This window comes from Ascaphus truei, chromosome 4, assembly GCF_040206685.1.
Source record: "Ascaphus truei isolate aAscTru1 chromosome 4, aAscTru1.hap1, whole genome shotgun sequence".
Lineage (NCBI taxonomy): Eukaryota > Metazoa > Chordata > Amphibia > Anura > Ascaphidae > Ascaphus > Ascaphus truei.
In genome coordinates this window covers 236,502,663-236,574,751 of record NC_134486.1, presented here as the reverse complement: position 1 = coordinate 236,574,751, position 72,089 = coordinate 236,502,663, and positions in this window count along the sequence as shown.

Genomic DNA, 72,089 nt, shown 5'->3' with positions numbered 1-72,089 from the left:
TCTATTATCCAAATCTGGATAATAGTTATTTTGCCAATTACTGTACTGTATGGGTTTGGGCAGAGGGGGGGGGGGTGTATTGATGTTTTTTAAATATTTATTAAAATACATTTCTTTAATAGTCTAGAGGTGCAGGGGGTCTCCGGAGCTGAACCATGTTGGTTTTATGTCCGGGGACCCCCTGCTTCCCGAGATACAGGCACCTTTATGGGGTGCCGGTATCCCTCTGCATTGAAATGTCCCGCGTCACGTGACCAGGACATTACCTTGCATAGGAGATACCGCCACCCCATAAAGAGAGGGCCTGTATCTCGGGAACCAGGGGGTCCCCGGACATAAAACCAATGTGGTTCAGCTCCGGAGACCCCCTGCACCTCTACACTATTAAAGAAATGTATATTTAAATAAATAATTTTCGGGCGACATTCCAGCTGGGAGAGGCGGCTCTCTCTGAGCCGCTCTCTCTGCAGCAGAAATGAATCGCCGGTTCAGGCCTTTTCAGAGGGTTGATGCTATCGCTGGCAGCAACTCGCCCGTTTTGGGCATTTTGCTATCACTGTTAATCGAGCCTTTCTGAATACCGTGATAGCAACACCCAAAAAAACGGCATTTTACATTCCCTGGCGATTTTTTTTATCAACCCTCTCTGAATAAGGCCCTTAGTGTTTTGCACTATAATGAGGACCTATTTAAAATGCTCGGTCTTTGGTCCTTGGGCAAGTCACACCTTCCAATAATTTGGACATTGAAACAAATATGGTTCTGATTTTTTTGCACCAGATTTGCATTAAAGATGTTGAGGTTGAATTATGGTTAAACTTAAATGGGGGAGGTACTGTTTCTAAACATAGTAATGCTTGATTCTTTTAGGAATTGACATTGGTTCACAAACTGAGTCAGGGGGTGTGTACTTCCTTCTTTCTCTGCATAGAAGAGGTATAAAATCAGTAAATGATTTATAATTTTTGATATCTTTGAATAAAAATAGGTACTTGTTTATAAGATAAAGGGGCCTATGCAGTAAAGGTACATTAAAAAAATCGCCCGTCCATTTAAATCGTCGTTTTTGTGAGTGTTCCTATCAAGATATTCAGAAAGCATCGATTATCTGTGATAGAAAAATTCACAAACTGGGCGAGTTGCCGGCAGCGTTAAGATCGCCTCTCTGAAAAGGCCTAACCGGCGATTCCTTTCTGCTGCAGAGAGAGCTGCTCAGAGAGTGCCGCCTCTCCCCGCGCAAATCTCGCCAAAAAGTGATATTTAGTAATATACATTTTATTACTAGTTTAGATGAGCAGGGGGTCACCGAAGCAGAACCACGTTGATTTCAGGTACCTTGCTTCCCAAGATACAGTCCCCGTTATGGGGTGCCAGTATCTCCTATGCATTTGATTCCCATGGTCACGTGACGTGGGACGTTTACATGCATAGGAGATACCGCCACCCCATAACAGGGCCTGTATCTCGGGAAGCAGGGTATCCCCGAGGCTGAAATCAAAGTGGTTCAGCTCAGGAGACCCCCTTCTCATCTACACTATTAATAACAATTACATTAAAGCAGCTTCTTTATCTTAGTGGATATCCACTAAGGCAATGAAGGGGTTAAACACATGTGTCATGCTTATTGTGGGTAAAGAGGGTGGGAGAAGGTGATATTTTGTCCTTGAGGGATGTTTAGGCCTTGTGGGGAGTTTGCGGGGGAGTTAACCCCTTCATTACCATAGCGGTTAATACCGCTAAGGTGATGAAGGGGTTAACCCCTCCCACTACCTACTTGGTAGGCCTCCCACCACAGCTACCCACAATAAAATAAAATACTCACAACAGGCCCACTACCCACCTCCTAGGACACCAATAAACATTACAATAGCTAATAAACACCAAGAAACTACCCACCCACCCCCTGTGCCAACACATAAAACCATTCTTTATTATTTTACACACAGGATTCATACCACATGCTGGCGGGGTCTCCGGGTGGTCCCCACGGGTGTCCACAGTGCACCCCGAGGAGTACCCACAGGTTTCTGGGAGCCCTTGGGTGGTCCCCGCTAGGCTCTGTGGGCCACCAGGTGATCCCCGCGGGTCCCTGTGGGCCTCAATGGGGTCCATGGGTGGTCCCCATGGGTGTCTGGGGGTCCCTGGGTCATACCCAGGGGTGTCTGGTGCCCATCAGGTGGTTCCCATGGGGATCTGGGGATACTTGGGGGGTCCCCGTGGGTCTCTGGGGGCCCCATAGGAGTCCCTGGTTCCACCCCACATGTGGAAATGGGTCCTCAGGTGGTCCCCGTGGGCAACTGGGGATCCTCAGGTGGGCCACATGGGCGTCCAGGGGTCCTCGGTTGGTCCCCGTGGGTACCCGCTGGCCTGCAGTACCATTCCGTAAAGTAAAAGAACAAAAACATGGCCTACATTTCAATAAATACACCTCTCCCCCCCCACCACCACCAAATATATACAGTACAGTAATGGGCAAAATAACTATTATCCCGATATAGATAATAGATTATTTGCCCATTATTAAACACATTCGCCATGCAGCATAAATAAAGTAAATAAAAACCATTTTACTAACCCCTGCCAATGTGATGGGCATCCTCGTCAGCTTACTTCAGGTCCATGTCCTCCGTTGCCAGAAAAAATACATAGCAAAATACATTCTAATGGCCCCTAACCCTTTAATCACTTAACGGTTAAAAACTGTTATAGTAATTAAGGGGTTAACCCACCCTGCCCCGTTACCCACCTGGTGTGACGGTTCAGGAGATTCCTTCCCCTCCATGTGTTTCTGGCGCTGCGCTTCCTCCTGCCTCTCATGACCCTTCCTTGCCTCCCCGTTCTGTTCTCCCTTCCTCCTCCTGCATCCGTCCCTCTGCGGCAGCCCCTGACGCACTCCCAGTGTCTGCGCGCGTTCTAAGCAGGGCATGCACGTCTTCCCAGGCTCCCGTTCCCCTTTACAGTGCTCCCCGCTCACGGTCTCCCTCTGCTCCCGCTCCGGTCCCCTTACCTCCTGCAGACCCTCCTCCGGTTATCCCTCCGCCCTTGGAGGGTGCCCCCGCAGCGCTCAGTGCTCCTCTTGACACAGCCTGTGCGCGCACACTCTAACCTTACAGAGGGCGCGCGCACACGCTCCTCTTGTAAGCCTTCTCAGACATCTGGCTCCTCCTCTGATGCTTTACAAGCTATCTCCCTCTCTGCCTCACCTGTCTCCTCCCTCTCTCACCTATCCCTGCTGCCTCTCACTCAACCCTCTGCTCTTTCTCTCTCTCCCATAGGTGTTCCCTCCTTTATTACCCCTGTCTGTCCTCTCACTCATTGCTCTGCATAGTTCTTTGTAGGAAAACAAGAAAAACAAGAAAAACAGGGGGAGCACAGGTTGAGGGACTATACAGAGGTTTAAAACACTGTGATGGTTATTGACTGTGATGTATAATGAAGTGTAAAATATCATGAACACTTACACGGCCTTGTGTAAATGCTTTCACATCAAGGTATCTTTACTCTTTCTTCTCTCTCTTCTATGTTCTCTCCGTGCGATCGTTTCTTCTCGTCTGGTCCAAAGGAAGGCTTCTCTAGTTTTTTCTGCAGGAAATAGCTTGTGGTGTTGTCCTCAGAGTAAAATACAGTAAAAAACAAATATGTGAGGGACAAGAAAGATTAAGTATATAATTACTGAGGTAGACGGTTATGTTAAATCAAAACGCAGAGAAATGCTGCATCCACTCACACGGGCAAGCGTGAGTGTCCTCTGGAGGGAAGTGTCTTTGATGGCACTTCACTGCAGGGCTGTCATGCACTCCTCCTGTCTTTCACACTGAATAGTGGGAAAAAAATGAAGGGGCAGAGGTAGGTTGGAATATAACCATAAATAATTATAAGAAAACTCACACGGCCATGTGTGAGTATAGACTGAAGTTGGTATCTCTTCTCCCCTATATGGAACTCCAAAGGTAAACCTTCAGCTGAGTGTGGAAGTCACTCAGAGTGCCTTGTTAACACAGTGGAACACGGGTAAAGTGATCGTGATCTTTAATAATACAATCAATAAACAGAACCCCAACAAAAACGTTTAAAAAAGCACTTAGTCAAAATGACAAAAGAGCTGGGTGATCGTGAAAACAGCCAGTCTTTCAGGAAAAGTTTGTGCAGGGTACTTAAGTGCGCAGCTAACTCTCCGCGTCCGGGTGCTGTGCTGCGTTCCTATTTCCTGCTCCTGACGGTGGCTGAGGTGGTAAAAAAGTACTCAGGGATTGTAGCAACGCGTTTCGCCCTTCTTGGGCTTCCTCAGGCTCCGTAGAAAGGTATGGCTGGGGTCATAGCTATATGTAGGGATACCTCAGCCAATCCGATCCTGTCCCTGAGTTCCTCCCTTCTTGCTGTGTCATAGGTCCATTCGGTCTTCTCAATTGTTGTGTATTAAAAACGGAGAGCGCTCAAAGATCGCGCTTGTACTTATACCAAATTAAATCGCTTAATATTTTCTTGGTCTGCTAGCATAATTATGATAACAATAAAACATGAGTTATTAACAAAATAAATTCGGTGGTCATGTAAACGAGTATTTAACTCTAAAAGTATTTAACCCTAAAATACTTTGCTATATAAACCCCAAAGGGATGCAAGGGTTTAAAAAGTTACTTGATTAAACTATTGAAGACAAATGGATATTTCAAGGTGGCAGTTACAGTACAAAGAAATATAAAAATATTAAATAGATATCACAACTTTCAACATATATAAATCAAAAAATTCTAATGGCATAAAAGTCATGATACATAATGGAATTTCTTAATTAAAATTCTAAACATTGCTAAAACATTTTTATAGACTTGGTGCTATTTATAAACACTCAAAACAATAACTCTTTAATAAATTTTCGAAAAATCTTTTTAAAAATCTGAACATAGATGTGATAAAAAAACTCATACTGTTGGTTCTGATGATAGGTGTCGTCTGAAAAAGATAATGACAAAACAGATTAAAATCAGTAACAGTATGTGTCAGAATGGTACACAGTCATACTTAACTTCGTTCTGATAGAAATATCTGATGGTTTTTTAAAATCATACGATAGCACAAAAGTGACCCAAAAAAACCTCTTAAAGAAATGAATGTATCACAAATATTCTGTGCCTAGCGAGACATACTAGCAGCTAGATAAAGGCCCCGAGGTCTATGTCAATGTTCAGACCTTTCGGGGTTAAGGTCTTTAATTTGTAAATCCAGTATGTCTCGCGTTGGCAGAGTTGCAGGAGTCTATCCCCACCTCTCCAAAGTGGGTCCACTCTCTCGATCCCCTTGTAGCTTAAGCCTTCAGGGTTTCCTCCATGGCACAGGCTGAAATGCCTAGATACGTTGTGTGTCATCACCTGCCTGCGTATGTTGCCCAAGTGCTCCAGTATTCGGACCCTAAGAGGTCTTGACGTGAGGCCCACGTACTGGAGTCCACAAGGTGCAAGCAAGCAGGTAGACAACATATTCAGTTTGGCAGTTTATCATTTGTTTAATTTTAAAAGCCTTTTTTGTGGTGTTTGAGCTAAAGGCTGCTCTCTCCCCCTTTGCTGCTTGTTTACAGGCTTTGCAATCTTTGCATCCAAAGAAGCCTACCGGGGGGGGTAACCACTGATTCTCGTTTATTGTTTTGGTTCTCCTAAATGTACTTGGCGCTAATTTAGCTTTAATAGACTGTGCTTTCCTGAATATTACTCTAGGTATATCTGGAATATGTCCTATTAGGATTGGGTCCTTCTGGACCATATGCCAGTGCTTTCGTGCAATGTCTCGTACTTTATTGGCCTCCATGCTGTATGTTGTAATAAAAGCTGAATTAAAACTAGTGTTGCTTTCCTTTGTTTTTGTTTTTAATAAGTCGTCTCTTGGGATTGATTCCAGTTTCTTTACTGCTGCACTTATAATTCTAGGCTGGTATCCTCTCTCCAAAAATTTCCCCTCTAGTGTCTGCGTTTGTTTTTTGAAAATTTCAAGGTCCGAGCAATTCCTTTTGATTCTCTTGAACTGTCCATAAGGGATGTTGTTAAGCCACTTTGGATGGTGACAACTTGAGGACAGCAGGAAATTGTTTGCATCAGTAGGCTTAAAGAAAGTCTTTGTTTTAATTTTGTTTTGTTCTATATAAATCGTAAGATCTAAAAAGTTAATTGTGTCCTTGCTATACTCAGAGGTGAATTCTAGACTGATATCGTTTTTGTTTATGTGGTCAATAAAATCTCCTAGTAGTTTCTCGCTTCCTTTCTATAAAAACAACACATCATCGATATAACGATGCCATGAAACCAGGTTAGCACTGAAAGGGTTATTAGACCAAATTGTGTTCTCCTCCCAATTTGACATAAAAATGTTGGCAAAACTGGGTGCGAACCGTGTGCCCATCGCGGTGCCACAAAGTTGTAAAAACAGATCTTCATTAAACCAAAATACATTATGTCCTAGAATAAAATTGATGCTATCTAGAATAAAAGTGCACTGTTCCTTTTGGATGAGAGTATCTTTAGACATTACTCTTGATACTGCTTCAATACCGTCTAGATGTCTTATACATGTATATAGGGATTTAACGTCACACGTACCCAGTATGTAATCATCCTGCCAGCTAATCTCCTGTAATATATTTAGGACTTGAGTCGTGTCCTTTAAGTATGATCTGCCCGCAATTGCATATTTTTGGAGGAAAAAATCTAAGTATTCAGATAAATTTTGCGTGAGTGACCCGATGCCAGATATTATTGGTCTCCCAGCAGGGGTTTCCAAGCACTTGTGTATTTTCGGTAAAAAATAGAACACTGGTAATATGGGTTTCTCCTGATGTATATAACCCCATTCCTTCATACTGAGTATTCCTAAACTTTTCCCTCTATCTAGGATCACGTCTAGTTCTTTTTTGAAATTCTTTGTTGGATCACTCTTCAGTTTTTGCTAAGTCTTTTCATCCCCTAAGATTCTCCCCGCCTCTTGTAGATAGTATTCAGTGTCCATCACCACCACCCCCCCCGCCTTTGTCCGCTGGTTTGATGGTGATGGACTTATCATCCATTAAAACCTTCAGAGCTTCCTTCTCCTCTCTGCTGAGGTTATCTTTGAATTTTTTTGAGTTCTCTGTCAAATTCTCGAGGTCATCTGAGATTAGTTGGTGATACACCTCTAGATAATGCCCCTTACTACCACTTGGGTTAAATTTGGATTTTTCCCGTAATTTTGAGTGGACAAATTCATCTGCTACATTATTCACTAGTGGTGTATCCTGACTCGCTCCCATTATTTCCCTACTTTGTAACCTCTGTGTGTGCAGTCCTATGCCTGGCTCTCCTGTGTTTTCCAGCTTCTGTTCCTGCTCCTGCTTACCCCTGGATTTCCCTGGCTTGACCTTTGCTTGTACTGGATTACCCTGCTCTCTACTGCCCTTGAACCTTACTTATGGACACGACCTTGCTGACCTGTTATCCCTGGACTCTGTCTTACGAACATTACGATCCTGCTCTCTGTACCCCTGGACTCTGGCACACGGACATCACTATCCTTACTCTGAATCCCAAGGCGTTGCAAGTATAACTAACCATCTTTCCACAGGCCCAGCAACGCCATACAACACTCCGCGCACGCCCTCACTGCTGTGGGTGCGTGGTAAAACCCTTCCCACCTCAGTACTGGGGACTGGCCAGGTCTGCGGGCATACAGGCGTTACACCTGGGAGGCCTAACCACCCACCCCGGACCCACTATACCCACCCTGTACCCATTGATTGTTCTAGTAGTACATCATACCCATATAATATGGACATGATAAGCCACTATACCACTCAATGGGCATCTAATAAAATAAATGAAGGCCAAGATTAAACAATTATCAAACATATACCCAAACAGCTAATCAACTCCATTCAATAACTCAAAACACTAGCCAACAAATGAAATATATAAAAGCACTAGCCAACCAATTACATAAAAACACTAACCAACAAAACAATTCATTATAACCAGTAGCCAACAAAGCAATTAATTAATAAAAACCATTATCCAACAAATCAAGTCAAACAAGAGCCAAGCAAACAAAGAAATATTTTAAAACGTTAATCAATTTAAACCATAAAAATAAACAAGCCAACCATATAACACAGAATATAAGCCAAACAATCATGCCAAATCGGAAAAATAAAACTGTATAGAAAATAACCAATTTGCCAAAAAAGCAATGGCTATTACTGTATTAAACTGTACCCGAAACGGGAACAGATTAATACATTGGCAGTCAATAGGCAATCAAAAACATAAAACTAAAGAAATACAATTAAAAAAATGTAAAAAACACATTTACATACATTCAATATTTTACTTACCTTTAGAAGCATTGGCCCTTCGACTCCCAGGGAATCAGGAAGCTCACGTACCGAAAAGGCCTGAAACTCCATCCGATGCCATCCTCCATGAAGCTCCGGTTCAGGTAATTATTTCTTTATTTTCTTAATCTTCTTTCTTCATCTGTCAATCCAAAACCCCAATCGTAGATCCACAACACGATGTTGTCTCATCGGCTTCTTGGGTTCAAATGAGGTGTCACGGCCTTAAATATGGCATGTGACGTCACATTTGGGAGGGAAATGGTTCAACAGCCATCTGATTGGCTGGTAAAACCATGTGCCCGTTTTTTTTCTATGACGTCATTTAAAGGGAATGAAGGCAGCCAATCAGAATGGATGTGATTCATTTCCCTTTAAGATGACGTCCCAAAATCCAAGATGGGCAGTGTCACATGGTATTTCAGCCAATCAGATTGTGGGAACTATATCCCCAATCTGATAGGTTGTAGTACCACGTGAGGGCAGCCATTTTAGATGTAATGGCGACATGTTAAAGGGAAATGAAGCGCAGCCATTCATAACTTCACTTCCTTTACATGACGTCACTTCCAAAAAAAAAAAAGGCACATGATTCTCACAGCCAATCTATTGAGACGTCACAGGCCATATTTAAGGCCGTGACAGCTCATTTGAGTTCAAGAAGCTGGCGAGTCAACATCGTGGATTTAACATGGGGTTGGATTGACAGATGAAGATAAAGAAAGAAATGGTCACAGATAAAGAAAGAAGAAGGTGAAACCATATGAAAGAAAGAAGAATTTTGTTAGGTGGTCCGGATCTTCACCGTGGACGGCATTGGATTGTGTTTCGTGACGTCACCAGAGGAGAGCTTGCTGATTCCCCGGGATTCGGAGGGCCAACGCTAAGATCAATATTGAATGTACTGTATGTACTTTCATTTTTACAAGTTTTTCGATTGGATTTTTCTATTTTTATGTTTTTCAATGCCTATTGACTGCTAATGTATTAATCTGTACCTGTTTAGGGTACAGATGAATACAGTAATAACCAATGCATTTTTTGGTAAATGCATTTCTTCTATTAACTGTTATATTTTCTATATATGTATGTTAATTGTTTTGATTAAATTGTGTTTAATTGTGATGGCTTGTTTTGATTTGTATTTGTTTACAGATTGTTTAGAGTTTTTATTTAATGATGTAATCTGTTGGCTAATGGTTTAATTTATGTGTTGCCTAGTGGATCTATTAATTAATTGATGTGTTGGTTACTGCTTCCATATATGGAATGTATTGTTTGGTTAGTGGTGTGAATTCTTTAATTAATTGTCTAGTAGTGTGATTAATGTAATTAACTGACTAGTGGTTTTATTTCTTTAATTGCTTGGTTGGCTAGTTGTTTTATTTATTTAATTGATTGCCTATTGCTTTTAATTTTACAGTTTGGGGGTTTAGGTACTTGTTGTATACTGTACGTTTTATTATTGTGTATTTTGGATAGTCAGGCTTTTGTATTAGAGTGACCATTGACTACTATAGAACAGTAGCTTATCATGCCCATATTACTATATATGGGTATGATGTACTACTATAACAATCAATGGGTACGGGGTGGGTATAGTGGGTCCGGGGTGGGTGGTTAGGCCTTCCGCGTGGGTAGCTGGGCAGGGGTCATTATATTGCATTTTGCTATGTATGCTTTCTGGCAACGGAGGACATGGACCTGCAGTAAGCTGACTAGGACACCCTTCACATTGGCAGGGGTAACTAGAATAGTTTGTACTTACTTTATTTATTATGCTGCATGGCTAATGTTGTGTTTAATAATGGGCAAATAATCTATTATCCATATCAGGATAATAGTTATTTTGCCATTACTGTACTGTATGTGTTTGGAGGGGGAGGGGGAAGTGTATTTCTTGAAATGTAAGCCACGTTTATTTTTTTAAATACAGAAATGGTACCGAAGGCCAGTGGTGACCCACGGGGACCACCCGAGGACCCCCGGACATCCACAGGGACCACCTGAGGACCCACAGACACCTGCGGGGAAGAACCAGGGGCCCCACAGCTGTGGGGGCCCCTAGGAACTGCGGGGACCACCCAACAGCCCCCAGAAACCCGTGGGAACCCCAGACACTGCGCTGACCACCTGTGTACCCCGTTGGGGCCCGCAGGGACCATCTGGAGGCCACGGAGCCTAGCAGGGACCACCCAGAGGCCCCTAGAACCTGTGGGTACCCCCCCGGGGTGCACTGTGCGGTCTGCAGACACCCATGGGGACCACCCGGGGACCACTTCCTGCTTCCCGAGATACTGGCCCGGGTATGGGGTGCCGGTATCCCCCTACTTTGTTTAGATCGCACGTAGATTTTACATGGTGGGGTTAGCGGCACCCCATAACGGGACCTTTATCTTGGGAAGCAGGGGGTCCCCGAGGCTGAAATCAACTTTGTTCAGCTCAGGAGACCCCCTTCTCACGCACACTATGAATAAACATAAAATGTAACATAATATGAGAGAGCGCGAGAGAGAGAGAAATACAGCTTCTTAAACATCTTCTGCAATAACACCCTTCATAGAGAGGCTATTAACTTTCTCACTGCCCCAGCTCTGTAGTAACAACACTGAAACTTTCTTTCCTGGTATCCCTTCTCTCATGATACTTGTGTTTTCTTTCTTCTGTTTTTGCACACTATAAATAAAACAAAAATGTAAGCAGCTTCATTACCTTAGCGGCTAGGGTCCTCGGGTGGTTCCCTCGTGTGACAGGTGGTCCCCGCTGGCCTACGGTATTAATCCTGTGCAATAAAAAATATACAGTATATTAAAATAAATACCACCACCCCCCCTCCAGATATGGATAATAGTGCATTTGCCAATTTAAAAAATATATAAATCAGCAGCATAAAGTAAATTAAACTGGCACTTACCCCTGCCAGGATGAAGGCTGTCCTCATCCTCATCACTGTCCTTGTCCTTCGTGGGCATCAACAGCAACCGCACAATAAAAAAATAGAATCTAATGGCCCCAAACCCCTTAAATATCATAGCGGTTAGTTACCACTATAGTAATTAGGAAAGTAGAGAGCGTAGATAGAGCACAGCCAGGGATATCCTGTATATTCCATCCAGGAAGAAAGGAAACAGCCAGGCCACTCCAGAAGTAACAAAAAATAATTAATTTATTGCATGCTGAACATACAGCAAAAATGGACTAGGTAAACGCACCTACGCGTTTCGTAGTTAATGTACTTTATCAAGGTGACAAAGATGTAATAAAGCTGCTTCTTTATACTTACCCGAACTACCTCAAAGCCAATAGGATGCCACGTCACTAACTCGCGTCGCGCAGAGTCACGGCGACATGAAACGCAGTCACCTGCATCTGCGCAGAATCGCGAAGGCAGGGCGCGCACAGCCATAGGCTGGGCAGTTCAGGCAAAGTACAAGACCTTTCTTGCCCTAGACGCCACAGCCTATGGAATGACATCATCAGCGCGCATCACGGAACGTGGTCGCGCTGACGTCACATCATATTCAATAGCCTGGCTTTATTGAAACTGGACAATACTGTTAAAAATGGAAAAAACCAAAATTATTTAAAAAAACACGAATAACTTGTTGCAATAATAGTAGCAACCCTACGTGGCAGTGTACTGTGTCATTGGAAAGGAAATGGTAATAAAGATAAATAATGAATAAGCAATAAATAAACAAATAATGGTCATATTACTAAATAAGTAGTTATAGTGCTAAGCACATCTTAGTGTAACATTAGATAGTCATAACATTCATCCTACCATATAATTAAGAAGTATATACTTCTAAAGATTTTTAGTTATACATATGAACACAGTATCCATACATAAGGAAAATTAAAACACCTTGTTTATCAAGGAGAACAAAAATAGTGTGTATCAAACAATTAAGAAAGTTAACCGATATATAACTAAATAAGAAAATATTGAAAAAATGTACATAATATCTGTATAACATTAAACTTGAGTGATAACACTACATAGAAAAGAGGAATGCATTGATACAGAATTTGTTGTTATACATAAAGATCGCCTGCTAACAGAATAAATCATGAACATTGATTGGGATACACTGTAAATGTGTATATAATAACTAAAGTAAAATACAAATATAATCGCAATAAGATTAATAATCTAAGCGTTCATTAATTATGAACAATTGTGTGATTTATAATATATTATAAAACAATTTATGAAAAGAATATAGAAAACAGAAAACATTATTATAAAAAATCATAAAAAGTGACTTAAATCCCAATCAATGTTCATGCCCAGGGGTGTTCTTGTTCTCAGGGTAAAAATCCAAAAAGACCCTCGTCTATCTAGCTGTTTAATCCTGTCCCCTCCCCTTATGGGCACGGGAACATGTTCTATGCCCTGAAAGGTGAATGAGTTGCTGTTACCATATGGACAACTAGAAAAGTGTTTTGAGACGGGGTGATTTTGATCCCCGTTATTCATGACCCGTAAGTGCTCAAGGATTCTAACTTTTAAGCACCTAGTTGTCCTTCCGACATACTGTAAACCACAGCCACATTTCAATAAGTAAATGACATAGGTGGAGTTACAATTTATAAATGACTTAATAGTGTAAGTTTTCCTTGTGTTGAAAGAACAAAAGGTTTTATTTTGATTCATTTTAGAGCAAGCTTTACAATGGGAACATGGATACGTTCCATGAGGTAAAGATGATCTATCTACTTTTTTAACCCCCTCCCATGCTGCCCACCTACCCTTCCCAGGGACACCACCCCCGCTACCCAATGATTGGCACAGTGTTAAAGCATGACCATATTTATATAGCAATAAAAGGGAACGCTAAAAAACAGTCCCAAAATAAAAAAAACAGTATTACATAGAAAATAAAAATCCATTATAAATGCCAAAAAAACAATTGATTGGCACGGTGGCACACCCATGCCCTGTGGGCATGAGCTGCCACCATGCCAGACAATATACAACCTGCCAATCACCTAAAGAAGTCTCAAATTAAAAACACATTCTATTTTAATCTTAAAAATGCCAAAAACACAATTGATTGGCTCGGTTGCACGCCCATGCCCTGTGGGCATGAGCTGCTACTATGCAAGGCAATATGCAACCTGCAAAAAAAAATACAGTACAGTACATGCAGTAAAAATTGCATTACGAGCCTTAAAACAAATAAAGCCAATAAACCAATTGATTGGCACAGTACCACACAAATGCCTTGTGGGCATGGTCTGTCACTCTGTCAATCAATTGGCAACCTGCAAAAAAAAAAATACATGCTTCAAATAAAAAAGACATTACTGTACTGTACATTGCCATGAAAAAAAAAACAATAAACCAATCGATTGGCACAGTACCACAATGGCAACTTGTAAAAAAATAAATGCATCAAATAAAATACATTTACATTGGAATACAAAAGTTACAGTAAAAAGTATGTGTCTGTTAGGTAGCACTCCACATTAATGGTAAATATACAAATAAAGTTAATTGGTGCAAGGAAGCAGGGGGAACCTCTATCACCCCAAGCGGAACAGAGATATATATATATATGGCCCCAGCATGCAAAAATAGAAGCAATAGACAATAGACTATTGTCTATTTCTTCTATTTTTGCGTGCTGGGAACATATGTATATACAAAAGTTACAGTATGCCAATGCAAATGCCAACCCCCCCCCCAAAAAAAAATACAACATTATATAAAATACAAGACACCTTTTTCTTACTTTTTAATGTCTTCACCCACTGAATCTGACTCCAATGCCAACACCAGCAACAGCAGCAGCTGCCACAGCAACTCCTGGTCCATGACGCAATGATAATCAACAGCCACGGCCCACAGGTAAAATCTTTTATTCTTGCCTTCTTTCTTTTCCTCATTTGTAATTTGTAATCCATTCTGGGGTCTTTAGCTTCATCTGTACTTTTAATCCATTTTCAGGTCGCCTTTATATTCATCTGTTCTTCCAATGTCAATCCACTGGAGAGGAGATGTTGCTTGTGAGCTCTGTGCCTTCAAATGAGGCTGCAATGTAGCCTGTGACGTCACATTTGAGGGAGAAATGGTTCCCACACAATCTGATTGGCTGGGATAACCATGTGACTTTTTTTGTGTGGATGTGACGTCATTAAAAGGGAGTGAAGCCAGCCAATCAGAAAGGTTCAGCTTCCTTTCCCTTTAAGATGACATCACAAAACCCAGAATGCCTGGCATCACATAGTTTACTAGAACCAATGGGATTTTGGGACATCCTATTGGTTCTGTTTTTGCGGAAAAAGTGGTGTCAGAATGTGCATACCAGGCTGTGGACCAGAGTTACCGGTTCCCCGATAAATGTATCCGCCAATCAGGCATGATTGGCGGACACATGCCTACACATTGTCTCCCCCTGAAAACATAATCGCGACTCACAACTAGGGTACCCTGCTTCAGCACAGCCGAGAAGGAAGGTTAGTCATGGTGAAATGTGTTGTAATATATTTAGAAAAGTGGGTACCTCAGGTAACGTTATGGCTTCCCACAAACAGTGTAGGCTTTGTGGGTACCTGTCTGTACATAAGAACGGGATGGGCTATGGAAGTCCCCTGTAAAGTTTAGCAAAAACCTGACCAGTTTAGGGACATTTAAGGTTCCCGGTGCCCTAGAAACTCCATATTTTATGATTGTAAGTTTGGTGGGATATTTTGGCGAAAATGTATTCCTTATGCTTGCAGGAGTTTGGGGGGCCCGAGCTACTGGTGTCCCCTGATTATCCCCAGCATGCAGGCACTATTTGTGGGTACAGTATGCAGGGTGAATTATATTGGGGTTGCCCAATGTCCCCCAAATTCCTGGTTTTCGAGCCCAGATATCCCCAACTAATTTCCCACACATATATAAGGTTCCCCAAGGTTTATACTTTATTAAAGTATGGTTTATAGGTTGTTATACTGTATGAATAGTAGAACCATGCATTCAGCCTAAGCATTTGCATAGGAGCCAGGATGTCTGCAATGCCATCTGAGCTCAAAGCAGAACCAGGATGTCCAGAGATGTCGGGCCATTTTGTAGCAAGCAGGGGCAGAGGAATAGGCCCAAAAGTCATCTTTACTCTCTGAGACATGGTGGAGCCTGCACCTCAGGTGACCATGAGTAAGATATGGGTTGGCACGCCTCTGTCTCTGACATCATCAGCCAGATGAGCCCCGCTCTGATTGGCTTGTTGGAAAAGTTCCCATGCTCTGAGTTGTAGTCAGTGTTCATGTTAAGCATAGCACAGAAGTCTATGTGAGGACTACCCAATCAGACATCTCTCTCTAAGGGGTTCATGCAGTAAGCAGCGGAAAGGCAATTCTCGCCACTTTCCCGCCTAAAAAGCCTATCCGTATTCAGTAACGGGCGAGAAAGTGGCAAAATTCAACCAAACCGCCAGTTTGGCTGGCGGTTTTATTTTTTCCGCCGGTGGCGGGGCGAGAAGGCACTTTCCGCCTAAAAATCCAACTTTTTCCGCCACGCTGTATTCTAGTAGAGGCGAGTAGCTAAGCGGAGCTATTCGCCTCTCTAGAATACCATTTTGCTGGAGGATCAGCCACGCAAGAAAAAGATGGCAAGTTGCTGCTCAGAGGCAGCGGATGAGCGGCGGATGGGCACTTAGAAAAAAAATGCTTCTTGATATATATTATGTTAGCATGATGTCAATGGGGCTAACACATATTACTTTGTATTTCTTATTGTGGTGTGTTTTAAAAACATGATTATTTACATTAAGTACTTCATGTAATTGTCAGAATAGTGTAACCTTTTACGTGTATAATGTTTTAAATATGTGGTTTTTTTCTGCTATGAATAATTAAAGAATAGATCAATGTCTTATTCATGTTAAGTATTTGGCTAGTGTCTTAAAGGAACACTTCATATAAGATGCTTCATGTGTTTCAAAATAAAATTTATATAGTTAAGAAACATGAAATACATTATAGTAATAGCAAGGACATATTACTGAATGTTTGCATGTATTTCATTATGATTGTAATGTGAAAAGCATGTGTGAAGTCACACATTATGCATGTATTTAATATTGACATGTTTTATGTTGAATAAAACTCTCTTTAGTACTTAAACAATCGTGTTACCAATTATGTTCACACAAGAACATTCCATGATTTTTTTGTACACAATGTACTGCTACACTTGCATGTTCCTACAGTTCTTCACACACCAAAAATATCACATATGAGATATGGATATGGATATGTTAATGTTTTTGTTGTTATTTCACTTGATCTTATGTGAAGCACAATCAAGTGTGTTCATGTTTGAAATGATTGCTAATAAACACCTTCATCGTGCTATGTGCTCTCATACTGCTGCGGCACAGTTTATTCGAGCATTTGCCCGTTCTGTGCCGCAGCAGTAGCCTGGCGCGCGCCCGAGTGTGACGGGCGCACGCCGAAGCAGCGGAAGAGCGCCCTCCGATCGGGGCGCTCTCCCTACCGCTGCCGGGTCCGCCGGGTCCCCCGGAACCCCCTGCCGCTGTCCCGCGATCGCGGGACACCAGGGCTCCCTCGGGGAGCCCCTGGACAAGCGTGCAGCGGGCGCACGCTCCCGATGACGCGTGACCGCGCGTCTATGACGCGCGGTACGCCGAGGGGCGGCCACTAGCAAGCCGGGAGATTTCCCGGCTTGCGGTACCGACCACACTTCAATAAAGTGTGTCGGTAGTGTATATGTGTCCAAATTATTGTTAACACATTTCATTGCACACACTTGTGTACATAGCAATTGAATGGATTTTGATTGTGTTGTAAGGTTGTACTTAAAAATTTGGTGTAGTCATTAGCAAACATGGATCATTATATCAGTCTGGACACCTAACAAGCTCCTATTAAACCCCCAAAATAACCACAACATATATATAAGCATATGAGTGTCACAGAGGAGTGCTACTGAGCATGGCAATATATATTTAAAACCAGAGACAGCACATAAAACACAGACAAAGCTCAGTTTTAGCACATCAAGTGAAAATCATACACGGTACGATGTATAAATATCTATTAAGTAAAATGGTCTTTTAGTTTGACATTTTTGGCCAAAATTGTTGTAAGCCCCTGAGCCAACGTCACGGCAGACCACAATTCAGGGGTCCCTAAATCATTATATTAGTCGCATGTTTTTATGTGCATATGAACAGTTACTCATTGTTTAACAACAGTAATTAGTTTTGATACTGCAATTATATGTAGTCAACAGGTTAATTGACATCTGACACGTGACATAATCACATATGTATTTAAAGGAGGAACAATCAACCCTCCTTGTGACGTCGACATGGATATGCTAACCAGACATTTGCTGATGAGACGGCGGATGCTTGTTTGCAGGAGGCTCAAAATAGACAGGATGTGATAGTGATAGGAGAGGGACAGGAGAGGGATAGGAGGAGAAGACACAGGAGACACGTGTTGTTAGTCCGTCCACATGTGTACCGTGAAAAAACACTTTTAGATGGGCTGAGTGAGGAGGAGATAAGAAGTCGTTATAGATTGAGTTCAGCAGCAATCTTAGCTTAGAAGAACTAAGACCAGATTTGGATAGTGTAACAAGCAGAGGTCGTGCAGTCCCTGGTCTTGTTAAAATGCTGTGCTCATTACATTTTTTGGCTTCTGCGTCTTTTCAAACAACTGTGGGCATAGTGGGCGGGGTCTCGCAGTCATCATTCTCGCGGGCCTTTAGCCAGTTTCTATGTGCACTGACTAGACGCGCTAGGAATTATATTCAGTTTCCTACTGACCAGACAGAGTGGCTGGAAGTCAGAAATGGCTTCTATAACATAGCAGGGATGCCATGTGTGATGGGTGCCATCGATTGCACACATGTTGCCTTGATCACGCCTAGTCAGAGTGAGCATGCATACCGTAATAGGAAACACTACCATTCCCTGAATGTGCAGGTGGTATGCGATGCAACGATGAAGATAATGAATGTTGTAGCCAGATTCTGTGGTTCCAGACATGATTCATCTATCCTTAGGAACTCAGTTTTCCATGCCTTTGAAAATGGGCATTTTGGGCATCGTTGGCTGGTGGGTGAGTACATATTGTGAAGTGCTAACATACATATGTCATCAATTGTAATTGCTTCTGTTTATAATTGTTCAATGTGACAACATTTGGTTAGGATAATGGTAACTTAGATTGCACATAATGATTGTCCTGTTTTAATTGTGTAATTCGCATAATAATGCATGGTATATATATTTGATAATAGGGCCACCTACAACCACACACACAATAACAGTACAACAAAAGTGGCCATCAATACATGTGTTGTTGTAAAGATATGATGTCACATATTGCAATAATACTTTTATTTCTATAGTCAATGCAAATTTAACATATTCTACATATGATTGTGTAAGTACTTATTATAGATGTAAAAATGGTTTGTGTGAAGATGATATATGTCCATGATTACATATCATCTCACACATGTGACATGAAATGTACAATTGTACAATTGAAATGTACAATTTTTAGCCTACAATAATATTTGAAATTGACCTTCAAATATATGTGACAACATTAAGAAAATGTTTAATCTCTATATTAATTTGTACGTTGTCTTTTAGGTGACTCAGGGTACGGTATCCGACCGTGGCTTTTGACCCCATTGGCTAATCCGCAATCACCTGCAGAGGACAGATATAATGTTGCACACATATCCACTCGGTCAGTTATCGAGCGTACATTTGGACTGTTGAAAAGTCGGTTCAGGTGTTTAGATAAAACTGGCGGCGCATTAAAGTATAAGCCTGAGAAGGTTTCTGACATTGTCATTTGTTGCTGCATTCTGCATAATATTGCATTGAGTCATAACGTAGAAGGCGACATAGGGGAGGGGCTTGACGAACAACATCCCCTAATTGCTGCAGGTGACAATGAGCAGACAGCCAGTGGTGTCGAAACACGTCAGAATGTGATCGACACCTATTTCTCAGGTAACCAACAACATATGTATGGATTTTATGACATTCTGCCATCAAAGTGTGTTTTCATAACGTGTGACCTTCTTTTCATCATAGGATAGTGTTTCTTACCCTCCTCCTCACATTAAACATCTGTATATTTTGGTCAACCACATCTTGATATGGAATGTATATTCTTAATATGTCATTTTTAATTTATGTCACAGTAATTGCTTATACAGTATCATGTATGCATTAATTATCAACATTGACTAAGTTTTTATGTGTAAATGTTATCAGTCATATGTTTGTCTACAGATGTTTATACTTGACATTACAAAATTCATCCTCATGTGTGCTGTAAAATACGATAACTGCAAACAAAATGAGTCCATGCTTAAGGTATGCATATATTAACCAATACGTGCATACAGCAACACATGATGTAACATGAGTAGTGTGTTGTTGGCAAACTGTACATCATTTCACCTTGTTCTGTGTATTTTTGCTGATAATGATCACATATCATGTGTGTAGCCTTTGTATATCTCATTTGCTGCAGTATGTGAATAAAAGTAAGTAAATGCAATGTTAAATGTTCATAATGTTGCCAATCCATATTTATGTACTATTCAGCATCATTCTCCTAACGTGTGCTGTACACATGTAAGTGCTTATTCTGAGTTGTCCACACGTGAACTAATTATAATGTTCATTAATATCAAATGATAGGATGCCATTGATCTATTATGTATCCATATGTGTAGTAACATTACATATAATGTATGTGTTTGTAATCAAACATAAAAAGGTGTATGAACTTACTTCAAATAGTGAAACATTATACCTAATGTGTGTTGTATAATGTCAGCTGCCAAATGTTACATTCTGTCATGTGTTATGTTCAACATTAGCAAATAGTACCGCATAATTATAACAACATTTATGTAGTAATCCAATATGCATGATAAAAGGTAATGGTCTCCTTATGTTATAGATTTAAGTATAAACATGATGTTACAAATAAAATATAGTCATGATTTGTTAGAGGTAATGCTATATGTGCAAGTTATAAAAATTCTATAGGTAATGTAAGCTTTACTAATACATGTCGTCAACATAAGTTAACAGAAACATAGAAAAAGATCTTTAGACATTTATATGTGTTTAGATTGTAAATATCATTAATGTTAGGAAGAACTACATGTAACAAAAATAATACTAATTTCATGATGTTACAATTACTACAAGCACAAATAAGCTTCACAATAGCATTAGCATCATTGCTTGGAAACATAGGACCATTGTTCAAAAATGTGACACGTCAAAAATCACCAAACTCTGTTTGTCTTGACTGGAACATGCATTGATTGTGAGTCCATGTAATATTCATTTTTCTGAAATACAAAGGACAAACTTTTGTACATTTGCATCCGAATGTTTATTATATTGTGAATATGTAGTATTATCATGTTCATCACTGTCCATGTTCACGCATAAGGTACACATATTGTTCCATTACAAGTACTGGTATGGTGCGGTCACAGGGACTTGCATACCGCTCGCATGGGTGTGCATAGGGCTCTGTAACACATGGCACCAGTGACTTATGGACATGTACATGCGTACGTGCACATATAACATGTCAGCTGTGTTAGAATTTTGTACCACATTCTTCTAATTACAGTACTGTTAACACTGATGTTTGCGTGCATGGTGCTGCCTGCGCTGTGCGTCTGAACAGCGCAACTCAATGTTGGTACGCACATCATGGGCCGTCACACTGAATGTGCATGCGCAGCAGTTTATTAAAAGTGTTCATAAATTTTTTTATAAGGCTGAGTCCCCAGTCTTCACTGTCACACGCGCGGCCGGCGGGGGGGCGGCGCGTGCACAGCAGTACACCGCAATGTGCGGTCTGGGGGGAGAGGGAAGGTTTACGACGGGAGGGGGTGTGGCTGTTGGTTTGCAGGGGCGTGGCCATGACGTTCCGCTGGTGCTTCGCCCTTATTGGCTGAACCGCCGCCGGGGACGTGGACACGCCTCCATTGCAGATGAAAACGTAAAATTCCCCTGACTCCCTGAAAACCTGTCACGCACCGCTGTTGAAAGGTGCGCGACAAGGTAGGGACTTGGACCGGCCAGACTGGGGGGGCGGGGCTTCATAGCACAGGGCACGCAGAGCCGTGCGCTGTGATGGTGACTGGGTGTGTTATACTGATGCGTGGCCACGCCCCCAGCATCATCTCTCACACTAAATGCGACTCTGTCGCGTCATGTAATGGGCACGGCAACGGACATGCACGATCACGCCCCCTCATGTCGCTATATCACTATCTCACTCACATACTGCATGTCTCGGTTATCACGCGCTAAACAACCAACCAACCCCCCCCCCCCACGCGCATGTGACACACACATTAGTGTCCCCGCTGCCTTGTTATGTGTTACAGTATACACTTATCATTGGACACGCCCCCGTTAACATCTGAACATGCCCCCTCACGTCACAAGCTCGCCCTATGTCCGGGAAAGTAACATAAAGATTATCAATGTGCACGCGCACAACTCAACGCGTACCACACTGATGCATGTTAGTAATTAAGCTTTTATAAGTCCCAACGTTTCACTATACTGTTGTTGTATTTTTTAACATATTTACATAATGTGTGTGAACACGCAAGTGAGAGCGTTTTGCCATCATATTGTATAATACATGATTAACGTCATAGTTGACAACATAAACAGACAGACAAGTTCCTCCTTGAATGCACTCAGAAAGGTAAGTCAGAGCGATATGGTTGATAACATTAAAAACCTTTTAATCACCAAATAGTAGGAACATATTGTATAGAGGGAAATGGTAGAGGTAGTCCACGGCCAGTCCCTTAAAACAAACCAAGAAAAGATCTTCCCAAATAGGTGTATGGAAGATAGTGGGGACAATACACCACCTAGGTGTGGGCTACAGAAAACTGCAAAGTCTCGCCACAAAATAACGTCAGACTTGAGAACCTGTCCTGTTGGCAGGAATTCTATTATCAAAAACCAGCACACCTATAGAAAAAAGTATGCTGATACTAGATCTGAAGAAGGTGTTGGCTACAGAACACTGCAAAGTCTCGCCACAAAGTAACTTCAGACTTGAAAACCTGTCCTGTTGGCAGGAATTCTATTATCAAAAAACCGGCACCCCTATAGAAAAAGTATGCTGATACTAGATCTGAAGAGGCGGTTCATATACAGTTCGTGAGTCATAAAGCCCTTATATCCGTATACATAGACCACAAGGAATGGGGGTGTATGTCAACTCCAGAACACAAATGAAGTCAACGAATGATGTGGAGAGTAATACATATAGCATAAATTAAACCACATACATAGCTATTAACTACGTGGCTAGTGAGTAGTAACCTCTGCGTAGGGCAAGCACAAAGCGTGCTCTGCTAGTGCCCAGAGGCACGGTTCAGTGACCGTATCCAGTTATGGCCTCAGAATAATATAACACAGTTAATGCAGAGGTCACTGCCCAAATATGTGTATGGACGATAGTGGGGACAATACACCACCTAGGTGTGGGCTACAGAGAACTGCAAAGTCTCGCCACAAAGTAACTTCAGACTTGAGAACCTGTCCTGTTGGCAGGAATTCTATTATCAAAAACCAGCACACCTATAGAAAAAAGTATGCTGATACTAGATCTGAAGAAGGTGTGGGCTACAGAAAACTGCAAAGTCTCGCCACAAAGTTACTTCAGACTTGAAAACCTGTCCTGTTGGCAGGAATTCTAATATCAAAAAACCGGCACACCTATAGAAAAAAGTATGCTGATACTAGATCTGAAGAGGCGGTTCATATACAGTTCGTGAGTCATAAAGCCCTTACATCCGTATACATAGACAACAAAGAATGGGGGTGTATGTCAACTCCAAAACACAAATGAAGTCAACAGATGATGTGGAGAGTAATACATATAACATAAATTAAACCACATACAAAGCTATTAACTACGTGGCTAGTGAGTAGTAACCTCTGCGTAGGGCAAGCACAAAGCGTGCTCTGCTAGTGCCCAGAGGCACGGTTCAGTGACCGTATCCAGTTATGGCCTCAGAATAATATAACACAGTTAATGCAGAGGTCACTGAATAGGGTCTCTGCTAGATGGAAATACAGAGGTTCACTGAGTGGAGTCTCCCAGATAGCAGGCAACAGAGGCACTGTACTTAATCAGAGTGCTCCTGGCAGTATAAATCAGTGCATAAGATGTTGTCCATAATGAGTTTTGCACAGAGTAATGTTGCCCTAAGTGTGTGTGGGTTACCCCTAATAATGCTAACAATATGGACCCCCCAGATAACACTCGGTTTAGGGAGAATGTCTGTCAGAGGAGCGGCTATAGTATATGCTGCTATCAGGTACAGTGACCTCAAAAAATACCTTCTGACTGACCACCCATAGTATAACTTAGCTTTATGGGGACTGGGGTTGTCCGTTGCAGCAGCTCACGATCCTACAGTGTAGGCAGAGGGGGCGGGGTGCCGAGTTGAAGGGTTGTAGCCTGCTAAGTCAGCAGCTGCAGCCGCAGCAGTTTCATCCCACTGCTAGGAGGCGTCCGCTCGGTGTGATGACGTCATCACGTTCTGGTCACCTGACGTACGTTTCGCGCATGATCGCGCTTTCTCAAAGGTATATGCACTCAGTAAACGTGCACTTTAAATAGCTCTCGGTTGTTGTGCCACAGCTGTTGTTGTGCAGCTGCTGACTTAGCAGGCTACAACCCTTCAACTCGGCACCCCGCCCCCTCTGCCTACACTGTAGGATCGTGAGCTGCTGCAACGGACAACCCCAGTCCCCATAAAGCTAAGTTATACTATGGGTGGTCAGTCAGAAGGTATTTTTTGAGGTCACTGTACCTGATAGCAGCATATACTATAGCCGCTCCTCTGACAGACATTCTAAACCGAGTGTTATCTGGGGGGTCCATATTGTTAGCATTATTAGGGGTAACCCACACACACTTAGGGCAACATTACTCTGTGCAACACTCATTATGGACAAATCGTATGCACTGATTTATACTGCCAGGAGCACTCTGATTAAGTACAGTGCCTCTGTTGCCTGCTATCTGGGAGACTCCACTCAGTGAACCTCTGTATTTCCATCTAGCAGAGACCCTATTCAGTGACCTCTGTATTAACTGTGTTATATTATTCTGAAGCCATAACTGGATACGGTCACTGAACCGTGCCTCTGGGCACTAGCAGAGCACGCTTTGTGCTTGCCCTACGCAGAGGTTACTACTTACTAGCCACGTAGTTAATAGCTTTGTATGTGGTTTAATTTATGTTATATGTATTACTCTCCACATCATCTGTTGACTTCATTTGTGTTTTGGAGTTGACATACACCCCCATTCTTTGTGGTCTATGTATATGGATGTAAGGGCTTTATGACTCACGAACTGTATATGAACCGCCTCTTCAGATCTAGTATCAGCATACTTTTTTCTATAGGTGTGCCGGTTTTTTGATATTAGAATTCCTGCCAACAGGACAGGTTTTCAAGTCTGAAGTAACTTTGTGGCGAGACTTTGCAGTTTTCTGTAGCCCACACCTTCTTCAGATCTAGTATCAGCATACTTTTTTCTATAGGTGTGCTGGTTTTTGATAATAGAATTCCTGCCAACAGGACAGGTTCTCAAGTCTGAAGTTACTTTGTGGCGAGACTTTGCAGTTCTCTGTAGCCCACACCTAGGTGGTGTATTGTCCCCACTATCGTCCATACACCTATTTGGGCAGTGACCTCTGCATTAACTGTGTTATATTATTCTGAGGCCATAACTGGATACGGTCACTGAACCGTGCCTCTGGGCACTAGCAGAGCACGCTTTGTGCTTGCCCTACGCAGAGGTTACTACTCACTAGCCACATAGTTAATAGCTATGTATGTGGTTTAATTTATGCTATATGTATTACTCTCCACATCATTCGTTGACTTCATTTGTGTTCTGGAGTTGACATACACCCCCATTCCTTGTGGTCTATGTATACGGATATAAGGGCTTTATGACTCACGAACTGTATATGAACCGCCTCTTCAGATCTAGTATCAGCATACTTTTTTCTATAGGTGTGCCGGTTTTTTGATAATAGAATTCCTGCCAACAGGACAGGTTTTCAAGTCTGAAGTTACTTTGTGGCGAGACTTTGCAGTTTTCTGTAGCCCACACCTTCTTCAGATCTAGTATCAGCATACTTTTTTCTATAGGTGTGCTGGTTTTTGATAATAGAATTCCTGCCAACAGGACAGGTTCTCAAGTCTGACGTTATTTTGTGGCGAGACTTTGCAGTTTTCTGTAGCCCACACCTAGGTGGTGTATTGTCCCCACTATCTTCCATACACCTATTTGGGAAGATCTTTTCTTGGTTTGTTTTAAGGGACTGGCCGTGGACTACCTCTACCATTTCCCTCTATACAATATGTTCCTACTATTTGGTGATTAAAAGGTTTTTAATGTTATCAACCATATCGCTCTGACTTACCTTTCTGAGTGCATTCAAGGAGGAACTTGTCTGTCTGTTTATGTTGTTATTATAGTTTATCCTCTATTGCACCAGTTTGTGTGTTATTTGATTTCATATACTATCCTCATTTTGCTGACACGGGAGCTTCCCCTTCCCCTGTCCCCTTCCCTTCCCCCACCCCCAGATTAACGTCATAGTTGAGTCAGCATTGTCACATGATCACGGAGCCACGTCACAGGTGGACGCGACTAACACCATCCAGGGGTGCTCAACTCCAGTCCTCAAGACCCCCAACAGGTCAGGTTTTCAGGATATCCCAGCTTCAGCACAGGTGGCTCAATCACCACGGATTGTGCCACCTGTGCTGAAGCTGGGATATCCTGAAAACTTGACCTGTTGGGGGTCTTGAGGACTGGAGTTGAGCACTACTGCCATAGACAATGTGTAATTGTAAGCAATTTTATTAACATATTCGTGTGTGTACATATATATGTGTAATTTGGGCAAATACCGGATCACTAACATGTAACTGAACGTTGCATGTGTGTCATTCGAATGCAGCTGTATTTTTCACATAAATTCAAAAGTATATGGACACATTATACAAAAAGTGTGTTTTAACACTACATGGTTGTCTTTAGCGTGGGTTCATGAAATGGTGTACACGATGGTGTTATAGAAAATTAGTAATAGTTTAGTAATGGGCTAATGTTAACAATGTTTACCTTTCTCTTTATATTTAGGAACGACATTGCTGGAATCTGCAGCTGCTGCCGGCGCTGTGTTCCTCACCGTTGCTGCTGCTAGACAGAAACTGATTGGGATTCGCACTATAAATCCTGGTATGCACAGCCACATACATGTCTGTTACGCCGTCATATGGTATTTCACCATTCATTTGCCACGACACGAACTGAGGCAGGTACACAGGTTCAGTTGTTTCCAATCCACACATGTTTGTATCATGTACAGTAGGCAGCATAGCATTGTAGTTCCATTCACATACCGTTTGAGATTGTGTTATGCCCTGCTGTTGGTTTGGGTACATGACACCAGTCTGTGGCCGTTGATTGTAATTGGGATTAGGTAAAAAAAAACTGTTTATCAGGAGATATGTCCAATGTTCTAAAGTAATCTTCTTTGAATCAGCAACTTTCCAACAAGTGACAATTTCACCAGCCCGGGGGTAGTCTCTTTGAAAGCATTCATTAGTAGTTAAGTTGTAGCGTACTGATAATTTCCATGTTTTCGGGTTTCTTGTTTGTTGATCTTCATTAAATTTGTCTTGTATGAAATCATAAATTTGACGCAGATTAGCTTTTTTATCTGGCTGAAATTCTATGGCCTGAAATATTAAAAATTTCATTTGATGTCTAACACTTGACGCCATGTCTTCTCCGTAGTAAATTGCTGAGAGTAATGAGAAATTAGAATGTTCTCAAGCAAATACACAAGTTGATACTTTTTATCAATGTTACGTAATTTTGAAGGTTATAAAACAAAAGGCAGTTTTCTGCATTCAAAACTCCCAAAAGCAGGTGTTAAAAAAAAACCCACCATGCTAAAATATTTCATGTTTATGTAAATAATTAAGATTACTTATTCTATGTTGTCCCAAGTAATGTGTTATGAAATATTGTTATTATTTATATTACCTTTTAATGAGCGTGTGAACTAAGAACCATGTTTTGGACTAGCCATTATAACAAATACAGAATAATTGAGCCATACTTCTTGCACTTACAGATACTGAAGGTCAATATACAGTACACTAAGGAATTCTACAACCCACACGTGTTTGATTGCATGTGTTCAGGAATAATGGTATCTATATAAACATATATTTAAAATAAGTTAATATGTAATATACGTATCTGTACACACATTGTATATATATATAAATATATATCTCTCTATATATATAATGTACATTACATATATATCTCAAAATATCAATGTATATGTAAACATATATATATATTTTTATATATATATATATATATATATATATATATATATATATAAAGATTAATATTAAAATTAATATTAATATTAATATTTATATATCATATACTCACACACATTCATTATAACTGTCAGTCAATGAATTTTAAGGTAAGTAGTTGTAAGTATGTAAATAATATTGTACACAATTACATGCATATGGCATATAAAGTGTACTACTAATGAATCTACATATGAGTTTTTAATGGCAGCCTAAAATATGAGAATCATGTAATGTCAAGTAACATATATGTAGTTATAAACAATGTTGTACCATGTGTAATTAGGACATATTTTTTTCACATACAATGTATGTCACTAATGTATAAAGACTGTATAAGATGTACATCAGTATACTAGTATATGTGCTCATGAGTGTTGGTGTACATTGTGATTAACATTGATATATTGACACCTGTACAAAAGTACAATTTGTGTCATAATGCTATTACATGTGTAAGACCAAAAAGTAAAAATTTAACAATAACACATATTAACACACTTTTAAGTCGCATTAAATGATCTTTACATTTCTATAATAAATAACACACAATAAACGTTTGAAATTAACTTAATTTTATTTCTACAGCTAAACCCCGTTATAACGCGGTCCTTGGGGTCCACAACCCAAAGACCGCGTTACAACCGGGGTCGCGTTAAAATTTCACCGGCATCAGCTCTGGAGCTTCCTCATTACAGATTTAAATCTCCTCCATTTTGCCGCCTTACCAGTGCGCTCCTCTTCCTGCTGTCCACGCGCTCATATCTCTCTGCTCTCTTGCCGTCGTATGCCATTGTTTTTTTCAAACATTCAATTCAATGCTTTATTGACTACCAGACACAGACACAAATAAACATTAATACATTTTGTACAAAACACATGCAGGGATTGAACTCGGGACCTTCTGATACCAATGCATTGCCTCTTACCTCTACACCATAGGCTTGATGTGACAAGACAGAACCTATAAATATATTTATCCTCTACAACACAAGGTACATGTCAATGTGAAATGTCAATGTGAAATCTTAAGTCTATTTCTAGTTCTATGACATCACACAGTTCTGTGGTCTAGTGGAAGAACTTCTTACCACCATATGCAAGGGTCCTGGGTTCAATTCCTGTATGAAATGGTATAATTAACTTTTTTAATAAATTATTATTTTAATTATGTTGTATAATTTATAAATATATAATTCTTTATTATTCTTTATTAAATAATAATTATTCATTAATCAATAATGATGTATTAATAATAATTCATTATTAATCATTCTTTATGATTAATTATGTATTATTAATAAGTATGATTATTAATTATTATTAACAGTTAATTAACTAATTAATAATTATTACTAAATACTTAATAATAATTATTAATACTTACTTATTAATGAAATGTATTAATACTTACTAATTATTAATAATTAGTAAGTATTAATAATTGTTATTAATAATTAAGTATTAATAATTACTTAATAATTATTAGCACCCAATTAGTAATAATAATTATTAATACTTAATTATTAACAACAATTATTAATACTTACTAATTATTAATAGTTATTAAGTATTAATAAGTTTTATTAATAATTAAGTATTAATAATTATTATTACTAATTGGGTATTAATAATTATTAGGTATTAGTAATACTTATTAATTAGTCAAAATTATTAATTGTTAATGATAATTAATAATCATACTTATTAATCATAATATAATTAATAATAATAGTATTATTAATTAATAATTATTAAAAAAATAATTATTAATAATACTTAATACATAATTATTAATTATTAATTAGTTAATTAACTGCTAATAATAATTAATCATCATACTTATTAATAATACATAATTAATCATAAAGAATGATTAATAATGAATTATTATTAATACATCATTATTGATTAATGAATAATTATTATTTAATAAAGAATAATAAAGAATTATATATTTATAAATTATACAACATAATTAAAATAATAATTTATTAAAAAAGTTAATTATACCATTTCATACAGGAATTGAACCCAGGACCCTTGCATATGGTGGTAAGAAGTTCTTCCACTAGACCACAGAACTGTGTGATGTCATAGACAGCTAGAAATAGACTTAAGATTTCACATTGACATTTCACATTGACATGTACCTTGTGTTGTAGAGGATAAATATATTTATAGGTTCTGTCTTGTCACACCAAGCCTATGGTGTAGAGGTAAGAGGCAATGCATTGGTATCAGAAGGTCCCGAGTTCAATCCCTGCATGTGTTTTGTACAAAATGTATTAATGTTTATTTGTGTCTGTGTCTGGTAGTCAATAAAGCATTGAATTGAATGTTTGAAAAAAAAAAAACAAACCCTATGACGGGACGGGCAGAGAGATGAAGCACGTGGACAGCAGGAAGAGGAGAGAGATGAGCTGTAAGAGGAGAGTGTAAGGCGGGAAATTGGAAAATTTGAGATGCAGGTAAGCCGGCAAAATGGAGGCTTTCAATTCGGGAGCCATGCTCAGACCGTGTTATAACCGATTCGCGGTATAGCGAGGCGCGTTATAACGGGTTTAGCTGTATTTAGTTTGGGAACGGGTAAGTGGCCTTTTTGATGGTGCACATAAATGTTTTTCTTCATTAACACCTTTTTTTCCCCTTTTTTCTTAGGAATAATCACTGCTGCAGTTTGTGTCTGAACAATTGCTGCACCACTCTGGGCCTGGTTGGACACTGTAAGAAGTTGAGGATGGGTAGACACACCTGCTGTTTGTCCCTGGTTGGACACTGTAAGAAGTTGAGGATGGGTAGACACACCTGCTGTTTGTCCCTGGTTGGACACGGTAAGAAGTTGAGGATGGGTAGACACACCTGCTGTTTGTCCCTGGTTGGACACGGTAAGAAGTTGAGGATGGGTAGACACACCTGCTGTTTGTCCCTGGTTGGACACGGTAAGAAGTTGAGGATGGGTAGACACACCTGCTGTTTGTCCCTGGTTGGACACGGTAAGAAGTTGAGGATGGGTAGACACACCTGCTGTTTGTCCCTGGTTGGACACTGTAAGAAGTTGAGGATGGGTAGACACACCTGCTGTTTGTCCCTGGTTGGACACGGTAAGAAGTTGAGGATGGGTAGACACACCTGCTGTTTGTCCCTTGTTGGACACGGTAAGAAGTTGAGGATGGGTAGACACACCTGCTGTTTGTCCCTGGTTGGACACGGTAAGAAGTTGAGGATGGGTAGACACACCTGCTGTTTGTCCCTGGTTGGACACGGTAAGAAGTTGAGGATGGGTAGACACACCTGCTGTTTGTCCCTGGTTGGACACGGTAAGAAGTTGAGGATGGGTAGACACACCTGCTGTTTGTCCCTGGTTGGACACGGTAAGAAGTTGAGGATGGGTAGACACACCTGCTGTTTGTCCCTGGTTGGACACGGTAAGAAGTTGAGGATGGGTAGACACACCTGCTGTTTGTCCCTGGTTGGACACGGTAAGAAGTTGAGGATGGGTAAATAAAAATGGCCTTTGTCCCTGGGTAGACACTGGAAGATGTTCAGGATGGTTGTAGTAAAATCCACTTTGTCCCTGGGTAGACACTGGAAGATGTTCAGGATGGTTGTAGTAAAATTCACTTTGTCCCTGGGTAGACACTGGAAGATGTTCAGGATGGTTGTAGTAAAATCCACTTTGTCCCTGGGTAGACACTGGAAGATGTTCAGGATGGTTGTAGTAAAATACACTTTGTCCCTGGGTAGACACTGGAAGATGTTCAGGATGGTTGTAGTAAAATCCACTTTGTCCCTGGGTAAACACTGTAACATGTTGGGGATGGTTGTACAAAAATCCACTTTGTGTCTGTGTACACACTGGAAGATGTGGAGGATGGTTACAGTCAAGTCCAGTTTTGGGCTGGCTATACATTGGAAAAAATTGAGGCTGGTTACAGACAAGTCCACTTTGTGCCTGTGTAGACACTGGAAGAAATTGTGTATCCTTATAGACAGGTGCTATTTTTTGCAAGGTAGATACAGGTGAACTTTGGGCCACGGTACAGACAGGTGCACTTTGGGCAACGGTAAACAATGGTGCAGTTTGGCCCATGTTAAAGACAGGTGCAGTTTGGGCCTGTGTAAGAACAGGTGTAGGTTGGGCCTGTGTAAGAACAGGTGTAGTTTGGGCCTGTGTAAGAACAGGTGTAGGTTGGGCCTGTGTAAGAACAGGTGTAGTTTGGGCCTGTGTAAGAACAGGTGTAGGTTGGGCCTGTGTAAGAACAGGTGTAGTTTGGGCCTGTGTAAGAACAGGTATAAGTTGGGCCTGTGTAAGAACAGGTGCAGTTTGGGCCTGTGTAAGAACAGGTGTAGTTTGGGCCTGTGTAACAACAGGTGTAGGTTGTGCCTGTAAAAATAGAGATGCAGTTTGGGCCTGTGTAACAACAGGTGTAGGTTGGGCCTGTAAAAATAGAGATGCAGTTTGGGCCTGTGTAACAACAGGTGTAGGTTGTGCCTGTAAAAATAGATATGCAGTTTGGGCCTGGGTAGACACAGTAACACTTTGAGGCTGGTTATAGACATGGATACCTTTTTGCTGGGTACATTGTTTAGCAGTATAGGACAATGTCTTCCAGGCAAGTGAATGACGTGTTTCTGTATTTGATCTTTTCCTTTTTGTTGTCCTTTTAGGTGCGTGTGTAAGATTATCATCTGTACTGGATGTCTGCATTTGTTCAGCTGTCGTTGGTGATTCCAGAACAGAGCTTCTTACTTGGGATATGTCATCACTAGATACATTTAACACCTCTGTTTGTGGAGACAAAATGCCTCCATGGAAAATACCTTCATTGTTGCCGCTGAAAAGTTCTTCATTTCGTGCAGAGTGTGGAACAAGATGATTCCCTTGCTGTAGGGTGGTCACAAGTGTCCTGAATGTCTGATTCATTACTGTACATGCAATTCTTCTGGGATTTTTATTATTATCTCTTGAATTTTGTGCATTTCTAATGCCATACATTGGTGTAATACCATTAATTCCTGATGGTGGTTTTTTCTAGTCGTAAACATCATACGTCACAAACCACAGAGCATGGACACATGACACGTGACACACGTACGCAGCAAACAATGCACTCTATAATAGGTTTGCCCGACTCCATGTTAGACCAGAGAGAGAACCGAACTTAGGTGTGAAGTCACACAGATGAGACTTGAGCTGGGACTGGCTGACCTATCATAATATCTTTTGGTTTGTGAGTATTGACAATGCATATCTAGTTATAATCTCTGCATAGTTAGGAATGGATTGGTAACATACTGTAACATACTGTAACTGCTAGCCATTAGCTTATAAGAAGCTTGTTCTGATATTTTTGATATTTCTGATATTTCTGAATATTGTTGTGATACAATAAATGATAAACCTTTTCTTTTTTTTTTTTTTCAAAAAATTTTATTAGGCAAATACTTATTTCACATTGTACATGTCATATATGTTAATGCAGCCTAATACAAGTTTTCTCCATTTTTTGGTTAAAGAAACCAGAAAGAAAGAGGAAAGCTCATCACCCCCCTGACCCTCCTGGGGTTGTGAGGGGGGCGCGAGTATGGAAACAGAGAGTAAGAGTATGGAAAGGTGGAGAAGGGAAGGTGGGGAGGGGGGGGCGAAGGGGGGGGGATACCTGTTGCTTATCACGTCCTCAGAATATTTCTATTGGAGTTTCTAGACTCGTTCTTTTTACTTTTCATTTTTGGGTTAGGGACGTGGGGGTGCCATATGGGTTAGCCACGGGTCCCATGTTTTATTAAAGGAGTCCGTGGATCTTTTCAAAAAGGCCGATAGTTTCTCCATATTCATTACCTCTTGTATCCTATTTTTTATCGTTTGTTTTGAGGGGGGAGACACTTTCTTCCAGGCGGCTGCCACTGCACATCTAGCCGCTGTTAAGATGAAGGAGATTAATTTACTTGTTGGTCGGTCCACATTTTCTAGGGGCCTGGCCAACAGGTAGGTCAGCGGGTCAACAGGGATTTTGAGGCCGGTGACCTCTTCTATTAATTTTTGAGTGGTTCCCCAGTATTTTTGAATTTCCGGACATGTCCACCAAATGTGTGCCATGTCCCCCTTTTGACCGCAACCTCTCCAGCATAGATCGGACGCCTGGGGGTAGATTTGGTTTATTCTAACTGGGGTAAGATATCAGCGGAACAGTATTTTATATATATTTTCTTTGATTGTGGTACATATGGAAGTTCCTGAGGCATTCTCCCAAATTCTTTCCCAGTCCTCTCGGTCTATAACTATTCCCAATTCTGCTGCCCAATGCAGCATATAGTCATGTGTGGGGGCTTCTATAGCCCTTTCCAATACTGCGTAAATTTGTGTTATAAGACCTTTCTGGTGGCCTGTTTCTCGACAGAGCCGCTCAAAAACTGTGAGAGGGGGAAATTTCAACGTTGGGGATAAGGTTCGAAGAAGTGCCGAATTTGTAGATACTTGAACACGTCCAACCTTGCTATTTCATATTTGGTTTGTAGATTTTGATAGCTCAGGAATTCTCCAATACTCAAGAGGTCAGCGATCGCTCTAATATTTTTTGCTTTGAATTGATCCAATTGTCTGGGCTCACAACCAGGAGGGAATTTCGGATTTTTGTGAATTGGTATGAGTTGGGATTGGGGCGAAGTGAGCTTAAATTTATATTTGCATCTCGTCCAGGTCTCCCATGTGTGTCTCATTGGGCCTAATTTAAGTTTACTATTCTGCATGTCTTCCCTGCTCAGGGACCAAAGGCAAGCTGGTAGTGAAGGCGTCTCGGCGTAGTATGATTCTATATCTAGCCAACAGTATTGGTTTGGGTTGGCATTCCAGACTACCACCTGTCGCAATTGTGCGGCTAGGTAGTATTTGGTGATGTCTGGGACACCAAGTCCTCCTCTACCCCTTGATGCCAGGAGAACTGTCCTAGCGGTTCTGGGTTTCTTACCCTGCCAAATGATAAACCTTTTCTTATACAAACTCTGAGTAACCTTTCTTTATAATAATCTCACGATACCCTCCATAATATCATAATATGTGAGAGTGTGGCCGAGACTTTTTCAAGTGCAACATTGTGGTTTGTGTTCTCTGCTTAGTGCAGGATATAACTTACCATAAGGCGACACTTGATAAAGGAAGGTAGGTTTTTGAACCCAGATTAAGTGCAACTACATAAGTCATGTTTATATTAATAAGTATGATCATATCTCCAACATGTGCATGTTATGTATGTTGAAACATAATGTTTGTTACAGGAACAAAAACACATTAAAAAATGCTAACATGATAGCCTCACCTTCCAAAAGTGATGATGCAAAAGATGAATCGGATGTGACCACCTCTTCTTGGTTGTTCTGAGGCACAGGTGTAACTATATGAATGTAACAAAAATAAATTCAGAAGATTACAATTTTGAATGTTAGAAGGTTAATGAGAAATATAATAGAAAAATAACATGTTTATGATAGCATAAAGGCTTATTTGAAGTATGCACTTCGTCAACAAGTTCATGTGTAACGTCACACAATAATGCACCTAGAGAGTTAAAAAACGAACCCCAACTAGTGAAGTTAGTGACAAATTAGTAGATAATGATTTCTACACATTATTTTATCAGAACAAAAAAAAGGATAAACGTTATTCTGCAGATTGTGAATACCCTATATGTTACTTTAAATTAAACATGAATCAACTATTTTCTCAACTGTCACATTATAATAAACAGTATTATAAACAACATGAAATATATAGAGATTAATCACCTTGGGGAAAAATTTGGGGATAAACCCCTATATCTCTGTCTCCAGATAATCCAGAGATTACAACAGGTAATATTTTTTCCCTCAACATCTCCTCCAAAGGGGTGAATGTAATAGCTGATGCTGGTGGTCCACCTCCAGTCCCGGAAGCATGCCTGCGGCCAAATTGAATGGCATTTTTCAAATTTCTGCGTATATCATCAAATTTTTTCCTACAATTCTTCAATGTCCGGACCTGATTTCCACATGCTGAGATGGAAACACGAATTTCCTCCCATAACTGATGGCGAATTGTGGAACTGGTCCTGCCTTTAAATAGAATAGAATAATGTTGTACTATCAAGAATATTTATAATTCAGTTATCAACAATGCATGCAATAGTGTACACTTTTAGAATATGAGAAATAATTTTAAAAATTTGGCACATTAAATAATACATATATGTGTGTGCATGAAAATATTTACATCATGGTGTAAATGTAGAATGCTAGTCAGAAGATGTCATAATACACCCATCTTTACTAAGAATGCTTGCACAGACACATGCAGAACACCAGGGTGATGACGCAGCAAACAGTGCATGTTTGATTCACAAGAAAACAAAGCACAGCTGCCTCAAAAAAGACATTAATAAAACTCTGCCACTAATTTATCCATCTGACGTGAACATGTAATTGTATAGAAACATGCCATTATTGTGGGTAAATTCATCAGTATTTGAGCAGCACGGAAGTAGGATTACATAATGGTATGTGTTGTAATCATGCATGAATGTGGCACATTCAAGAAAATTTAAATGTGTATTAAATTACATATATTCAGCATTAAGCGTCGTTCAGGGTTGCAAAAACAAAAGTTGTAGGGAGTGGGTTACTGAGAGAGGGCGGCAGTGGGATGGGCAATGTGTGTTGATACTGTCAGCAGATGTAATCACGTGTTGAGGAGGCAGAGAGGGGGAGGGGATACAGACGCCAGGTTAGGGATAGAAGTTGCACTGTTGAACTCATTGTCAAGAATGATGCAATTGGCTTTCTAGGTCACAGTGACGCTGCAGCAGCTTAAAAAAACGTATGGTTTGCTTCATTGAACTTTAGCCTGCATAAAGTCCATAGTTCGAACACAGGCCACCTGCTACCATGACAACCACAGTTCAGATTAAATACATTGTACCTGATGTCCGCACGCAGTGCCTCCAAAGGAACCACTCTAAACGAGGCCTAACACTTACAAGACAGGGGATTGGACAATAACTTAGACACTATTGGACTCCTCCCCTCCATTAATGCAACATTTGAGTGTAACATAATGTTGATGTGTTGATGTGTGGGGGGATGGGGTTGATGGTTATGATAACTGGTCCAACTCCATTTTGAATGTGAGGTGTGGTGTGCGTTTATTATGTTCTGTGTACCACCATTTTGTGTGTGTATAGCGAATGTGTTGTGTGTGTACACAGAGGGAGAGTAACAGTATGGATATTGATATATGCTGTGTATGGGGAAATATATAGTTTATCATGTATGTATACAGATGTTGACATTAAAAAACATACACATAAGTATAAATTAAGGAATTTTTCACATGTAACATTTTTACCGCTAAACATAAATAGTAATAACCTATGTAGAGTAGCAAATACATTTAAAATAATAATCTTCAACTCAATGTAGTTTGCATGCTGCCTTCAACTAGTGGTACAAGGAAATTAATAAATAAAGAAGATGACATCCATTATAATATATAAATGCAATTTTAAATTGTAAGATTAACTGATAATGTGCATACAATAATTATGTACTCAGATCTATTAGATGCATTATATTTAGAAATACATACATGACTTTAACATACATCCTTAACCTCCTTTACATACTGTCATATATACCATGTATTACATATGACATACATAAAGGCCATGAAATCACATGTATTACAACATATTTAAGCATAATCATAGGAATATAATTGAAAACATAATCAACGATTACAATATCTTACCTACTAAATTACCACAGAGCTGATCATATTTTGCCACAATGCCCGTCACAAGGGCTGTCATTTCTGCATTATTAAATCTTTTATTTCTTGGCACTCTGTTTTATTTCCTTGCAGCATGTGCTGCATTGGCACCTGCCTGCTGCTGACTGGACTCCCCTTCTTCCAATGGAAGAGAATCCAGAAGCAATGAACCATCAGACGCCACACCACCACGACGCACACCACCACCACGCACACCACCACCACCACCACGCACCCCCCCAACAGCACCACCACGCGCAGCACCACCACCAGTCCCCTTACTCACACGAGCAACACTCACCCTACCATCACTCCCCTCTCTCACATGGCTACTCACACGAGAAGCAGCACTCACCCTTGCATCAGTCCCCTCTCTCAAACGACTACTCACACGAGAAGAAGCACTCACCCTAGCATCAGTCCCCTCTCTCAAACGACTACTCACACGAGAAGCAGCACTCACCCTTGCATCACTCCCCTCTCTCACACGACTTCTCACAGGAGCATCACTCTCCGGACTCTCAGGACTGAACTCAGCATCAACACTGTCAGCAACATCACTCTCCTGACTCACATAACTCACCCCAGCATCAGTCCTCTGACTGCCACGCCTCCCGTACATACCTGTAGCAGTCACAAGCAACACAAAAAAAAAAACCTCAAACTCACTAAACAAATTCTAATAGACAATAACAACAAACGCTAAACAAAATATTACACCACAAAACAAATCAATCAACATGTCTATCAATTACTCTCACAATGCACAGCTCTGTCCGTCACTCCCTCTCTCTCTCACAACAACACAGAGAAAGAATATAAACAAATGTTACCTTTAAATAGGCCGCACAATCACACCATTGGTTGTTTAATCGCGCGATTCAGAAACAGAACACCATTGGCGGTGCGTGCACGCCAGTGGCGGTGCGTGCACGCCACAGGCGGTGCGTGCACGCCATTTCAACATTCCCGCCAAGCGAGTCGCCATATTTGCAAATGGTGGTGGCGCATTGATTCGCCGCACATTCGCCCCTTACAGCATACAGCAACTTAAACACGCCAAAAACATGTCTAATTGCTAAACTGGCTAATGCATTTTTCCGCTGCTTACTGCATGATGCCCTAAGTCTTTTCAGGCTCACAGGTAATTTTGGGACTGGTTAAGTGAAAACCGGTAGGGTTCCCCAGGGGCATTACGGTGTCATGGACTCCTAGCCTAGCTGAGGAGGACTGGTTCTGATGAATAATGTTGCTTGTTCCAGGCTTATTCCAGTGACATGGAGTGAACAGGGTAAGAGTTTTGCACACACCCTGCAACTGGGAAAGGATTTGTCAGCCCCAAGCGTGGCTACCCAGGGTGGCAAGTGGAAGCAAGTGTGTTGCTCTAGTGGACCCTGTTGAACATGGATTATGGAGGGGGCAAGGGATCCAACCACCATGGAGGACTCTCAATCCGAAAACCCAATCCACAACACGATGTTGTCTCGTAATTTTCTTGGGCTCAAATGAGGCGTCATAGCCTTAAATATGGCCTGTGACATCACATTTGATTGGAAAATGGTTCTCACAGCTCTGATTGGCTGTGAGAATCATGTGCCTTTTTTGGGGGGGGAAGTGACGTCATGTAAAGGAACTGAAGCCAGGCAGCCAGAATGGCTGTGCTTTCATTCCTTTAACATGACGTCACTACATCCACGATTTCTTCAAGAACTTCAAGAACTTCAAAGACACTATTAATGGACTATTGCATATAAGGACTTTGGGCTGGAGTAATCATTGATTGAAACTGGTGAAAAGGTCATTTTTAATAAATACAGTTTATTGTTTAAATATGTTTGGGGGTGCCACTTAGTTGTGTTTGAATTGCGTAATTTCTGTGTGCTCTTTTTAAAGTAATGTTCTTATTGATTTCATGCAATGCTTTACTGATCCCATTGTTTTCATCTTTGTTGTGCAGATTCACAACTTCAACACCTTGTTTTTGTTGAAACCACATCCAGCGAGTAACAACTGCCTTTTTGGCAACTCTTTGCGTTGTAGCTCCTGCACACAGAATGATTTCCATTCAGTATGAATAGTATGTGCATGCGCAGTAATTGAATGGAACGCATATGCATTCCATTCAGTGGTCAGAGGCCACGCATGTGCACAAATTCAACAGAACACATATGCATTCCATAGAATATACATAGAGCGCACACGATACAGCAACACAGTGTTTAATTAATGCTTCTATTTCTCGATTATCTTATAGGTGAAACTGTACAAGAGACAGCCAGGTCATATTAATGAAAGAAGGTTGTATTATTTTCCTGTCTTTGTTATTTATGTTATTGTATAAAGCAACACAAATGTCATAAATCTTACCCCATGTACAGTCCAATATATGTTTAGCTAATTTACTTGAATACATACAGCAGAGACTGTGACTATTCTAACACAGACCAGTGGCAATCGCCAAAAAGACCCAGGTATACCCAGGTACATGCTGGATACATGCCTTAAACTTGCCTTAAACTAGACCCAGCATTTCTGCATTGATTAATGGCCCATCAGATTAACAGCAGGTCAAACTGAATGGGACTGCCAGGGACCCCTGTTGTGTTAATCCTATGGGTCATTAGTCAATTCAGAAATGCCTTAAACTTGCCTTAAATTAGCCAGGTTACACCCAGCACATACCCAGAATGTAACCGGGCTAGTTTAAGGCAAGCTTTAGAATACTCATGGTCTCGTCTGTATCTCATAACATAAAGACTGTGTCTGTTATCTGAAGTTTCCTAGTATTACATGAGTAAGAGGGATATAGAGAGAAAAGGGGGAGCACAGGTTGAAGAGTTTGGGGTATGTATAGTATCTAAATAGATATTGGTGGGTGTGCTTGAAAGATATATTAAATCACTTACACGGCCTTGTGTAAATGCTCTCACAGCAAGGTTTCGTTGTGATTTACTTGTCTTTATGGTCCCTTGGTTGGTTTCTTTCTTCTTTTCAGAGCTTGTGTAGTATAACATTTGGTGTTTCAGGCTACTGTATAGCAAGAATCCATTACTATACGGAAGTATATATAGAAATATATTTATACTTATATAAGATATCATTTTAAGACATTTGTTTAAAGTGTGTACACTCCATGGTACCAAACTCTGTATACCAAAAGGCTACAATATTAACAGGAATTATCTCCATCTATTATATGTGAAAACAAATTTTGATTTTTATTATTTTTATTATCTTTATCATGAATGTTTATTAAAAATTAATGTGCAAATAAGCACATATTTATTCACTAAACCAGCGGTGCGCAAACTGTGGGGCGCGACCCCCAGGGGGGGCGCGAGACTGCCGACGGGGGGGTGCAGGGTTTACAGAGGCCCCGCGCGCTTCCCCAAGGCACTTAAATTAAGTGCCGGGGGAGCTGCAGCGCCTCTGTAAACCTAACTTACCGTGGCTCCGGCGGCTTCCTCCCTGCGTCGCCATGGCAACGCGGCGTCAAAATGACGCCGCGAGATCATGTGACGTCACGTTTCTATGGCAACGTGACGTCATTACGCCGGAGCGCTGGTAAGTTGGGGTTGGGGGGGGGGGCGCGGGAGTGAGGGGACAGCCGGCAGGGGGGCGCAGGGAAAAAAGTTTGCGCCCCCCTGCACTAAACCCTACCCAACACTTTAGAACAATTATAATAAGGAACACAGACACTCAATTGCACTGTCTTATATCTATGTTTATTAATCACAATGTATAAAAATATTTGTTTATTTAATCATTCACAAAAACACCATAGAAATATTACATGCACATTAATCACCCACGGAATTTAATCCAATCTTCACACTTGGCATAATTAGCATTTAATAATCTTTCAGGCATCTTAACAAACTACACACATTTATTTGTTATATCACACGTAATCACTCACTATAGGTAGGTCACGCTACTAATTGTCTTTCAAGTTAGTTATCAACTATATTTCTACTCTAGATTTTGTTTATATGCATGAATGTACGTGTTTTTAAACAGTACTGCTGCGACACACTTTATTCGAGCAAATGACCAGTTTGTACCTGGCAGATACCTGGAATCCGCCGCTGCTCACCTCTGGCATGCTGCGTTGCGTTTGCCTTCCCAGCCACGGTTCATGCCTGGCTGACGGGCGGCTGATGTGATAAATGATAATGATCAGGATTTACTAGGCTGCAATGTTTCGCGTGTCCACCAGATGGCATAAATTCCTGACTTGTAAAGCGCCGAATCAGTAATGTGTGGGCTTGCAGGTGTTTCGTTTAAAAAAGATACTGAACCACAGTGTGCCATTTTAACTTGACCTTGGCCTTGAGACTGAAGGAAGAGTTGCAAAAATGTATCAATTTAGGCTTTACATATTAAATAAAGACAAAGACCAGTTTTGCTTACACTATTCTCCAGAGACCCACCCGCCATGAGTGTTCAAGTGCAGCCCGTGTTCCAAAAACCTGACAGAAGTTATGCTTATTTGATATGGGCCGCGATTAATGCAACAGATGATAAGATGGCAACAGTTGTTCAAATTTATCAGTATTTTATCGAAAACTATGACTTTTACAAATTTTCGCCAACTCCTCATTTGTGGAAGCATGCAGTAAGGAAAAGGTTATGTAGTGACCCCTGTTTTCACCATATTGAGCCCCAATTTGTTGGAGGGTATTGGTGTGTATAACCGGGTTTTTCCTGTATCTATGATCATGGAGGCGGCAAAAGGCGAAGGGTCATGTTAAAACCAACTAAGAAACGACAGTCCCTGCCAAGCAATGCACCAGCACCAGCACCGGCAGCGGCACCGGCTTCCGATAACGGACCCACCGTCAGTGACAACCCTGAGCCCGAGCCTGATCCTGAGGCAGAGTCGGATTTCGCAGCCAGTTTTGATGATGCTTGCATGTACCTAAGCGATTTCCCGCCTCACCTGCTGACTACAGGTGGGCTAGTCCCGCTGCAAACTATCGACGTGGATGATGAAGAAAGCTGTACTGGCAGTGGACCGGCGCCGGCGCAAGCTGAATGGGAAATAGTATGGTGAGTATTGTATTGTTGCCGTATTATTTTGGTTGGGCTGGCTGGGTACTTCTTTAGGGGGCTGACCATTACTGTACATTAAAACTTTTCATTTTGTTTTTCCTCAGAAAAGAAAACGGCTAATGGGGGGATTTCGATGGATAATATTGTGCTGTATGCTGATGTTTTCCGGCCGTACAGTATACTGTGTAATAAACCCGAAAAAATAAAACTATGCATTTATTCTACATGTTCTGTATACAGTACTGTATATGCACATACTGTACAGTACATACAGTAAATGATACTACAGTATGGGCCGGCGGGGGCGAGATGTGTTTGCAGCAGAGAGAGATCCGCTGCTCTCTCTCAGCGCAAACAGCGGCACATTAAAACTTATTTTATATACATTTTTATTTATAGTGTAGATGTGCAGGGGTCTCGAGAGCTGAACCGCGTTGGTTTCAGGTCGGGGGACCCCCTGCTCCCTGAGATACAGACCCCTTTATGTGGTGCGGTATCCCTCTGCGTTTAAGGGCCCGATCACGTGACCGCGACCTGTAAACCAAGCAGAGCAGAGGGATACAGGCACCCCCTAAAGGGGCCTGTATCTCGGGGAGCAGGGGGTCCCCAGACCTAAAACCACAGCGGTTCTGCTCCGGAGACCCTCTGCACATCTACACTATCAATAAAAATGTATTTTAAATGTATTTATTTATATTCATTTATTTATTTATATTTATTTATTAATTGTGTTGCTGCTGCAAGTCCTAAACTCACACCAAGGGCCAAACACCCCCCTCACCCCCGCTACCCCAATAAAAAAAATTCACGCACAGCAGCCCCATAATTAATAAATAAATCTAAATAAATAAATAAATAAATACATGAAGAGAAATAAATATATACTGTATATATATACTGTATATATACAGTATATATATAATAACAATCCCTATACATATACAGTATATACTGTGTATATATATACTGTATACATACATATATATATATATATATATATATATATATATATATATATACAGTATATACACACAGTATATACACACACATGATGAACCAATATACAAATACATGTACTGTAGAATGGTTATCAAAATCATACTGTCCTACAAATAACGCTTCTCTATACAGACAATAATAATAATAATCCATTTAATAATCCTAACTGATTTTACAATATAAAACATAACATTCCAATCGACACAGTACATTGTATTTACATTGTATAAATGATGCATAAAATCTATGCACCATATACATTCTGCAAATGAATGTTAACAATATAATTGCAAGCTACTGTACCAGTAAATACAAACACTTCCAAACAAGTTAACTATTTTAACCAATCAAGTAAACAAAAATCAATATATACTGTAAGTACCAACCAGAAAACACAATTTAAAACCAAAGCTAACCCTTACAATACCAAGGATTACATCTATCTAATTATAAAAAACATTATACATTATACACACATTGAAGCATTGCAATAAACAACATACAGTACAGTACATCCCCTGTATCTCCCTGCCTTCAGTGTAATCTGTTTAAAGCCCCCTCCCCCCTAATGTTTCTGTTAAACAGATTACACTGAAGGCAGAGAGATTTAAAGCCCCCTCCCCCCTAATGTTTCTGTTAAACAGATTACACTGAAGGCAGAGAGATTTAACAGAAACATTAGGGAGGGGGGAGGGGGCTTTAAACAGATTACACTGAAGGCAGAGAGATGTTTCTGTTAAATCTCCCTCCCTGCATTGCTGTGAGTGCAGTGTATTTAAATGTGGGGAGGGGGGGGGACCCAATGTGCATACTGTGAGGTCTAACCACCCTCACCCCCTACCCACATACCGTTACCCCCCCCATCCTGGCCATGGCCCCTCCGCTTCTGCAAAACAGACACAAAAATTAAAACATACAAAGTAATGTCCCCTAACCCCTTAATCACCACAGCGGTTATTAACCGCTACAGTCATTAAGGGGTTAACCCACCCTCACCCACCACTCGGGATGCCTACATACCGTCCCACACTAACCCCCCCCCCATGAGGCCTAACCACCCAGTCAGTACCCACAAGGGAAGCCTACCCACATACCGTTGGGGAAACACCCCACCCCCAGTACCCACAATAAAAACAGTACAATGACCCACAATAAACAGCATTATATTTATTAAATACATTACCCACCCCCTGTGCCCCCCCCCCCCATAAATACAAGATTTATTCTTTTACATACAGGGTTCATAACGCAGCCCCACGCTAGTCCCCGGTGGGCTGGCAGGGCACCTGGACAGACCTACAGTTTACCAGCAGCCCTTTTTACACAGGTTCTGGAGGCCTGCTGGTGGATCCTGCCAGCAGAAGAACGTGGTGTGTGTGGTGCTCAAACCTGGGCAAGTGTCCTATTGAGACATATAACATATTGTAACCATTATATGGTGGTCCGGTGATAATGGAGTGCCCCTCAATAAATTGCAGAGAAACTGAGTAGTACTGTAGGGGAAGTGACAAGTGGAGTCAGTTGGGACAACCACAGGGATGTACACAATAATCACCCAAACAGTATATTGAAGAAGGCAATAAGCATGGAAAGCAGGATTTAAATAAGGCACTATGGCACTTTACCTGCTGGTTCCCAGGGGCACTCTCCAGATCAATGCGTGCAATCCGTCCGTTGGAAGATTCAGAAGTACAGAGGGTGCAGACAGAGCACAGCTCCAGACGTCCTGCAATGTCAAGCAGGAAGAAACACACCAGGCCCCTCCGCAGTAGTAAAAAATTAAAGATTGTATTGAAAGCTAATAACACATACAGGGAACAAAAATAGGACAAGAGGAACGCACCTACGCGTTTCGTACAGGTGTACTTTATCAACACCCCACCCCCAGTACCCACAATAAAAACAGTACAATGACCCACAATAAACAGCATTATATTTATTAAATACATTACCCACCCCCTGTGCCCCCCCCATAAATACAAGATTTATTCTTTTACATACAGGGTTCATAACGCAGCCCCACGCTAGTCCCCGGTGGGCTGGCAGGGCACCTGGACAGACCTACAGTTTACCAGTAGCCCTTTTTACACAGGTTCTGGAGGCCTGCTGGTGGATCCTGCCCGCACCATGGCCCCCAGGTGGTCTCCTTGGGTCACCGTGGGCCACAATTGGGTCACCACGGTAGGCCCAAGGATGTCTGGGAGCCCCGGGTCAAACCCACAGGTGTCTGCGGGGCCTCGGGTGGTTCCCTCGGGGGTCTGGGGAACTCACGGGTGCTCACTACGGGTCCGCGGTGCCCCCACAGAAGTGGGACCACACATCATCATCCCCGCACCTACGGGTCGGCGGTGCCCCCACAGAAGTGGGACCACACATCGTCATCCCTGCAGACTACGGGTCCGCGGTGCCCCCACAGAAGTGGGACCACACATCATCATCCCCGCATGTGTCACCCGTGGAACCACCAGCCTGATACCCTTGGGATAACTGAGAATACCCGGAGGTGGTCTCCAGAGGTCCCACGCAGAACCACGGAATCAACCCTGAATGTAAAAAAAATAAACCTGGCCTATACATTCAATACCCCCAACACCTACAGTACAATAATGTGCAAAATAACTTTTATACAGATATGGATAATAGATTAATTGCCCATTATTAAAAACATTAACTAGCATATACAAATAAATAAAGTACTACTGACCTCATCAATATGAAGTGTCTGTTGCCAGCGCCTTCCTTCCTTCTCTTGCCCACACAAGACATAGCCAATACCAAGCCAAAACATTGCAAGTACATAACCGCAAAGGTGATTAAGGGGTTAAGCCACACAGGCCCGATACCCACCCTTCACCCATGAATTTGTACTGTGGCTTCATAATGCAACTATATATATATACTGTATATATATACAGAGAGACAGAGAGAAAGAGAGAGAGAGAGAGATATATACAGTATATATATATATATACACACGTTATATACACACCCATGATAAACCAATATACAGTACAAATAAATGTAGAAGGGTTATCAAAAGCATACTACCCTACAACCAAACACTTCTCCATACAGACACTACATTAAAATCAATTTCCTTTAAAAATCCTAACTGATCTCACAATCTACAGTATATCATCACAAACCAATGAAAAACCTCACATTCCAATATATATGATGCATAAAATCTATGCACCATATACATTCTGCAAATGAATCAACCAAGTAAACAAAAATCAAAAGCCAATACATTGCAATTACATTCAGATATCAATTAACCCCTTAAACACCTTATCAGATAATAACCGCAAAGGTTATTAAGGGGTTAAGCCACACAGGCCCGATACCCACCCTTCACCCATGAATTTGTACTGTGGCTTCATCATGCAACTATATATATATATACAGTATATATATATATACACAGTATATATACAGTATATACACACGATGAACCAATATACAAATAAATGTAGAAGGGTTATCAAAAGCACTGTCCTACAACCAAACACTTCTCCATACATGCTAAATTAAAATCAATTTCCTTTAATATTCCTTTAACTTTAACTTTAATATTCCTTTTAATATTCATAACTGATCTCTCAATCTAAATCATCACTAAACCTCTGAAAGGCCATTTAAACAACTTACATTGCAATATAAATGATGCCTAAATATCTATGCACCATATACATTCTGCAAATTAATCAACCAAGTAAACAAAAATCAATTAGCAATCATTATTTACATCCCTAAACAATTCACACTAGATCCCGAACAATAAAACCATTAACAAATTCACGCCTAGAGCAGAACAATTAAGCCTTTGAAAAAATATAAGTACCGACACAAATACAACCTTTATAACCAAGCCTATCCCTGACCTTCCTCAAACACACAATACAATACCAAGGAATACATCTATCTAATTTTAAAGTACTTTAAACTCACAATAAAGCATAGCAGCATACACAAAATAATTTAAAACACATCTAATCCAGCTTTTAAAACAATATCAATTCTTACCCTGTACTGTATGTATATATCTCTCTAGACATATATACATACATACACTGGCGACACACTTTATTCGTTCTCGGCTAGTCCCACGAATTCGAGTATACCCGGGTGTATTGAGGTTTGTGACTGTTTTCTGCCCGAGTGCATTGGGTTATTTTCCAGGCAGGGATTGAAGCATTTTATTCCCGCTGGCTGCAATACTGCACAGTATATATATATATACTGCATTACAATTCATGAATTTATGCCATCTGGTAGACACGCGAAGCATTGCAGCCTATTAAATCCTAATCATTATCATTTAACAGATCAGCCGCCCGTCAGCCAGGCATGAACCCAGGCTGGGAAGGCAAATGCAACGGGGCTTGTCAGAGGTGAGGAGCGGCGCATTCCAGGTATCTGCCAGGTACATACTGGGTATTTGCTCGAATAAAGTGTGTCGGTGCAGTACATACAGTGGCAAGAAATGATATACCACAAAAAAAAAAAATACACATGTTAAAAAACCTTTTGAAATAATTAACAAGTTAAATAAAATACATTTCTTTACTGTAGTTCACTTACCATTACTTGCCCCCACCGACTCCCGTTGCGCAGCTTACTCACGAACTAATCCACGATCAGGAACCCATAAAATAAAAAACCATAAAATAATAAACATTAAACTAAAAATCCAAATCAATCCACGGGTCTTCTACTTGTAATCCATCTTCATCTGTATTCTTCTTTCTTCTATCTCCTTCCAGGCGGGGCAGGGCGTGGTCTACTTTCCATCATCGGCCACGCCCTTGTCTTTTTTCTTCTCCGGAGGTCCTTCCTCCGCGGCGTCTGGCTTCAAAATGAGACGACATAGGCTTTTAAAGGCCTATGACGTCACATTTTGCGTCATGGTTCCCACGGTCCTGATTGGGCCGTGAAAACCATGTGTTTTGGCCGACAAAAATTAAAATGATGACGTCATCTTAAAGAATTTTAAGATGACGTCATGAACAGGCACATGGCCGCCCTCACATGGTATGGTAGCCAATCAGAGCGTGGGAACTTTATCCCTACTCTGATTGGCTCTGGTATACCATGTGTCAGGGGCTTGGGGGAGAAAGGATGTGACGTCAATGAAAACCTGTCACGTGGTACGGTAGCCAATCAGAGCGTGGGAACTTTATCCCACTTTTAATAATATTGAGCAGGAGCAGGGGCCGGCACCACATAAAGGGGTCTGTATCTCGGGGGGCAGGGGGTCCCCCGACCTGAAACCAACGCAGTTCAGCTTCCGAGACCCCCTGCACATCTACACTAGGAATAAAAATTTATTTCAAATGTATTTATTTGTATTTATTTATTTATTTATTTATTTATTGCGGGGATGCTGTGTGTGATTATTTTTTATTGTGGGTAGCGGGGGTGGGTGAAGGGGTTTATAAATGTGAGTTTATAAATAAAATAAAGAATATTATTTCTAGGGGCCCTAGAACAGAAGTTCCCACGCCAATTGCGCGCTCATTGCTCTTTTTTTACAATGTTGCTGGTCTTGCGGCTTTGCAGTCTGGCAGCAAAAAGCAGTTTGTAGTACTGAGTGTGAGATAAATTAACCAGTTCTTTTATTGCTGAAGTCGCCACCAAAAACTTTTATTTACAAATACAGTACAATACAATGGTGAAACATTTCAAGTGAACAGCAATACAAAACATCAACACACAATAATACATACAGTACTGTACAGTGCAAAACTGCAGCTCAGTCCTAGAGGGCAGCAAACAGGGCAGGTTTTCAGGGCCACATTGAAAACCGTGCAACACACAACATACAGTACAGTATCCTTTGTTTAAGTACAGCAGGAACTGTAGGGCAAAACATGTACTGTACAGCACAATACAGTTCAGCACAACATTACAGTATGGTCTCACTGACAGTCCTCCACATTATCCATCCATGGCCGATTCCTTGCATGGCGCAAAACGCCATTAATGCAGTCTCTAATGCCTCTCATTACAGAATCTGTAATTGCATAAAAGCGCCACATTTCTTCCACAAGTTGTAGCCTTAAATTGTCAGGAAGGGCCTTTTTTTGGCGATTCCCATCGTAGTTCACTTTGAACACCCACTCGCAGTACAACGAGTAGGGAACATGGTGCTTAAAAATGATCAAGGCATACTTGTGGGGTACACCAGCACTCATCACCCTATACTTCTCCCTGAGCCCCGGTGGCAGATCGCGCAGGGTGATGTCGGGCACCGTTTCGATGCGAGCAGGTGTAGGAGGTCTTTTGGGAGTGGGTGTACTTGAGGCGACGGGCGATGGTAGGGTGTCTGGGAGGAAGCTTTCCTCCGGTCGTGGTCGCCGGGTTGTCTCCTGGCGGGGGGTGCGCTTGGTGATGGACGGGGCCGAAGGTACCATGCATCACATCCATGTCACCCTCCTGATCCGGCGTCGGGGAAACAGGGCCATTAACACCGAGCAAACGATGTATACCCGCTATGTCAGCCTCTATCTTGTCCATCCGTTGCTCCACATGTAGCACCGACTCCAGAAGCAGATCTAGCTTTGCCAGCACAATAGAATTCCCGGGGAGATCCACACTTATCCCATTCAGGATCCGGTCTAATGAGCTGCTTGTGCATGGCATCTGGACATCTGGGGGGATGGGTGCAACGGATGATGAGATGGGGGTTGCATGGAGAGAAGCGGCATCGATGGAGAGTGGAGGAGGTGGCCTGGGGATACCCGGTACAGGAGAAGCGGCAGAGTGGTCAAAGAGGGATGGAGAAGGTGACCGTTGGATTTCCGGGCGAGAAGCAGAGTCGTCCAAGAGCAAAGGAGACGGTGACCCGTGGATTTCAGAGGCGGCAGCATTTTCAGATGGAACCGGACAAGATGGGGGTGGAGAAGCCGGGCTGAAGATTTCCGGGACAGCTACAGTCGTCGAAGCATATGGGAAGTGGTCTGCGGTTTTGGTGGGATGGCTGCCATTCGTCTTGCGTACAGAGCACATCACCGTATTTCTTCTTCACATAATGAGGTTTACGTCTAGGAAAACCCTTAGCCTTTGGGGTCAGCAGAAGGTTTTCTTTATTGGCCTTAGCCTGTCGCTTTGTCCTTGGCGTGGAAACGGCTGCTGCCTTTCGCTTTTTCAGCATGTCAGGCACGGCAGAGGTGAGTGTGTTCTTGCATCCATAGAACCGGGGATGCTCCATGGAAGCAGGTGGCACAATGCAGTACAGTATCTGAACAATGGCAAGTTCAGATAAAGATCCTGGAGTGGTGGACTATGCAAAGTGTGTGACCTTTTATGCATGGCGGCCAGGTACAGGTGTTGAAAGTGGGCGTACTGTAATGTGAGTCATTAACGTATAAATACACCATTCATTTTGTGGATTCACTGCACATTGAATACACATCGACTAAACATCGAATATACATTCTTGTGTTTGTATTTCTTTCTACTCGCAGCAATGCCTGTTAAGAAGATTTCAAAGGATCTCAGCATGAGCATTAAGGAGATGTACACGAGCGGAAACCGAATTACTGCTATCCAACGCTGGTTAGCTGCTTCTGGCCTCGTTGTGCCATCAAACACTGTGTGCTATCATGCACACGGAAAAAACAGAGACCGCAAAAAGGCACCAAGGGTAACTAACGCGTAAGTATATTTATAAAACTTAACAAAAAAAAATATAGAAAACTGTAGTGTACATGTATATTTTTTGTGCAGCAGTATACACTTTTGGTATATTGCAATTCATCTTACAATGGAATATACTGTATATGATGTATATTTATTATGATATAACAACAAAATATTTATATAGTATATTTATATTACAACAGTATACTGTATACTGTATTTGTGGTCAATTTATATTTTTTGTGCAGCAGTATACACTTTTGGTACTGTATATTGCAATTCATCTTACAATGGAATATATATGATGTGTATTTATTATGATATAACAACAGTATATTTATATAGTATATTTATATTACAACAGTACTGTATACTGTATATTTTGTCTATTTATATTTATAGTACAGCAGTATACATTTTTGTATATTTATATTTACTGTATATTACAACATTACATGTACAGTATACAGTATACATTTTATATTGCTGCATATTAATAAAACAATATAATTTCTTTGCATTGTAGGGAGACTACTCTTCTGGTGGACAGAATAAGTGAGGAGAATGATGAGAGGAGTGCATTAAGGGTTAAAAACACTCTGCAGGAAAAGCACAATCTGACTGTATCCGAGAGCAGCATAAAGAAGATGAGACGCAGAATTTGATGGAAATATGGACGTGTGAGGTTAGTACTGGACAGTACAGGAGGTACTGTAAAGTAAAAGTGTTGTTTTGCAAACTGTACTGCGCTGTGACGCAAAAATTTTTTATTCATTGTCATTACAGAGCGTACCCCATGATACGGGACGCAAACAAAATCAAAAGAGTGCTCCAGGCCCAGGCATGGATCGACAGCGGTGAGACTTTCCAGGATTGCATCTTCACTGATGAGTCTACTGTGTCGCTGGAGAGATTTGCAAGATTTGCGTTCCACAAAAAAGGCCGCATATCTTTGAAGCCGCGGCCAAAACACCCTGTGAAGCTGCATGTGTGGGGTGCCATCTCTAGGCGTGGACCGGGATGCATTGTCATCTTTGAAGGTACAATTTCTCAAATATAATGCCGCCTAATGCACTGTACTTGACTAGTGTTGCCTTACCGTATGCACTGTACTGTACTATTGAGCACTTTTCTTTTCTTGCTATAGGAATCATGAATAAAGCTTTCTTCCAAGACAACATTGTGCCTGCTATAGTGCGATACATCAGACGCGACTTCACCAATGGTCACCGCTTCTACCAGGACAACGATCCCAAGCACACCGCGTCGACGGCGCATATCCTTGAGCGCGGCATCAACTGGGTGAAGACGCCAGCGGAGTAAGTGCAGTAGACCGTGTCCCATTTTTGTTCCCCACTGCTTTTAGCTCTTAAACCAATTGTCCTTTCTTTCCAATCACAGATCGCCAGACTTCAATCCGATCGAAATGGTCTGGCATCAGCTGAAGGAACATATCCGTAAAGTGGCGAAACCCTCCAAAAAGGACGAGTTGTTGAAAGCCATACTGAGTTTTTGGAACGATGTACTCACCGTGGAACGATGCAATAAATATATAGACCATATTGCCACAGTGTTGCCCATTGTCATCGCGCGCAATGGGCAAGCATCTTGAAAGTAGTAGACTGCTGTAGTATTGTAAGCACAGTATGATACAGGTAAGTATGGCACAGATTTTTTCTTTTCAAAGACAGCAGCAGCAGCCATAAGGTTACAGTACATAGCCATGGTATACAGTAGTTCCAGTATACAGTAGTTTGACAGTACTACAGTAACTGCCTACTAACTGCTCCATTTTTTTCTTTACAGAGAAAGCTGCACCAGCCACCTACAGTAGTTCTGCCATAATACAGTACAGTATGCACATACTCTGCAGTACAGTAACTGAACTAAGTTTTTGTTTTCTTGTCGTTCCAGGAAAAAGGGTGCCCAAGGGGGAGGGGGGCGTTGTGTCCCGTCAAATCTGCTTGTGCAGTCAAATGTACAGTATATAAACAGCAGTAATGATGTACACAAAACCTCTCCTCTCTCAATGAACTACTGTACCGCAGACACAATGAGGATACTGTTATGAAGGAAAAAAGAACAGGACGGGTTATTTAACATTATACTGTACAATATTTATACTGTATATTTATATATTTTTATTCTAAAGGTATTCGAGAATGTACTGTATGAGGACCTGGTGACTTTCAACCCGCTCAGACCCACAGAACGGATTATTTCACATTACTGTATATATATTTTTATTCTAAAGGTATTCGAGAATGTACTGTATGAGGACCTGGTGACTTTCAACCCGCTCAGACCCACAGAACGGATTATTTCACATTACTGTATATATATTTTTATTCCAAAGGTATTAGAGAATGTACTGTATTTAATTTAGAAGAAGTGAATCTTTTTCCAAAGCAGGCAGGCCTCAGGCCTCTAAGGGTTGTTGGAGGGGGATGGTGGGATCAGACGCTGGCCTCCTGCTGAATCTTTTTCCAAAGCAGGCAGGCCTCAGGCCTCTAAGGGTTGTTGGAGGGGGATGGTGGGATCAGACGCTGGCCTCCTGCTGAATCTTTTTCCAAAGCAGGCAGGCCTCAGGCCTCTAAGGGTTGTTGGAGGGGGATGGTGGGATCAGACGCTGGCCTCCTGCTGAATCTTGTTACCGTAGCCCGCCCAGGGGCAGATTAACAACACAATGATTAGATTAGGGTTGAATGAGCCAGCCCATTGACGCTTGGCCAGGGAAGGATTTAAAACTCTAAGGGAGGGGATGGGGTGGCTGAAATAGCTGGGACTGTACTGTCACAGTATTTCCAAAGGCAGGCAGGTCACCCTAATAATTGCATGAATAAACCCCCAAAGACAAGCCCCAAATACAGTACAGTATACTGTATACTGCATATACAGTACAGAGCTGTATACTGTATTATAAATAAATAATCATACAGTACTGTACTGTATGTATTATTGTGTGTTGATGTTTTGAATTGCTGTTCACTTGAAATGTTTCACCATTGTATTGTACTGTATTTGTAAATAAAAGTTTTTTGTGGCGACTTCAGCAATAAAAGAACTGGTTAATTTATCTCACACTCAGTACTACAAACTGCTTTTTGCTGCCAGACTGCAAAGCCGCAAGACCAGCAACATTGTAAAAAAAGAGCAATGAGCGCGCAATTGGCGTGGGAACTTCTGTTCTAGGGCCCCTAGAAATAATATTCTTTATTTTATTTATAAACTTACATTTATAAACCCCTTCACCCACCCCCGCTACCCACAATAAAGCGGGCACGGTGGGTTAACACCTCATAAAGGGGTCTGTATCTCGTGGGGCAGGGGGTCCCCGGACTTGAAACCAACACGGTTCAGCTCCCGAGACCCCCTGCACATCTACACTAGGAATAAAAATGTATTTCAAATGTATTTATTTGTATTTATTTATTTATTTATTTAGATTTATTTATTTATGTATTGCGGGGATGCTGTGTGTGATTTTTTTTTATTGTGGGTAGCGGGGGTGGGTGTGGTTATTTACACAGGATCCCCCTCCCCACATTTACATACAGTACACTGAACTCAGAAACACAGGCCAGGGAGATTTAACACACAATAGGGGGAGTTTTTTTTTACATAGATTACAGTGAAGGCAGGGAAGTTTAAAAGAGAGAATTGGGGAGGGGGTTTTACATACAGTACAGTAGATTACATTGAAGGCAGGGAAGTTTAAAAGAGAGAATACTGTAGGGGAGGGGGTTTTACAGTACATAGATTCTATTTTGGGTAGCGGGGGTGGGTGAAGGGGGTATTAGCCCCAACGGTGGCTGTTTAGGGCTTGCGGGGGGGTAGCAGGAGGGCTTAACCCCTTCATGACCATAGCGGTATTAACTGCTACGGCCGTGAAGGGGTTAAGTGCACCCGCAACCCCCCCGCAAGCCCTAAACTCACACCAAGGGACAAATACCCCCCTCACCCACCCCCGCTACCCACAATAAAGCGGGCACGGTGAGTTAACCCCTTCATTGCCTTAGCGGCTATCCGCTATGGTAATGAAGCAGCATTTCTGTATTTTTAATAATATTGTGCAGGAGCAGGGGGGGTCCCTGAGCATTAATTTCTGGCTCAGGGAACCCCCTGCTCACTGTACAATATTATTAAAATACAGAAATGCTGCTTCGTTACCATAGCACATAGCCGCTAAGGTAAAGAACGATTCTTTATTGATGTGTGTGTTTTATTTATACTGTAAATTTGTGCAGAGGGTCTCCGGAGCTGAACCGCTGTGGTTTTAGGTTTGGGGACCCCCTGCTCCCCGAGATACAGGCCCCTTTAGGGGGTTACCGGTATCCCTATGCTTGGGTTACAGGCCGCGGTCACGTGATCGGGACCTTTAAACGAAGCAGAGGGATACCGGCACCTCATAAAGGGGGCTGTATCTCGGGGAGCAGGGGGTCCCCCGACCTGAAACCAGTGCGGTTCAGCTCCGGAGACCCCCTGCACATCTACACTATAAATAAAAATGTATTTCAAATGTATTTATTTATAGTCATTTATTTATTTATTTAGATTTATTTATTTTTTGGCGGCTGCTGTGTGTGAGTTTTTTTTTATTGTGGGTAGCGGGGGTGGGTGAAGGGGGTATTAGCCCCAACGGTGGCTGTTTAGGGCTTGCGGGGGGGTAGCGGGAGGGCTTAACCCCTTCATGACCGTAGCGGTATTAACTGCTACGGCCGTGAAGGGGTTAAGTGCACCCGCAACCCCCCCGCAAGCCCTAAACTCACACCAAGGGCCAAATACCCCCCTCACCCACCCCCGCTACCCACAATAAATCGGGCACGGTGAGTTAACCCCTTCATTGCCTTAGCGGCTATCCGCTATGGTAATGAAGCAGCATTTCTGTATTTTTAATAATATTGTGCAGGAGCAGGGGGGGTACCTGAGCATTAATTTCTGGCTCAGGGAACCCCCTGCTCACTGTACAATATTATTAAAATACAGAAATGCTGCTTCGTTACCATAGCACATAGCCGCTAAGGTAAAGAACGATTCTTTATTGATGTGTGTGTTTTATTTATACTGTACATGTGCAGAGGGTCTCTGGAGCTGAACCGCTGTGGTTTTAGGTCTGGGGACCCCCTGCTCCCCGAGATACAGGCCCCTTTAGGGGGTGCCGGTATCCCTATGCTTGGGTTACAGGCCGCTGTCACGTGATCGGGACCTCTCAACCAAGCAGAGGGATACCGGCACCTCATAAAGGGGGCTGTATCTCGGGGAGCAGGGGGTCCCCCGACCTGAAACCAGTGCGGTTCAGCTCCGGAGACCCCCTGCACATCTACACTATAAATAAAAATGTATTTCAAATGTATTTATTTATAGTCATTTATTTATTTATTTATTTAGATTTATTTATTTTTTGGCGGCTGCTGTGTGTGAGTTTTTTTTATTGTGGGTAGCGGGGGTGGGTGAAGGGGGTATTAGCCCCAACGGTGGCTGTTTAGGGCTTGCGGGGGGTAGCGGGAGGGCTTAACCCCTTCATGACCGTAGCGGTATTAACTGCTACGGCCGTGAAGGGGTTAAGTGCACCCGCAACCCCCCCGCAAGCCCTAAACTCACACCAAGGGCCAAATACCCCCCTCACCCACCCCCGCTACCCACAATAAAGCGGGCACGGTGAGTTAACCCCTTCATTGCCTTAGCGGCTATCCGTTATGGTAATGAAGCAGCATTTCTGTATTTTTAATAATATTGTGCAGGAGCAGGGGGGGTCCCTGAGCATTAATTTCTGGCTCAGGGAACCCACTGCTCACTGTACAATATTATTAAAATACAGAAATGCTGCTTCGTTACCATAGCACATAGCCGCTAAGGTAAAGAACGATTCTTTATTGATGTGTGTGTTTTATTTATACTGTACATGTGCAGAGGGTCTCCGGAGCTGAACCGCTGTGGTTTTAGGTCTGGGGACCCCCTGCTCCCCGAGATACAGGCCCCTTTAGGGGGTGCTGGTATCCCTCTGCTCTGCTTGGTTTACAGGCCGCGATCATGTGATCGGGACCTTTAAACCAAGCAGAGGGATACCGGCACCTCATAAAGGGGGCTGTATCTCGGGGAGCAGGGGGTCACCGGACCTGAAACCAGTGCGGTTCAGCTCCCGAGACCCCCTGCACATCTACACTATAAATAAAAATGTATTTAAAATAATTTTTAATGTGCCGATGTTTGCGCAGAGAGAGAGCAGCGGATCTCTCTCTGCTGCAAACACATCTCGCCCCCCCGACGGCCCATAGTATCATTTATGTATGTGCATATACAGTACTGTATGTGTACAGTACTGTATGTTAGGGGTTGTAGGGGTTGTTGTTATACAGTATATATATACAGTATATACAGTATATATACTGCATTACAATTCATTATAGGGGACGGCTTCAAAGAGAACAGCTCGCAAGCGCCCTCATGTGTTTTTACACGGCATTGCAGTAATGCAGCCAGCCGGAATAAAATGCTTCAATCCCTGCCGGGAGAATAACGCTATACACTCTGGCAGAAAACGATCACAAACCTCAATACACCCGAGTATACCCGAATTTGCGGGACTAGCCGAGCGAGAATAAAGTGTGTCGCCACTGTATATGCGTTTAATTAATTATTTATTCACTGCGTCATATCAAAGTAGAAAACGGAGTGCAATACACAGCACCCATTAGTTTTAATTGAACAACAGAGGACATTGCTTAAAGTGGAATGGGGTTTGGCTAACATTTACATAAATACCTGCCACGAACCTTAACCCCAAACTACGGAGCCTGAGGAAGACCAGAAAGGGTCGAAACGCGTTGCTCTCACCACTAAGCAATTTTGATCCAGCACAGCCACCGTCAAGGAGTGGATCAGAGAGGAGGCAGCACTATATACGGACGCGGAGAAAGTTAGCTGCGCTCCACGAGATCCACGAACTACTTCCTACCGACGGGCTGCTTTTTCTTTTTATGCATTTTTTCATTGTTTTTTATAAATGTTTTGTTTTTAGAGTTTTTAAGAATAAAATTTATTGTAGTCTACCAGAACCGTGACATTGTTCCAATTTATATCTACACCAAGGAGGGGTCATCTGCCTACACTTACCCACTTGGAATTTAACAATACCAGTACTACAAAGGAGTTAAAGACACCTTGATGTGCATTCACTCACACAAGGCCGTGTGAGTATTATTTTTATTTATACAGATTACTATATATCAGACCACAATTACCCTTACGAGTCATCAGGTGTAAAGACACCAACAGAGAAAAAGATACCTTCCCCTAGGATTGCACTCACACTTGCCCGTGTGAGTGCTTGCAGCATTTGCTGCTTTTACATATCTGCTTGGGTTTTTCTAGTGGGGTACCACAGAATTATGTTGATATTTTCCCACTAACAATTGTTTTCAAATTTGTTCACACCGAGGGGGATTTCCTCACTGGGAGTTGAAGACCGCTGAAGAAAACAAGGAAGAAGATTAAAACCTGAAAAGAAGAAAGAAAATATCCAAGTTAAAGACACCTTGATGTGTATTTACTCACACAAGGCCGTGTGAGTATCATTTGATCTACATCTATTATTACATACCAGACCCTGATTACCCCTATAGGTCACCACGTGTGAAGACCAGATTGGATAAAAAGATACCTTCCCCTAGGATTGTACTCACACTTGCCCGTGTGAGTGATTGCAGCATTTACTGCTTTTGTATATTTTTAAAGTTGAAAGCATTGGACATTATAAAATACCGTCTGTATTCTCCTCTAACAATTGTCTTTAAATCTGTTCACTCCGAGGGGGACATCCTCACTGTAAGCTGAGGACTGTTGAAGAAACCCAGGAAGAAAACCAAGCTCTGAAAAGAATAAAGAAACCAACCAAGGGAACATAAAGACAAGTAAATCACAACGAAACCTTGCTGTGAGAGCATTTACACAAGGCCGTGTAAGTGATTTAATATATCTTTCAAGCACATCCACCAATATCTATTTAGATACTATACATACCCCAAACACTTCAACCTGTGCTCCCCCTTTTCTCTCTATATCCCTGTACAAATAAGGATCCTGGATAAGGATCCTATTGGGGTCAGAGCCATAGCGCGAGAAGATGAACCAGAGGGTACCTTTGTTTATAAGGTTGTAACACTCATTGCTATATTTCCCCTGTTCTAGAATTTTCCAGGGAGCGCCCGGGTTTTTCCTTGTTCCATTACATGAGTAAGAGTCAATGGGAATAAGAGGTGGGTTACATTACACAGAAAAGTACAAATCAAGCATTACTATACAAATAGCTTTGGAATACAGTACATTGAATTTAGCTTAAATACACACTAGCAGTGCCTATAGTTACTGCAAAGTACTACGGCACCCGCAAAATACCATTTGAGCCATAACTGTGATGTACTCGTCTCAAGACAGGAAGGGAACCCGCAGGACTAAAGTGGGATAGAGGCTGATCGACTAAAGCAGAGTTGAGAGAGTTCTGATTGTGAAATAATGTAGTCATGGTCACCTGCAGAGAGGTCAACGCAGGTGGCAGGCAAAAAATGGCCAGGAACAAGGCAGAGGTCAATGCAGGAACCAAGCAATCAGGAACAAGCTAGAGACTGACAGGAAACCACCCGGAACCTCACAGAAAACCTTGCTCAGGCACTTGCTGTAGGAAGTTCAGCCGATTTATAGGCAGGTTGCCAGGAGCCAAGATTGCCTCCGTATCATCCAGGTTTGCCAGTATCCACAATGGCCACTGCATCCTCAGTTTGGGTGGAAGTGCATGGTCACTGTGCATGCATATCTTCCCATGCCAATGCCTCTGTGGCTGAACTAGGGTCATGGGACTGCAACATGCCAAGACTTGCCATAGAATCGCATTTGATTTTGTGTGAACAAGTCTTGCTACTTCTGTATATATTGTAGTGGCCATTATTTATATAGCCAAGATGTGCCTAAACCAAGTCTGGAGTAGGTGATAAATTTGCTCTATTACTGATGCAACGGCCGTTATTCGAACACATCTCGAATCAGTTTTCGTGTTGACCGCTGTATTCCATTCAGTATTTCCGCGTTTTGACCACTACTCATGCCGCGTTCGCGCAAACCGGCACCGGGCAGCCACACGCGGTTGATCTGTTTAATTTAATGGTTTCTTGTTTCTTTGGATGCAATTCTTCACGTATCCGACATGTGGCAGAAGTTAATGAATTATAATTTGGGTGCTATTCTTTGAGTATCTGCCAGGTGGCAGAAATTCATGAAATTAATTAATTGTATTGAACTGTTACAGTACTGTACTGTATGTGTATGGAACTTTGCTACTTTGTAAGAGTGCAGGTGTTTAAAAATGATAGCACCCACGTCTATACTGGTACATACTTACAGTGGCCCATTGTGAATTGGCCTTGATTTTTCAAAGACGTTATCAAATTAGGCGTTCTTAATAAAAAGCTTTAAATACTCAATGTGTGCTTTTTTTTACATTCTTTCCCCGCACAATTGCTGAGTGTACATTATGGCTACACCACAGACGTATAAAAAACCTGACTGTAGTTATGCATTTTTAAATATTCTGCAATTAATGCTGCAGCAGATAAGATGGCGACTGTATCTGAAATATATGAATATTTCATTTTGAACTACGATTTTTACAAGTTTTCACCAGACATTCATGGGTGGAAGCGTGCGATAAGAAAAACCTTAAGTAACGATCAGTGTTTTTTTCGCATTGCCCCTCCTGCCGGAGAGATTTGCGGGTATTGGGGTGTCATGCCAGAATTTCACAGTATGTTTGATCATGGCAATTTCAAAAGAAGAAAGGTCGGTTTAAACTCATATAAGAATCGTCAATCCCAATCCAGCAATGTGCCGGCAACAGCACCAGCACCGGCCGGTCCGACCGTCAGTGATAACCTGGTGAATGGAAATCCTTTGTACCTGTCCCCACCAGAATACCTGGAAAATTTCCAGCCTGAGCATGATTTCGCGTACAGGTACCAGCAAGCTTGCATTTACCAGTATCAAAATTATTTCCCGCTTCATCAGCTGTCAACTACAAGTGTACCATGCCAGCTATCACCTGTCAGCTATAATGCAGACTTGAGGAGTCACAGTGAGTCATCACCACCCATTTGGCAAAGTTTATAATGATGTTAAATATACAGTACAGTAATGTACTACACTGTATTACACTATACTGTACTGTAAATGACACTATTACTGTAAGTTTGGAGCTGCAGTTCAAGCTGCCGTGTGTCAAAACAAAATTATTTTTTAAACAATACTGTACGTACTTTACAGTACTTTATGTGCATCAATACAATACTGCATGCGAGTTGAGGGGATGTTTCTCTGTTGAGTGCACTTTGAAGAATGATTTGATTGGGTGTCGAAGTACGTGATGCTGCTGCAGCTTAAAAATGTAGGGAGAGGGTGGGCTGAAGAGTCAGAGCCAATCAGAAGTTTGTTCTCATCCTACAGACACAGATGTAGGATATTGCTTGAACGGCTGCTTTAATTCCCAATGACGCGACTTGACGCATGCGCAATACCGGTAATAATAGCATATTTGTTTGTTTTTCCCCAGAAAAGAAACTTTGACATCAATCGGAAAAAGACAAAAGAAGAGATTTGGATGGACCTAAAATATCGCTTTTTTAAAAAGTTGCTTGCGCATTGTTTGCCAAGTAGGCAAACATTTAGTGACAGTGCCATTTTTATTGATAGAACAATTGTGAGCTTTATAGAAAACCTTATACCGTACAGTATGCTGCTGTTTTAATATTCAAATCTTATTTTTACATTGTACAGTACTGTTATCATCACAACTTTTCATATAAACACCAAAAATAAAAATGTATATCTTTTATTCTATACAGTATGTATTTAAGTAATAATCCCTGAAGAACAGGGCATTACTGGCCAATAATGCCCTGGCTGGAAGAGTTGAAGGCCTGAGGCGAAGCCGAGGGACTTTAACCCAGTCAGGGCATTATTGGCCAGTAATGCCCTGTTCTGAGGGGATTATTACTATTATAGGCTAAATGTAGACTTATTTCATAAATAATAGACACTTTTGTATAGTTAAATAGATTTTTTTTATTCAAATAAAATGGTAAATACACGAAACCAGCTCTTTATACTCTTACACTGCAGATATCTATATCCACACACTGCCGCCCCCTCTGTGTGTACACACACACACACACACACACACACACACACACACACACACACACACACACACACACACACACACACACACACACACACACACACACACACACACACACACACTGCTGCTACACACACAAAACAGAACACCACACACAACACAGTGCCTCTACACACACACACACACACTGGAGCTCTAGACACACAACACAGCACCTCCTCTACACTCACTACACAGCACCTCTACACACACAGCAGCAGCTCTACACACACAGCAGCTCTACACACACAAACTCTGCTGCTACACACACATGCTACACCCATAAACACTGCTACTGACTCACACACACACACACACACACACTGGAGCTCTATACACACACACATCAGCTCTACACTTACACAAACTGCTGCTACACATACAACAGCACAACACACACACACTGCAGCCACAATCAAAAATGCAGCCACTTACTAAACTTTGCACTCTCCCCCCCAGCTCTACACACAACACAGCACAACACCTCTACACCCCCACACACACAGCACTGCACCTCTATACACAACACACTTACTTCTTTGCAGTCTCTCCCCCCCAATTCAACTGATTCTGCTCAGAAAATCTCAGTCAGCTCGGGAGGGGGAGGAATCAAACCGTGGCTGATACTTTTTGACCAATCTCCTGCCATGTCTTAGAACTTTTACTTAATTCAAACCAATCCCCTGCCCTGTCTCAGCTGTTCTGAAAGCTGATTGGCTGGAAATAAACAGATTGAAAACTGCATTTTGCAAGCTGCTGAAATTCAGGGCATTACTGATTGGATAATGCCCAGAATTTTAACCAATCAGAGAGCAGGGATTTCAATAATGCCCTGAATTTTACTGCTTTAGCCTATAATATTTATTATTCAATGCTTTCAACTTTTGCAACAGTAAATACTGTTTTTCTTTTACTGGTATGCGCATGCGTGTACAGTACTGTACTGTGCTGTATGTCTCATTTGGACATTTTTTTTAATAACAGGTAAGAGAAATGTCCTTGCATTACATTACAGTATGTGAAGTGCAATGCTTTGTTGAACTGTTAATAAGAATTTTAGGTCTGCAATACATTTTATTTTTTAATGCATAATACAGTACAAAAATATAGTAGCTCTTGTCTCTCTTCGTTATGTCATTGCGAGATGGGGGTGAGATCGGGAGAGAGGGGGATGCAGCTCTGAAAATACTGTACAGACATGCAAAACAGAAACAGAAATAAAAACACTTTTTTTTTTTTGCACAAACAAATTTCTATACAGTAACTACTGAGAGAGGGGGGTTTGTGTAACATACAGGCTGGTTTGTACAGTACATGAACACAGTACTATAATCTTACACATCCCCCCCTTCCTTTTTTTACTGCTGCAGTTCTGAAAATGAAAGGAAACAATTAATGCAGACATGGTTAGCTTGAGTGCCATACAGTACTTACTGTAAAGTACCTGTATCATACTTACCTGTGCCTGATTAACAGAAATAAATGATTAAACAATAACAATACAGTATTTAAAAAGATTTTTTTTTAAACACTTTTTTTTTTGCAAAAACGAATTCATACTTACTGTACCTGTGCCTGATTAACAAAAATACATGATTAAACAATAACAATATTTCAAAACAATAAAAATAAAACAGAAAATGATTAAACACATTAAACAAAAAATCAATGTAAAACATTTTTTTGTAAACTATTGCACTACAGTAGAGTTTTGGAAAAGTCATTAGCAAGAGGGGTGCCACTCCAAGCATGAGCCCTTGTATGCCATTTATAGTGTCTCTCACAGCGCTCATAACTGTAGGGGTAACACGTAAAAAACGCTCCACTTCATTCAAATGGTCTTTCTTAAATTTTCTGGCAGAGCCTTCTTTCTTTTATTTCCTTCATAATTTACACTGTGGGTCCAACCGCTGTACATCTCAAAACTGATGTGGTGTTTAAATATTGACAGGGCAAATTTATGGGCTACACCAACACATCCAATCTTGTATTTCTCCCGGGCATGCTGGGTCAGGTCGGTCAAGATGATGTCCGGCAGCGTTACAATCCTGGATGCTGGTGTACTTCTGGCAGCGTCGAGGGTAGGCGGTCTGGGAGGATGCTTGCCTTACCAGGTTTGTCATCTCATCCTCAAAGGCATACAGGCACACGTATTTTGCTGACGGATGGGGTGAGCGTGGAGAGCTTGGTGAGGGAAGCGTGAAGGTCACATCATGCAGGTCACCCTCCTGCTCCTGCGTCGGACAGACAGGGACAGGGACAGGAACTCGCAGGAAAGAATACATCCCCACAATTTTCCTTTCCATTTTCTCCATGTTCCATTCCATCTTCTCCATGTTCCTTTCCGTTTTCTTCAATGTTACTTTCCATTTTCTCCATGCGCATATCCATATTCAACATGGTCTACAAAAGAAGATCAACCTTTTGCTCCGTGATGTAGACATCTGCGTAGGTGTGTGGTGAAGGAGGTGACCAGGGGGTTGCCAGGAGAGCAGCAGCGTCAAGGATGGGTTGTGGAGCAGGTGAGCCGGGGGTTGCCAGGGGAGCAGCCTCAATGATGGGTTGTGGAGCAGGTCGGCAGGGGGTTACCAGGAGAGCAGCAGCGTCGAGGATGGGTTGTGGAGCAGGTGAGCCGGGGGTTGCCAGGAGAGCAGCCTCAATGATGGGTTGTGGAGCAGGTCGGCAGGGTGTTGCCAGGAGAGGATTGGGACTCCACTTGACTTGCACTGTGCTAAGGGCACCGAATTTCTTCTTTACATAATAAGGCCCAGAGGTCTTAACCTTTGGAGCATTTGGAACATTTTCTTTATTCTGCTTTGGTTTTCGCTTAGGTTGTGGCTGGGAAACAGCTTCCGCCTTTCGCTTGTCTGTCACTGCAGGAGCAAGCTGGTTCCTGCTTCCATAGAATCAGGGGCGATCCATGGAAACAGAAGGACGAATGCACAATGCAGTATTTGGACAAGAGCAAGTTCAGATAGAGATCAGTGTGTGAGAGTCTATGCAATTTGTCTCACCTTTTATTTGAAATTTTTTGCGGGCATGGACACGAGGTGCGGGTGTTAAAAGTGGGCGTACTGTGTACTAAACCTGTCGAGTGACATTGAGGCACATTAAATTAAAGTATACTGCACCGACACACTTTATTCGAGCAAATACCCAGTATGTACCTGGCAGATACCTGGAATGCGCCGCTCCTCACCTCTGACAAGCCCCGTTGCGTTTGCCTTCCCAGCCTGGGTTCATGCCTGGCTGACGGGCGGCTGATCTGTTAAATGATAATGATTAGGATTTAATAGGCTGCAATGCTTCGCGTGTCTACCAGATGGCATAAATTCATGAATTGTAATGCAGTATATATATATATATACTGTGCAGTATTGCAGCCAGCGGGAATAAAATGCTTCAATCCCTGCCTGGAAAATACCTCAATGCACTCGGGCAGAAAACAGTCACAAACCTCAATACACCCGGGTATACCCGAATTCGTGGGACTAGCCGAGCTCGAATAAAGTGTGTCGCCAGTGTAAATGCACCATCCATTTTGTGTATTCAATGCACATTCAATACACATCGAATTCACATCGAATTGCTCTGTGTGTGCTCGCATTTTTTTTCTAACAGCAGTGATGCCAAAGAAAAGGATTTCAAAAGATCTCAGCTTGAGAATAAAGGATATGTACAAGAAAGGTTTCCAAATTTTACAGATCCAACCCTGGTTAGTTGCTTTGGGCTTCAGTTTAGCAAAAAGCACTGTTAGTTATCATGCACATGGGAAGGCCAAAAACGTCAAATGGAAATCTGACCATCACTACTGAGTAAGTACAGTACTACTAGTACTTATTGTCCTCCATAACTCTAACAACGTCTTGTACTGTACTGTACGCCTATGTTTAATATTTAATGAATATTTACATTTTGACTGTACAGTATAACATTTTTGCCATTCTTACAATCAGTCAGCTTTTTAATTCTACACTACATTAATGTACTGTATTCTGTACTTTAGGAGGTGGTGGTATAGTGTAATCTTTTCTAAAGATTCTGATTTCTTTAAACTAATAATCCTGCATTTACTGTACACACACACCCACAAAGCATCAACAATACAGTATGTCACCAGCGTTTATGCCGCTGATTGGTCACAATGGGTGGTACAGTAGGAGTGACTGAGTGTGTGACAGTGCAGTCTATTGGGATGCTTTATTTGAGGGTCAAATTATTTAATATATTCATATACAGTAGCATTATAATCAGACAATAGGAAATCAGTGCGCTATTGGGATGATTAATTTGCCTACTGTAACAAATTGTTCTGTTTTTCTTTAGACTGTAGGGCGACAACAATTCTGGTGGACGAAATAAGTGAACAGAATGATGAGACGTGTGCCACAAGGGTAAAGAATGCACTAGAGGCAACTCACAAAATAAAAGCATCTGAGACCAGCATCAGGCAGAGGAGACGGAAATTGGGATGGAAATATGGGCGTTTTAAGTAAGTTCTGTATACTGTAACCCATGTTTTTCTCTTTTTTGTCTGCTGCTTTTTCTTTATCCACTATAGTTGTTACTCCCCACGTTTTTTCCCCCACCTCCCTCCCTCTCCAGACTTGTGATTTTTTGTTTACCCCTTGTAGGAGGACGTGCGCAGAGGTATGCAATGGAGACTTTTTAAGGTGAAATTAAATAAGGCTTTTATTGCGCCTGTTTCTTTAACATAAGAAAATCATTCAAACATATGCAAATAAGGGGTCAAACAAAGCTTCTGTTCCACTTTGTTTGTATTTCTTTGGGAGTATTTCTAGTGAAACCTATGCAGTCCACAACTCCCTTTAGATTAGCATGTCTCCCAGCCCCAAACATATATCTTGATATGTGCAGATATACAAAAAGTCTTATAAAGGAAAGTCTTATCTGTTTCTTGTAGGGGAAGGCTTCTTTGTTCTTCTGGTGTCCATATCTTTGGGTGATAAGCAACGTCAGGATCCAGGTTTAGAAGAACTTTCCCCTGTGTCTTGCTTGCAGCCTCTTCTGGTAGGCTCAAGACGTCTGTCCCTATGGTCAGTCCCACGACTTGTGAGACTCAGGAACAATCTCCCTTTCTGTCTTCAAAGGCGGGCTTTTCTAACAAACCTAATCATTCAGGTGGTGTTGGTTAATTGACTACCAGCAGTTAACCACCACACTGCTGGATTAGAGGCACATTTCCTGAACAGGGATAACTCGCCTGTTACACCCTTCTATTTTCATGTTAGGCTCCCACCTAGCCTACTGTATAATAGGTTTGGCCTACTGTACTGTATGTACAGTAATACATACTGTACTGTATTGTTTCAATACATTACTGTTAGTTTTCTATAGATGTCTTTGACTTATTTTTTCATTTTTTGAGTGCTGGGAACAATCATATCTCCAGTATTTAGTACCTCTAACATTATTCCTTGTCATTGCAGAGTGTATCCTATGATAAGGGAAGCCAACAAAATAAAAAGAGTGGACCAGGCACGGGCATGGATCGAAAGTGGCGAGACTTTCTAGGATGTCATCTTTACTGATGAGACAACTGTAGCGCTTGAGAGATTTGCCTGTTTTGGATTCTACAAAAAAGGACACCTATCTCTGAAGCCGTGTCCCAAGCACCCAGTGAAGATGCATGTGTGGGGTGCTATCTCTAGACAAGGACCAGGATGCATCATTATCTTTGAGGGTAAAATAATGCACAAATACTGTATACATGCGGTGCCTGTAGCCTTATGCACTGGACACCTATACTGTACAGTATTTTATACCCTAATGTTACTGTACATTTTCCTTTTCTTGTTTCCAGGAATCATGAATAAAGCGTTCTTCCAAGATCACATAATTACACATGTTGTTGAATACATTAGGAATGATTTCCCATCTGGTCACCGGTTCTTCCAGGACAATGATCCGAAACACACCGCGTCTACAGCTCACATTCTTGCCAGCGGTATCAACTGGGTTAAGACGCCAGCGGAGTAAGTTGGGTAACCATTTCTCATTGTTTTACACAGTTTATATCTCCTTAAGTAATTCATCTTTTTTCTCCCCTCCTACTGTATTCCAGATCACCAGATTTTAATCCCGTCGAAATGGTATGGCATGAGTTGAAGGATTATATCAGAAAAGTGTGGAAACCGTCAAAAAAGGATGAATTGGAAAAAGGGATACTGAATTTCTGGAACAACATACTCACCGTAGCCAGATGTAATAAATATATTGATCATATTGCGACTGTGTTGCCTATTGTTTTACAATGTAATGGCCAGGCCTCTGGAAAGTAATAAGGCACAGGTAAGTAGGATACAGGTAAGTATGGCCGTTAAAATAACCATGTCTTCATTAATTGTTTCTTTTCATTTTCAGAACTGCAGCAGTGAGAAAAGGAAGGGGGGATGTGTAAGATTATAGTACTATGTTCATGTACAAACCAGCCTGTATCTTACACAAACCCACCTCTCTCTCCCCTCTCCTCTCAGTAGTTACTGTATAAAAATTAGTTTGGGGAAAAAAATATAAAATCAAAAAATATGTTTTATAAAAATTATTATATTTTTATTTTTTAATCAATTATTTATGTTCATAATGCACAGGTCAGTATGGTACAGGTACAGTAAGTATGGCAGTAAAAATAACCATGTCTGCATTAATTGTTTGTTTTCATTTTCAGAACTGCAGCAGTGAAAAAAGAAAGGGGGTGATGTGTAAGATGTACTGTACTGTGTTCATGTACTATACAAACCAGCCTGTATCTTACACAAACCCCCTCTCCCACCCTCTCTCAGTAGTTACTGTATAGAAATTCGTATGTGCAAAAAAAAATGTGTTTTTATTTCTGTTTCTGTTTTGCATGTCTGTACAGTATTTTCAGAGCTGTAGCCCCCTCTCTCCCCGATCTCCCCCCATCTCGCAATGCCATAACAAAGAGAAAGACAAGAGCGACTGTATTTTTGTACTGTATTATGCATTAAAAAATAAAATGTATTTTTTTTTTAACTTATCGTTTTTATTGAGTATTCATGTATGCACCAGTTATAATACAATGCAGGAACCAATCTGTAACAAGCATTTTCAGTATCTCATAAGTATCGCAACCGTGAAACATTCAGTATCCATAGTTTAACGAAGTTTAACAAAAATAATAAGAAATCAGGGATAGGGGAAGGGAGGGGGGGGTTGTGGAGCGGTTGGAAGGCTACGGGACTGATCCGTTTCTGCGTTGTCGCCACGCTCTCGACGGGACATTGGGACATCACTTCTGTATATCTATCTGTGTGTGAGCCTGGGTATGCTGGTTATCACTTCGTGTTATATTTACTGCATCATAGGAGAATGCATTTTCTGACTATCAAAGCAATATTGAGGTCTGTACCACCCCTGGGATGTCTGTCTGGGCCAGCCAAGGCGTCCAGACTTTTAGAAAATTTTCGCCAGTGTCATTAACCAAACTTGTTAATTTTTCCATCTGGTAGACGTACCAAATTCTATTCCGAATCTTGGGAATTGAGGGAATTTCGCTTTGTTTCCATAATGCTGCGATCTCGCACCTCACAGCTGTTGCAAAATGAGCAATAAGCTTGAGATCTGTCTTTGCAATGCCCCTGTGCACTCTACCTAATAGGAAGAGCCCTGGGTCGAATGGTATTTTGAGGCCCAAAATCCGCACCAGCCAAACTTTGATTGAGTCCCATAGCGGTGTTAGCCGTGGGCAAGACCACAGCATATGTAAGAGATCTGTGTTATCTCCACATTGCCGAGGGCACAATGGGGAGTAACCTTTGGTAAATTTTGATAATTTGATTGGGGTCATGTACCACCTCATCAGGACTTTATATGCATTCTCCTTTAATGTTGTACAAATCGAGCTCTTGGCCGCTGCTGTTGCTATTTGGGTCCAGATTTTTTCGCCGAACGTCTCGCCAAGATCTGCTTCCCATTTTAACATGTATCTTAGTTTATGTGTGACCTTGGGGGTGGAACCGACCACTTCTCTGTACAACTGCGATGTGAGACCCTTAGTAGATGTCTCTCTGAGACAGAGCTTTTCAAACGTCGTTAAGGGGGGGTGTGGGTTGTTTTTATTATAAAAGGCTCTGATCTGGAGGTATTTTAACAATTCGGAGTGGGGGAGTTTTTTGTCTGATCTAATTTGTTCAAATGTCATAATTTTGTCATTACCCTCCAGATCTTTCAGTCGTGAAATATTGCTAAGTTTCCAATTTACAAAATTTGTACTTTCCAAGCCTGGAGCAAAGTGCGGGTTCCCCCAGAGGTGAGTCATCAGCGTGTTTTTGGTTGTGAGGTCACATCTGAATTTGACTGTATCCCATATTGCCAGTGAATTGGTCATTGAGGATTGCGGCTGGTGTACTTCTGCGGCCGAGTTTATTCGAGCATTTGCCCGTTCTCGGCCGCAGCAGTAACCTGGCGCGTGCCGGAAGGTGCCAGGCGCGCGCCGAAGCCTCGGAGGAGAGGCCCGCCGATCGGGGCTTCCCCCTCTCCTCACCGGGTCCGCCGGGTCCCCCGGAACGTCCCGCCGCCGTCCTCACATCCGCGCGACACCAGGGCTCTCTCGGGGAGCCCTGGGCACGCGTACAGGCGGCACAGGCACCCGATGATGCGTGACCGCGCATCGGTGATGCGCGGCATGCTGAGGGAGTGCGGCTCGCAAGCCAGGACATATCCCGGCTTGCGGAATGAGCCGTACTCAAATAAAGTGTGCCGCCTGTGTATAGCTTTTAGTCTCGCTATTTTTGGAGTCCATATTAGTTGGCGTAGTTCTAATGGGGAACATGCCGTGCTCTCTAATGCCACCCATCTCTTCAAATCAGGGTTCGTCTGCCATTGAGAAATTTGGCATAATTGGGCCGCTCTATAATATGATACCAAGCAAGGTACTGCCACCTTCTGTCGGTTGCTTCAATAGTGTTTGTTTATTAATTCTCGCCTTTTTGCCCCCCCATATGAATTTGGATAAAGTGGCTTGTAGCTCGCTTATTTCCATCAGATTGATGGGCACTGGGAGTGTTTGAAATAGATACAATATGTGTGGGAGTAAGTTCATCTTTATGCTACTGTATATATTTTGCCTATCCATGAAATATTGAATTTGGACCAGCGCCTTATAACTTCTCTCCGGGCCCTGATTAGTTTGGGGTAGTTAGCTTTATAAATTTCCTTAAAGGTCTGGGTGATTGCCTTATTTTGCCACCGAAATTTTAAGTTAAGTGAGATAAGTTTTTCTTCCGTCTTTGGAATTGTGACATTCAAGGCCTCTGATTTTGCTTGATTTATTTTGAACCCTGAGATTTTGTTGAATTTATCTAACAAGTTGAAGAGATTGGGAAGAGAGGTGAGGGGCTTAGACAATACCAGAAGGACATCGTTCACGTAGAGAGCTATCTTATGGGTCTGGGCCTCTATTTCAATCCCAGAGATGTCTGGGTTATCCCGAATTTGGGCCGGCAGTGGTTCCATACACATGGCGAAGAGCAGTGGTGAGAGGGGGTACCC